The sequence below is a fragment of the Hypomesus nipponensis genome, chromosome 19, assembly GCF_054491055.1.
Source record: "Hypomesus nipponensis isolate SF chromosome 19, ASM5449105v1, whole genome shotgun sequence".
Lineage (NCBI taxonomy): Eukaryota > Metazoa > Chordata > Actinopteri > Osmeriformes > Osmeridae > Hypomesus > Hypomesus nipponensis.
In genome coordinates this window covers 16411243-16479489 of record NC_140379.1, presented here as the reverse complement: position 1 = coordinate 16479489, position 68247 = coordinate 16411243, and the positions used below count along the sequence as shown (strand labels likewise).

General features: G+C 48.0%; 6 protein-coding genes and 1 long non-coding RNA gene across 11 annotated transcripts; 4 read left to right on the top strand and 3 right to left on the bottom strand.

The window, feature by feature from the left end:
• Positions 1-2094: 2094 nt before the first annotated feature.
• Positions 2095-5808, bottom strand: LOC146247243 (uncharacterized). Of its 2 annotated transcripts, XR_014732211.1 has the most exons (3): positions 3661-5797; positions 2946-3319; positions 2095-2842 (listed from the first exon to the last, which is right to left on the bottom strand). It is a non-coding gene; the product is annotated as an uncharacterized LOC146247243 (long non-coding RNA). The 2 variants fall into 2 exon arrangements; XR_014732212.1 differs by lacking the exon at positions 2095-2842 and having other exon boundaries at positions 3118-3319; positions 3661-5808.
• A 6259-nt stretch (positions 5809-12067) lies between these two features.
• On the top strand, positions 12068-18636 carry eif4g2a (eukaryotic translation initiation factor 4, gamma 2a; the record flags this gene model as incomplete). Its single annotated transcript, XM_084682849.1, is given in 21 exon segments — positions 12068-12138; positions 12247-12312; positions 12431-12556; positions 12812-12914; positions 13044-13175; positions 13309-13375; positions 13487-13638; positions 13729-13839; positions 13930-14112; positions 14200-14338; positions 14486-14652; positions 14775-14888; positions 14973-15101; positions 15225-15329; positions 15441-15656; positions 15799-15952; positions 15955-16056; positions 16271-16475; positions 16681-16889; positions 17044-17165; positions 17280-18636. Coding segments are annotated over 21 exon segments (2739 nt in total), but the record flags the coding sequence as incomplete, so codon positions are not given.
• A 733-nt stretch (positions 18637-19369) lies between these two features.
• ctr9 (CTR9 component of Paf1/RNA polymerase II complex) lies at positions 19370-27850 on the bottom strand. Its single transcript, XM_084681653.1, has 23 exons — positions 27692-27850; positions 27122-27220; positions 26736-26975; positions 26504-26621; positions 26329-26418; positions 25846-26102; positions 25650-25757; positions 25169-25405; positions 24834-25052; positions 24493-24676; positions 24301-24389; positions 23984-24169; positions 23749-23836; positions 23457-23605; positions 23225-23341; positions 22142-22287; positions 21947-22018; positions 21562-21697; positions 21161-21298; positions 20688-20833; positions 20493-20589; positions 20262-20371; positions 19370-20160 (listed from the first exon to the last, which is right to left on the bottom strand). Exons 1-23 carry the CDS (start codon positions 27734-27736, stop codon positions 19725-19727), a joined length of 3507 nt encoding a protein of 1168 aa, XP_084537779.1. The 5' UTR covers positions 27737-27850; the 3' UTR covers positions 19370-19724.
• A 945-nt stretch (positions 27851-28795) lies between these two features.
• LOC146247240 (uncharacterized) lies at positions 28796-33129 on the top strand. The gene is made up of 14 exons (XM_084682848.1): positions 28796-29012; positions 29369-29539; positions 29951-30011; positions 30110-30268; positions 30408-30525; positions 30625-30675; positions 30839-30916; positions 31000-31056; positions 31144-31203; positions 31346-31401; positions 31494-31593; positions 31730-31870; positions 32006-32085; positions 32355-33129. The coding sequence occupies exons 1-14, from the start codon at positions 28796-28798 to the stop codon at positions 33127-33129; spliced, it is 2124 nt and encodes a 707-aa protein (XP_084538974.1).
• Positions 33130-39325: 6196 nt separating this feature from the next.
• LOC146247239 (inositol 1,4,5-triphosphate receptor associated 1-like) lies at positions 39326-54408 on the top strand. The gene is made up of 23 exons (XM_084682875.1): positions 39326-39443; positions 39608-39758; positions 40397-40604; positions 42242-42460; positions 44390-44493; positions 45267-45325; positions 46055-46228; positions 46697-46774; positions 46870-46916; positions 47018-47074; positions 47215-47709; positions 47937-48025; positions 48458-48565; positions 48678-48708; positions 49689-49829; positions 50004-50135; positions 50699-50852; positions 51012-51061; positions 51277-51531; positions 51638-51702; positions 52665-52796; positions 53089-53217; positions 53339-54408. The coding sequence occupies exons 4-23, from the start codon at positions 42386-42388 to the stop codon at positions 53583-53585; spliced, it is 2622 nt and encodes an 873-aa protein (XP_084539001.1). The 5' UTR covers positions 39326-39443; positions 39608-39758; positions 40397-40604; positions 42242-42385; the 3' UTR covers positions 53586-54408.
• A 991-nt stretch (positions 54409-55399) lies between these two features.
• lyve1a (lymphatic vessel endothelial hyaluronic receptor 1a) lies at positions 55400-58375 on the top strand. Its single transcript, XM_084682114.1, has 6 exons — positions 55400-55589; positions 56065-56245; positions 56431-56570; positions 57078-57350; positions 57475-57553; positions 57635-58375. Exons 1-6 carry the CDS (start codon positions 55496-55498, stop codon positions 57831-57833), a joined length of 966 nt encoding a protein of 321 aa, XP_084538240.1. The 5' UTR covers positions 55400-55495; the 3' UTR covers positions 57834-58375.
• ampd3a (adenosine monophosphate deaminase 3a) lies at positions 58370-66192 on the bottom strand. Of its 4 annotated transcripts, none has more exons than XM_084682112.1 (15): positions 66030-66192; positions 63689-63911; positions 63238-63409; positions 62863-63028; positions 62472-62691; positions 62151-62280; positions 61863-62057; positions 61471-61602; positions 61169-61332; positions 60925-61051; positions 60682-60845; positions 60102-60222; positions 59627-59800; positions 59432-59542; positions 58370-59341 (listed from the first exon to the last, which is right to left on the bottom strand). In XM_084682112.1, exons 2-15 carry the CDS (start codon positions 63907-63909, stop codon positions 59165-59167), a joined length of 2274 nt encoding a protein of 757 aa, XP_084538238.1. In that variant the 5' UTR covers positions 63910-63911; positions 66030-66192; the 3' UTR covers positions 58370-59164. The 4 variants fall into 4 exon arrangements, 3 of the variants coding, with proteins under 3 accessions (XP_084538238.1, XP_084538239.1, XP_084538237.1); XM_084682113.1 differs by lacking the exon at positions 66030-66192 and adding an exon at positions 64066-64199; XM_084682111.1 differs by lacking the exon at positions 66030-66192 and having other exon boundaries at positions 63689-64052.
• Between the last annotated feature and the right edge of the window lie 2055 nt (positions 66193-68247).

Genomic DNA, 68247 nt, shown 5'->3' with positions numbered 1-68247 from the left:
GAGAAAAGACATTGTTCTATCATAATAGATACGGAGAAGGGCAGTTCACCTTTTGTGTGGGACTTTCTCCGTCTTGTTACCCGAGTGACTATCATTGAGTCATTGTGAACACTGTCTGCTGCATTGCAACACTACACAAAAATCACTAATATTGTACTTTGCACTGTCAAGCTCCATGATAAAATATTCTACAGATTCCTCCACACAGAGTCAGTGTGTGTGTGTGTGTGTGTGTGTGTGTGTGTGTGTGTGTGTGTGTGCGTGTGTGTGTGCACCCCCCTGTCATTGTTTCACCTGGCTTTCAACAAATGTCTGTTGAGCACAATGGGGAAAACTGGGGCACCGAGCGCTCCGGAGTTTCCTTTGTATTAATATTTCTGATAGAACTGGGTGTGATATCAGCTCCACGCCCGGCGGATGCTATTACCCTCCGCAGTGCAGGTCTTATCAACCTCACCCTGCTAATGGGACTGGGCCGCACAACTGATTAGGACACCTGCAGTGCAGGCAAACTAGCACCTTGCAGCTATTGTTCCAGACCACCAGCTAGAGAGGAGGAAGACACCCACAGGGCAGAATGATAGCGAGCAAGCATAGGCCTGTGTTCATGAAGCCCCTTTTCACGTGCAACATTGGTTCCACATAAACGATTGTTTCACAGATGAGACTTACCCGTGATATTCTTGCGGATGAATCAAGATATCTTGCAGGAGTTCATCTTGAATACACAAATGGGATTTAATGGATTTGCACTGATTCATTACCAATTTCTTTTGAGCCCAGACACAAGTGCAGCAGTATGTTCACCATGCTCAGATGGCACTTTATTGCCATTCCATTGTCTGACAGAATGGAGGTAGGAGGAGACATTGAAACCCGGGTCAAAAACAAGTGTTCATGCGTCAGTTATTTGATATGCCACTCACACTCTCTTCCTCGCTGAAAACAATTGACCTGAACAGCATGAGAGCGGAGCTATTAACGCTGAGCATCTCTGATGTTGTTTCTTTGGCTGCAAACATGGATGCGACAGATGCAGGAATCGTTTGATATGCTAATGATATGAGTCAGGAGAGAGCAGCAAGACGAGGAGGCAGTTTGATGCTGCAGAGGAAGGGACAAGGTCAAATCCACACGCAGACGTTCTCACCTACAGTTTGATACTGCAGGGGAAGGGACTAGATCAAACCCACACACACATGTATTTACCTACAGGGTGACATACAGTCCACTCATCCAGTCACACACAGAGTTGTACTCAAGCACTCAAGCAAACCCACACATCCACACTCTCCACATGTAGAAAAACATTGATCCATGCCAGCTGATAGAAAGAAAAGTAAAGGAGACAGAAACATTTGGTTCTGAGAATCGGTTCTGTTACTGTAGTGGCATCACACCCTTACCAGCACTGAGACAACTTGGTAAGAAAATAATGATAGATGATGGCCCCTGTTTGGGGCAATCAACAAAGAGTTAAATTCAAAGTACTTCTCTCAGTAAAGGGGATTTGTTTTAACCTTAAAGAAGTCCGATGCTCAATTTGAGTGGTCCAGCAGTTTACCAAACAAATTGATCCTTGAGGCACCTATCTTGCTATTTTCTCTCTCTCTCTCTCTCTCTCTCTCTCTCTCTCTCTCTCTCTCTCTCTCTCTCTCTCTCTCTCTCTCTCTCTCTCTCTCGCTCTCTCTCTCTCTGTCTCTTTGATGGTAGGGGCAAGGTGTAATCTCCATCCTGTGGCAGAGCTTTAATATTTTGTGATAGACAGTGTATTATTCCCTCTGTCTTTCTCTACCTCTTTCTCTCTCTCCCCCCTCTCTCTTTCTTCCTGTGTGTGTGCCTTTGTTCAGTGTGTGTGTGTGTGTGTATGCTGTTACTGCAACTAAAGGAGACGGCACTCCCTCTTCCTCTAGCGCCAGTCTGTCTTGCCTGTCGCCATCCGTTGAGCAGCCAGAAAATGAGGCCAATGCCAGGGGTGTGACAGCTCAGTGACACACCACTCCGACAACATCAGCACGACTGAGAGCAACTTCAAATCCTGTCAAACAATGTGTGCTGTTCTGAATAAACTCTAATAGATGAGTGAGTCTGAGTTTGGGGGTTTATGAAAGAGCTGAATCAAAGTGACACAAAAAGGTTCTCATAAAAGAACACGAGTTACAAAAATTCTCTGGAAAATGTACCTCAAATGAAACAGTGTTTCTAGACATGTTGTATTTTGAAATTCTGAAATCAATAAAACAACTCAATAAATTGTAATATATATCAAGGTCATCACATTCATAGACAAATTATTGTGGACGCTTAGTGTCCTTCACATACAGGCAAGCACTGAGAGTCCCAAGGCTGCCACAGTCTGAGAAACAGCTGCTTCGTGTGCTTAATTCTCAGTTTTCAGCCTGTGGTTGTTTGCCTTCCAAGTAATATGCCCCAATAAATGTAAATGTTCTTTAATTCAGCATCTTTCAGAACTATTTGTTTGAGATTCACAGAAAATAGTATTTATGATGATTCACCAACGTTGTTAAAAGGCTGTGAACCACAGTAAATAGTTTTCAGGAAACTGACACTGTAAATAAAACTAATTAAACAGTGACTGCACAAGGCCAAGCAGGAAGTGAAAGACATGCCACCCAAGGAAACAAAAACTTTTCACACTTGTCCACAACCATCTCCTCTGAGTACGACCTCAGTATATGCCCATTGGTCTTTATCACCGGGAAACAAAATCAATCGAAACCGGACAAGCCAAATTGAATCAGAGGAGGGTTAGATTGTCTTCGAAGCTTTGCTTCGCTTTTGCATACTGCTCCACTTAGCTTGAAGTTTGTGTTCAGTGACTCTGAAAATAAATCAAAGAACTATCAACAATAGATGCTTGCAGAACCTGACCCTCACTCTAGCCCTTTCCATTCCTCATAGGGAAAGTATGGAAACTTGATTACCTTACTGAATACTTAAAGAGCAGAGCACTCTGTGTAGAGTTTCCTGTGAAGCTTGTGTTTCTACAGAAAACTTTGATTAGGGGATAAGAATGAAAGCACAAACAGGAAAGATTGAATCATTGAGCATAACACCGACAAATGAGAGGAACAATCCACCATCATATTCTGGAAATCAGGTGCAGGCAAGTCCAACTTTATTTTGGGAAGATCTAAACGTCTGTAATGAAAATACAGTGTGAATCCCAAATAAGATCAGGCAATGTTCTACTGTGGCGCAGAATGACAACTTGCCCTGAATAGAACACCATTTATCCATGATAGTCACACTCAGGTGGCTGGCTGCTTGGTTACGCTCACCGATGTAAGAACATTTCCTGTCAGGAGAAAGATAATAGTTAGAAGGATAATCGCTTCTTCTCTGACTCTCAGGAGTTATATTTCATTGTTTTCTCTTTCTCTCTCCCCCTCATAGCCCCATGCAATGTTAGATATCAGCACCGGTACAATTTCTCTCACTGTGAAGCAAGCAATTTCTGTTGAACAAAAGAGAGATTGCCAACAAATGTATGCTCCGTACTGCATAGGTTGGCGTTTTACCTTCAATCCTCAAAAGAAAAGATAAACAGACAATGTGGCTGGAGAATGTAATGATTTAAGAAGTGTTACTGTCTGATAGAGCCTTGTCACAGTTTCAAAGACACAAAGATTTGTTTACCTACTGAAATGTCCATTCCTCATTTTGGAAAGAGTTGATACAAAGCCTCTGGCTGAACAATAGTCTTTGTGTTCAACATTTCCCTGTTTTTTCTGTTTACGCCATCTGTGATTTATGTCTCGAAGAGACTGAATAGAGTGTTTTTCTCACCAGGCAACATTGACTCTAGTTCTGTCCTCTGCTTCCACATTGAGTTATGGTGGAGAACTGAAGGAGAGAATTAAGCAGCCTCACTCCTTCTTGGTAGCAGATATTGAATCGACGCGTTCCCAACCGCAGTGAACATCAAAGGAACTGTCTCTCTCAGTCACCTAGTGGGACCCGGGTTTCGGAGTCTGAAGATGCGGGATTGATTGTCAGAGTCGCTCAGCTCTTTGATTACACGCCACTTATATGCCCAGACTGGCCTTGATGACTCAACTAATTAACGGTGACAGAAAAATATTTGACACGGTGCTGGCGTAGCCTTAAAGGATAGAGAGGGGAAAAACAACTCTGAAATGTATATTTCATCTTAGCTTGACTCAACCTGAGATGAATTATGTCAAACAGCAGCTTGATATAACAGATGCTATTCCCATGTTCTTCTTCCCTTTAAGTTGTGACTGTCATGTCGTACCACCTGAGCCTCTCAGTTTCACCCTGAAATAGGAATGGTGGTGTGTGGTTTGGTGGCAGAGGAAAGGAAACTTGGCTTCACTTCCGTAATATGAGGCAGGTCCGGGCTCTGCTGAATCCGTGTGAGCACCAGTGTTCCAGGACCGGTGAGGCTCGTCTCTCCTGGCAGACCCCACAAGCTGGGCCGGACACCGTGCAGCCGGGGATCGAGGGACGTCGTCCGAGTCCCTCCAGAGGTGAACAGGCGGTGTGAAACACGGTCACATTACTCAAGGCTGACTGGAGCCCATGCCCCCAGCGTTCAGCTGATCCCTCATCACATCGCCCTGTGCCGCGGGGATCTGTCCCTGTCTGGGCCGACGCTGGGTGACATCTGTCAACATGTTTAGCACGCTCCAGGAACAAAACCCAACCTTGTGCCATGTGGGAGCCAGCTATCAGTGGCAATAAGCTTCTACCAGTGAGAGAGAGATTGAGACGGGGAGGTGGAGGGTGTCTTGGATAAGGAATGAGAATGGGGGTTAAGGGAGATATTAAGGCAAAGAAATGTAGTCAGCAAATATACTTACATTAGAGAAGGCACAGCGTCTAATCTAATTTCTCTTTTAGATTGTCACTAAGATACTGATGAATATGTATATGGGGCAATCGGTTGGTACAAAGATGCTACATCACCCACATTTCTGGTGTTTATGGTAATATTAATTGACGACAAGCAAAGACCGCTTTCTTATATAATCTTAGGGAAATACTGTAGGGTAATGGAATATCAGAGCATATAAGATTACTGTGGTTTAATGCTGAGAGATCAAATTACCAAAATGGAAAATGCTGGCTATTTCAGTCCTGGCTGTATTGTTGAATCAGCAGTATTGGGGATTCTAATCTTCCCACTGTATGGATGATGAATATTTAGCAATTAGGAAAAGGAGAAGGGCCGTCAGCCCAAGAAAGAAAGTGAAAAAGAAGAGAACCTTTTCATGGCCTGGAATCTCATCTCTGTTGGAAAACTTCTTCCCCCATCTAGATTAGTTCAAGCTGAGTGATTTAGAGCCTCAGTGAAATATAATCGTCAGGAAACAGAGCGTGTCACAGCCGGGTGCCTGGGCAGCAGGGTTCAGGATAAATGGCTGTACGTCTGAGCCATGAGCTGTGGACGACATAAACACAGACCACCTGTTGTCCGGGGCATTTTCAGGTGTGCGTCTCCCAGTCAGAGATGACAGGAGGTCAGAGGCTGGGGTGAACGGCACATACTGGAATACTGACCACCACGGTGCTCAGCTGCTTCACTTCCTGCACCCACAGATACCTGGTTGTTGTACTAGTCAAAGTCCTGTTGATGACCTTCTCCTTAACACCGAAATTGGATCGTGCATGTTTGCAGTGATAATACTGATATTTATGCATTTGCTATTTACTAACGAGTGTGACAGTGGTCATGTGACAGTGGTCACCCTGTGTCACAGCGGGTGGTTGACTTTAAACCTGTTTTATGCAGTACAGCTTTTCCTGTAATAGTGAGGTCAGATTAGAATCATTCTTACCTGAAAGGTTCACTCTGGCACATAGAGTATATGAACTGCTGATGACTCACTTCTGGAGGCTGACAAAAGGATCAAGCTGGCAGGGAGTATTACCTCTGGACCTTCCTCGTGTGGAGCGCTGAAACAGTGGCAACCTTCTGGAGGCGTTTGAGGTCTGGTACAGTACATAGAGTGCTCAAGCCATGTGCTGTGGAAAGGACACTGAGGTGAGGGAATCTCTCGCTCCAGACTCTGCAGCCTGAGGAGCTGCAATCTCAGTGTTGAGAACATTGGACTCAGTCTGGACTTCCGTAGGAACAGTGCATGCGGGACCATGTTAAGTATTATATATCTTGACCATAATACTGGGTAATGGCACTGTATTGTTTTTGTATAGCATTAACATCAAATGAATCTACTCTCAACCATATTTGTCTGTTCCAAATAGGAATGGACCTTTAAGACTGCTGCAGTCATCAATGAATGATGTTGATGTTGTGTTCCATATCCTGTGGTTTAGAGTCAATGATTTGTAACAACCTGATAATAATGTTAGTCTTACTGCAAGAAGATTTTTTGCTTTTAGAACAATGGCACCGCTTTATGGTTGGTTCAGGTGAATTGCAGGAACAGTGTTTGGCAGAGGAAGTGAAATGAGCCTCACTGCAACCCTGGAGATGGAGCACAACACTGAAAATAACATTACAATTACTGCTGTGGCACTATTAAAGTGGGTTCCAATGTCCAAAGAAAGAAAACTCAGCGTTCTATATTTCTGTTTTATAACACTTTAACTTCACTCACAGGGGACACAGAAGGAGGCCACAGAAAGTCTGTGCAGTCAAGTCATTCTTCTCGATGCCAAGGTCCAGCAAATGTCCAGTCTTGCCATGAGGTGGGGGGGGCTCTTGTATGTGTGAGCAGAGTAGGAATCAGCCTCAAGACTCACCACCGATGGCTCAGACAGTCCCTGAACCCCAACGCAATTTGTAGATCTTATGTTGGCCAGTGCTCTGTTTCAGCATATCCAGGCAGTTGTGTGAGTGGAATGTTAAACACACACTCAGTGGGAACATGGTGACGACTGCCCCTGTCTGTCAACTATGACCCCATGCCCTCAATTCCTCTCCTCCCTACAATTCAACATGTGTGGGCGACACTACATGCCATTAAAGAAGAGACAATTAGATGCCCTGCAAGGTGACCCACAAACGAAACATCCATTGAATAAAAGTTGGTCAGGGCTATGAGGTGACTTTCTAGGGAGAAAATTATACCCACAGCAGAAGCTAATTAAGCTGAATCTGGCCACTTCAGTTTAGGTGAATTTCAAATCTATGTCTAAGGACTTCAATGAGCTGTTTTTTCATGAATTATACAGCACAACTGGCTTTTGTTCTGAATGTAATTAAGCTATTCATGCTGAGACCTTCGTCAAGTAGGAGTTTGGTTTTGTGTGTTTTTCTGTGCTGCCATGGATTAATTGACTACTCTTTAGCACAGTGTTTGCTTGCATATTTGTGAGTTGCCGTGCGTGCATGTGTTTGAGAGAGAGAAAGCGGGGGATGGAGACATCAAGGAAGAGAGAACGAGAGAGTAAGAGTGTTGAAGACGGGGACGGCATGGTGATTTGGAAAATACAACTGTGTTCCTGCACGTTCTCCCTGTGAGTGTTTCAGGGGAGTGTGAAATCCACCGACCTGGGGCCCAGACAGGATCTCCACCTCTGCAAACACAGCCTGTCACACAGCCTTCCCATCCCCACACTGTAAAACTCTATCATTCCATCTCCAGAGATCAACATTTCTCAAACCATAGTGGGTTACAAGGTCATGAGTGCCTAAACTGTCTGTGATCCATCTTGTGTCTTATATTTCTGCTGCGTTCCTCTTGTCCTTGAGGTGTTCATACAAGTGCTAGCCTGCATTCAGTCAAGCTCACCAATAGCTACATAGTCATGGAGAACACTGCAGCACCATCTACTGGTGATTCAAAAGGTCAAACTGTGTTCCAACAACTCCCAATGCTGACAATTTGTAACTCTTGCTTGAGATGATTTTAAATAAGTATTTCTGATGTTTTAGACATCTAACGTTTGACTATACTTTTATTCATTAATGTTCCTAATCTAGTACGTCTGTTCTGGGGCTGGAGAGTAAAGATAAAGCGTCTGTCCTAGCCAAGCACTGATGTATGTTGCTGATAAGCATAAAAAGTCTCTATCATCGGTCTTCCTGTTTCTTCCATCCTCTTTGCATTGGCTTGCAGCAAAAGTACATTTGCATATGTTCAGCTCCCACATTACTCCTTGCAAGAGCAAGGGCTCTCATATGAGGGTCAATATAATGTATAATGTAATGTGTAAAACAGCAGATTTTTGTAGTTTGTCGCAAAGATGACAACTAATTAAATTGTGGTTGCTATGTGCTGTTTATGTTCTGACCTTCATGTCTAGTAGAGCAGAACTCCCTATTCAGCATACAAGCATACTGCATAGTCGGTCACCTAATATAGCAAAGCACTCGGGAGATTTAACTTGTTAAAATAGAATTTGTTATCCTTTAACTGTATGATTTTGCACTAGTTCCTCACAGTTGTGCATGAAATACACTGTCCTATTCAGCATAAAATCGAGGGATAGAAAAGATGGGAGGCAGGTGGTGATTTCAGACACTAAAATAGCTGCAAATGCACATTGTTGGATTTATGTTAGAACGGTGTAGGCATCTGATCTAAATATTTACCGGATCAAAATCAATACTCAAATGTATCAAGACCTGTACCAGATTGTCAAATACTTACCACAAACACGCACAAAAAAGCATAAATCTGCTCTCGTAATGAACTAATATACATGCCATTATGGTTGTCACTTAGGGCCTTATTAGCTTAGAGTAGCTGGGTGCTCACAGCCAGACAGCTGGGCTCATTTTCCAGTGATGAATGATTAAAGAACACCCTCCAGACACACAGCTGCAGGAGTCTTGGGGTATAGAAAAATCTATACAACTGCTTTGATGGCAGATAATGAAGAAGAACGGGGCGGATAATAAGAAGTGATTATGAAAAAGCCAGTTCCATAGCCAGGGATCATGCACAAGCCAGCCAACCAAACTCCCAATTTGGGTTTGAGAGAGATGACATTGGGGTTGAACATGTGAGAGCCGTGTGTTCTTGAAACTCATTATTGTCCATTGTCTTCCATGACAGAGATTTGTGTGTGTGTGTGTTTGGACATGAATATGTATTATTATTCATAAACATGAATATGTATTACTGCCTCAAAATAACAGTAGCTCTTAATGCCTCTCATTCCTATTCCAAATGCATTTTCTTGGGATCTTTATTTATTATCAATTGAAAAGGTTATCACAACTCAAAATGATGGGTTCATCAACAGACATGAAATGGCAAGAATATTAGTAGATATTACTGTAAGCATTGTCTGTCAGTGTATAAATAGTCCACAGACAATCTCTGATTAAACTAATTTCATTTCACCAGAGTCTCTGGTCACTGTGCCAAGATCTTCCTGTGTACAACAAAATATTTTATATCAGCCAAATCTACAACCTTGTGCAATCACTTTCCATTTCCCACTCCTGACAGGAGCATGGGTTTAACTAACAGCCAATGTGGTCAAGAAATCTGAGTTCAGTATGTTTGTATTTACAATACAAATAGTAAACATTGAATTGATCTGTGTTTGTAAGTGTTGAGAAATTGGTATATGTTGCCTTGTTACACCACAGTCAGGTGATTTGGTATGACACATTTTAAGTGAGACTGACAGTTTATGACAGGTACAGGCTGATCCAATTTCCCAATACAGTGTCAGGCTGTAGACTTGTGTTCCAGAAAATGGAAATTCATAAACAATGCATACTTTGAAACTAATTGGATACATACAATACACATAGGTAGAATAAAAATAAAAAAAAATAAAAAAAAAATCTTCATTTCAACATTTACAATAATTGTGTTGAACATTCAAACTACCAAGTCTACGAATTGATTTGTTAAAGGTGTTGATAAGTGTAGCCCCCTCAGTTTTTCAGACGTTCAATGCTAAAAGTGACAAAGCTTGTACAGTACTTACAATTTGGTGTGTAGAGATAGAAACCCACTGCACTCCGTGTCTACATTTGTCCTAGGAGTCATCTGCTGGAGGCATAAATATGACTCGGCATGACAGCTCAAATGTGAGCAACAGGGTCCGTGTCGTGAACAGATGACATCACACTTTCTCAAGACTCTCAGTTCCTGGAACTTCCTCTCACAGTGTTTCAAAAATTACGTCCTCCCTCTTCTGTAACCATACAACCCCAAGTAGGACATGTTCTAATCTGTACACAAACCAATTATAAAACACGTTCTGTACGCAAACAAATGACAAAACATTTACTCAATTTTAAATGATGTCCGTCTTGTTACAACAAGTGAGGATGACACTGAACACTCAGTTACAGTTTATGTAAGAGATCTGTTCTACACAGTAGTAGTCATGATATGACAAATGACAATGTACAATAGTATAATAATGTATGCATATAGATTCACATGAACAAAGTTGAATATATTCCATGAAAGGAGAACAACCTATCTAATATTTAACTGAATCCCTGTTACTCCTCTGCAGTCCTTAGCAACTATAATTTGAGAGGGACAGGAACAGTCTACACAGAACATTGTTATCTGAGATTGACCAGTGAGCCTCCTAAACACACAGCCTCCAGGCACAGGCCTTCTGTCAGTCAATCAATTTGCTGCTCTGGCAAAGAGCACATTTCCATGGTTGACTGATTCACTATATGATGCATTGCCTCCGTAATATTTTTGGCCACATCTAAACTACTCATGAATGACTTAACTATTGGAGAGCTTAGCAAAAGGATTGCCATCTGTTTGATGGGACACTCTTTTGACAAAGGACCGTATCCGTTTCAATTAAAATGATAATCCAAATAATAATTTAGGCTAGTTTATGTGAACTGACTTTTGCATGTCAGTAAGCGTGACCACTTTCTTCTTTAGATACCAATTCCATTTATTTATCATGAGTTGCATATCATATTTAACATGAAAGATAATTGTATCGTTATAATTGCACACCTTTTTAATTACTGTAGCCAAGCATTCGAGCATTTTCTATTTATTTTCGTTTTTTAGAACTTCACATTATTTTTTCGGAAAGTTTATTGTATGATTGATAGTTGCGAGAATAAAAAACTGACGCTCATTCGCGGAGGCAGATTGCCCCAAAACGGAGCAGCCCCCAGCAAATAAAATCCCTTCATCGCATGACGTAGAATTACAGTCAGCATTCTTCTCTTTACCGGTGCGAGGTCTAGCCCTGGTACTCACTGTCTCTGTTTCAGGATTTTCACTTAATTGCGACCTCGTTGCTTTTTTCTTCTTTTTTTTCTTTCTTCTTATTTGAAACCACTTCATCTACAAAACTGAAGGTCCTTTTGTGAAGGTATGGACGGCCGTTCTTTTCAGTAATTTTTAAACCTGACAGCTGGATAAACCAGCTAGCTAGCTAACGTTAGCCTTTAGCCGCCTCTAAAATGGCTTCTGGTTGTTAGCCACGCTAGTAGCTGGCTGGCTGGCTAGCTAGCGATCCTATTTCCAAGCTAGCTATCTAGCTAGCTTAAATGCCATTCCAATGGAGGTTGGCACATTGCGTAGCCAGCTAACTAGCATAGCTAACGAAGCATTTTTTAACTGCTAGCAAGCTAGCTACCATGGTCAGAAAATGGCGTCTTTTTGAAATGGCAAATCTAACTGAACCGGTGTTTTTACTTTGAACATAGTAAATGCGTTTGTGTCGCATTTTATACATACTAAGCTACCATTTTCCCACAAACTATTAACTAGCTGGCTAGGTGATCAGTTGCCAAACCGAGGTTGGCTTGGCCACACTTTTGCTTACCAGCTAGTTAGCCATTACTAACACAATTTCTTCTTAGCTTGAATGTCCCTGCTAGCTAGGTTTGTTAGCTAGCTAGACTGGCTAACAACCCTTTGTTAGCCACTCTGGCTAGCTAGTTGTTCTTGTCGTTCGTGTGGGATGTTTACCGATATTATTCAGAATTACTTTATTATATATTGATTGTCTGACGTTAGTTTGGTAAACAGTCACACAACACCCAATATACAACTGAACAAAATTGTAATTAGAATAATAATTTTCTAACTGACAGTCATCTTCTTCCTACAGGTAGCTTTTGCCAACCCCCTTCCTTTGAATATTATTCTTTTTGGTAATTCTTCGTTGTCCAGCCGCCAAAGTGGAGAGTGTGATTGCAGAAGGGGGCGCTTCTCGTTTCAGGTATTTGCAGTTTGATGATGTACCCCCATGTCTCCCATTCCTGCAGTCATAATCACAATACTGAGTTTCCATTGCCACTTATGTTACATTGTATACTCGGTATGTTAGTGCTTCTTCGGCAGGGGGAGGAGGTCGGGGTGCACCTCAGCACCATCCCAAGACTGTCGGCAACAGGTACCCCACAATCTGAATCTTCAAACCCCTTTCAGGATTTTAACAACATGGTCATCTCTATGGGGCACAGGCCCCGTTTACGCGCACATAAGATGAACACCTTTTGTTTGTCTTCTAGCGAGTTCCTGGGGAAACCCCCAGGATCTAGCGTTCAGAGATGGGTACCTTCACGAAGCACTAGACGAGATGTCAACGCCTCCAATGAAAAAGAACGACATGATGCAATCTTCAGGAAAGTGAGAGGGTATGTCTCCCCCCCCCCCCCCCTGAAAGGCTGTCATCCGGCCAACAGTTGTTTCATACATGTATTCAAGATGTATGGTGTCTGCTGGAAGTGTCTGGCCTGCACATTGATCCTTCATTTCAATTGTCTGTGAGCCCAGGGGCAGATTGTTTTGAAAGTGTTTATTTACTTCTGTGGTTTCTAAACAAACGCAAGCTATTGTCAGCCAAAGAGAGCACTATGTCTCAATGTTTTTTTTTTGTACTCCTCCCTTAGCATACTTAATAAGCTGACCCCCGAGAAGTTTGACAAGCTATGCCTTGAGCTCCTGAATGTGGGCGTGGATTCAAAACTCGTCCTAAAAGGAGTCATCTTGCTGGTGAGTTCTTTAGTCCAACTCTCCCCAGATCCAGCCTGCCAAGACTGTCACACAGTTGTCCATTTATTCAAATGTGAAGATCAACAACATTGTTTACCAAGTCGAGGCCCCCTCTCTGTCCTTCAACAGATCGTTGACAAAGCCCTTGAAGAGCCCAAGTATAGCTCCCTATATGCTCAGCTATGTCTGCGATTGGCAGAGGATGCACCAAACTTTGACGGCCCATCACCGGAGATCCAAACATCACAAAAGCAGAGCACCGTAAGTGTCTGGTGTTTCAATTGGCCACCTGCCTCACGTTCGATGGTATGAAAAACTGTTTATACTGTGGCGCACATGTCTCTGATCAGGTTTTTTGGAAGTGCAACGATATTTGACATTTCTCGTTTCACAGACATTCAGGAGACTTCTGATTTCTAAGCTCCAAGATGAATTTGAGAACCGTGCCAGAAATGTTGAAAGTGAGTAAAGTTTCTGGTTTTAGTTTAATGTTCGTTATTGTGATTTTTTTTATTTATTTCATTTTTTAAATTTGTATTCTCTTAACCTTGACTTGCTTGTCTCGCTACCAGTCTATGACAAACATGACAACCCTCTTACCTCTGAGGAGGAGGAGCAGCGTGCCATTGCCAAGATCAAAATGCTGGGCAACATCAAATTCATTGGGGAACTTGGCAAGCTTGATCTTATCCATGAATCTATCCTTCATAAGTGCATCAAAACAGTAAGTTGACTTCGGTAGTGGTCGTGTGTCCATTCAGTGACCTCCATATCGAAGGGAGTCGTCTCTTAAAGTTGCCGTCTCCCCCTTCAGCTTTTGGAAAAGAAGAAGAGAGTCCAACTTAAAGACATGGGGGAGGATCTGGAGTGCCTCTGTCAGATAATGAGAACAGTGGGGCCTAGACTAGATCATGAGAAAGCCAAGGTAACGTTTGAACCTCTTTTGGTTGCCTGTCTTAACCGCACTCGTCGGGGATCCAGTTAGGCGTTAACGTTGGTTTGCTCTCCCTTCCAGTCTTTAATGGATCAGTACTTTGGCCGTATGCAGTCCTTAATGAACAACAAGGACCTGCCAGCAAGGATCCGTTTCCTGCTGCAGGATACGGTGGAGTTGCGAGAGAACGATTGGGTGCCTCGCAAAGCTTTCATCGACAACGGACCAAAGACGATTAACCAGATTCGTCAGGAAGCAGTAAAGGTTTGTGTACCTTTTTTCCTCTCGTGCAGGCGATTGATGTCACTCATAAGTGCCTGCTCGCGTCTAAATGGATTTGTACCTTTCCAGGATTTGGGAGTTTTTATTCCACCAATGTCCCAGGGAATGAGGACGGACTTCTTTCTGGATGGCTCCTTCATGCCAACCAGAATGAAACTTGACAGGGAAACCGTTGGGGGGTTGGCCGATATGTTTGGACAAATGCCAGGTGAGGCCACGTCATAACCTGCTTATGATGATTGAGGGTGCTGCTGTTCCCACTCATCTGCCGTCGTACTGCCTCTGTCCTGCACTACACGGCAGACCTTGGCTGGTGTCCTGGTGTCGTCTAATGTTTCTGTCGCGCTCTGTCTAGTGGGGAGTGGGATCGGCACTGGCCCTGGGGTGATTCAGGACCGCTACTCCCCAACCATGGGGCGTCATCGCACAAACCCTCTCTTCAACGGACACAGTGGGCACGCCGCCCCTGCCCCGCAGTCCCAGTTTGACATGGGAGGCAAGACATTTATGAAATCTAACCCGGTAAGAAATGCTTCGCTCTCTTCAGTTCGATATTGAAGGTTTGCGATAAGGGGCACAAGCATAGCAAAGAATATAATGTTGGTTCTGTGTACTTTTCTCTCTCCCCCCCACCCCCCACTTAGGGTCAGAATCCGATTTTCCACAACCAGAACCAGAACCACTCTGTGCAGCAGCAGGCCCAGTCCAAGGACATGGCACCCCGCTTCATCAAGAAAGGACAGCTCAACGCTGATGAGGTACGGCCCCTGGTCAGCACGCTACTCACAACCACATCAAACCATTTTGGAAATTGGCTCTAATATGTCTTTCGCTCCTTCCAGATCAGTCTTAGGCCGGCACAGTCATTCCTTTTGAACAAAAACCAAGTGCCAAAGTTGCAGCCGCAGATCCCAACCATGATTCCTCCCAGCGCTCAACCTCCACGCACACAGACGCCACCATTGGGACAGGTATGGGGAACGCCACATGCAGTTTCACTAACATCTTAAATCCACTTCAAGAACTATTGGTAAGCACATGTCCTTGTGTGTCTGATCTAATCTTTTTTCTGTTTTGTTTGTATCATGTCTCAGCCTCCACAGCTTGGTCTGAAAACCAACCCTCCTCCTATCCAGGAAAAACCTCCAAAGACCAACAAGAAACCACCTCCTGCAAAGGAAGAGTTACTAAAGATGACTGTATGTATTCTTGCCTTTCAGCTACTTAATTTTATTTAATTACACACATTCTTTCCTTGGAGGAGATGAGAGAATGTAACTTCTCTAACTCCCCCCCCCCCCCCCCCCCAGGAAACCATAGTGACTGATTACCTGAATGGCAAAAACATTGATGAAGCAGTGAACGGCGTGAGGGAGATGAAGGCTCCCAAGCACTTCCTGCCTGAGATGTTGAGCAAGATCGTGATCTGTTCTTTGGACCGCTCTGACGACGACAAGGAGCAAGCCAGCACCCTAATCCACAACCTCCGCTCAGAGGGCCTCATCACTGGGGAGAACTTCATGCAGGTGAGGCCCACTATCACGGTGGAGGGCTTCTGGGATATATCGTACAGGACATTGCCTCTCCCTACCAAAAGTACACCTAATATCTCACTGTCCACTGGTGCATCACTTCCCTAGATATTGATGAAGAGCTCTGTTTCCACAGGCTTTCCTCAGCGTCCTGGATCAGTGTGCCAAGATCGAGGTGGACATCCCCCTGGTGAAGTCCTACCTGGCCCAGTTTGCGGCGCGCTCCATCATGGCTGAGCTGATCAGCGTGGCGGAGCTGGCCCACCCGCTGGAGAACGGCACCCACTTCCCCTCTTCCTGCTCTGCCTGCAGCAGGCGGCCAAGCTGAAGGACCGCGAGTGGCTGACCGACCTCTTCCAGCAGAGCAAGGTCAACATGCAGAAGATGTTGCCTGGTAGGTGCCCCAGTTTGCCAGCATGTCGTATACACACTGGCGTTCAACCCGCAGTATGAAATGTATGGCCAGATCTTTTGAGCTTTTCAGTGAGGTATGAGAAATCCATTCAATAAGCGTTGTCGTAATCTCCGGTAGAATGTGCTGGCCGTGTTCCTAAGAGCCCGTCCCATAAGTGAACGTGACACTCATCGATGCCTGTTCCCCTTGCCAGAGATCGACCAGAACAAGGACCGGATGCTGGAGATCTTGGAGGGCAAAGGGCTGAGCTTCCTGTTCCCTTTGATGAAGCTGGAGAAGGAGCTTCTGAAGCAGATCCAGGCCGACCCCTCCCCCCAGTCCATCTACAAGTGGATCAAGGACAACATCTCCCCCAAGCTCCACACAGACAAGGGCTTCGTCAACATCCTCATGACCAGGTACGGAGAGGACCTTGTCGTACAAAGGCTCCTTTTTTCATAAGGCACCCCCTTTTTTGTTTGTCCTCCCTCCCTTTTTAAGTGGACCGATTTTCCAACGTAATTGTAGCTGTCCTCGTTCGGGCTGAGTAACGCGTGTTTGCCGTTGGAAGACTGACTCAGCCGAGCCTTGCCTTTTCTCCTCTCTCTCTCCCCCCCCCCCCAGCTTCTTGCAGTACATCGCCCATGAGATCAACGCCGACGAGGACGAGGACCAGCTCTCGGCCCCCCCGAAGGAGCAGCTGGAGCAGGAGAAGCAGCTGCTGCTGGCCTTCAAGCCCGTCATGCAGAAGTTCCTGCACGACCACATGGACCTGCAAGTCAGCGCTCTGTATGCCCTGCAGGTCCACTCCAATGCTAAAGCTTTCCCTAAAGGTACGCTGCAGCGCTGCAGGGGGCTGGCGGCCACAGTCCATGTATCCACATGGAGAGTCCCGTGGTGTTGACTTCTGCTACACTGATCTTGATGTGAAACAAGTTTAGGTAGTTAAGTTCAGGTATCTAAATGCCCTTTTGTGCTTCCCTCCAGGCATGCTACTGCGCTACTTTGTCAACTTTTATGATATGGAAATAATTGAAGAAGAAGCCTTCCTCGCATGGAAAGAAGACATCAGCCAAGAATTTCCTGGAAAAGGAAAGGCATTATTCCAGGTAAATAAACCACCTTCTCCTCTCTGGTGCTGCTAGCATAGCTCACCTGCCTCTGGTTCTGCTGGTAAGAAGTGCTCCATGAGCTTATGCGTCTCTGTCTCTGTGTGTGTGTAGGTGAACCAGTGGCTGACCTGGCTGGAGACAGCTGAGGAGGAAGAGTCAGAGGAGGAGGCTGACTGAGGAGTCAGAGACCAGCCGGAAGCCTTATGGTGTTAAGAGGCTATATGATACAGCTTTTGGTTTTTCCTTGTTTCCCCACCTGACCCCGCCGCTTTCACCCCTCATTATGATATGCATATTCTAACCACTGCAACAATTCATTCCGCTATCAAGTTTTTGCCATGTTTAGCCAATGCATGTTTTGTTTTATATTCACTCTTAGCTCTTTGTTTGTTTTGGTTTTGTTTGGGTTTTTTTTTTTTTTGGGGGGGGGGGGGGTTGTTTGGCTCTGATTTAGCTCAAGGTCTTAAGCGTATAACGGTTTACATCTGTTCAAAGAGCCTGTCGGAGATCAATGGCAGCAGCTCTGAACATGGGCCTCTTGTGTTGCTGTATTAGTGATGTATTGCAAAGGGCCCTTTTCCCGCTGCTCTCCTGCTTTTGTGTTAACCGACTAGCAACACTGTAGAGATGCACTTTGCTCAACGTCATGCTGAGTCGTTGCAATATATTCACACTCATCCCTTGATTGTTACAAAGAACCCTTAACTGTAATCATTGGTTACCATAACTTTAATAGTTATTGCTTGTGTTTCTACCTCCTTGTTATGGGCATCGTGCTAGAGTTGAATTAATGTCCCATTTCAGATGAACATGCATAGATGAGTCTGGACTGATGCACAAGTCTGTAATAAACAAAAAAAACCTGGTTTACTTGCACAACATAACCCTGATTGTAAAAAGAAAAAAATTGCCCTTTTTTTAAGTGCTTTTTGTAGATGTATGGTAACATCTTCTGCTGGGAGATATGAAATGATGCGGCCTTGTTAATTTGTCGACCTTTGTTGCTGTATATCCCTGATACTCCCCTTGTACCTGTCAAACTTTGTGATACTTGAATTCCTCGGCATCACAGCATGCTCATAGATGACCACAAGCTGGGTCTGCTCTGTTGCAACAGTTTTCAACATGGATGCTGACAAGTTCAACTTTCTTTTTTTTTTTTTTTTTTTACTGGTCTTATTGGGGACAAAAGTTTCGTATGAGATTTGAATTTATTACTTTTCCACCATGCGGCCATACCTCGTGCGTAAATTTGAAGCCCGTTTGCCATATTTGTCTAATCTAGATATTTATTGATTTAGTTTATCATGATACAAAGTAATCTCCCATTTTAACTCCATTTGATGAAATCACGAGGTCTGAATCTGTACAATGAAACTTTATATATATATACAAGTGTTACTGTAAGTGCTAAGAATGTCAGTGTACCACTATTGCTTAACTTTCAATAAAGTTAAACACAAGTCTACTTTTTTCAATCTACATCTCTTACCAAGCCACTGAAGAAGGGTTATTAAATGTACTGTCGACAAGTAGGAACTAGCAATAATTGTCTTGGGTAGTAAGATAAAGCTCTTTAGACTTTAATCTCCCAGCTCCACAATGACGAATGTTCAGTTTTTCTCTACTTGCTTTAGAGGCATGTCCAGCAGGAATTCCTATTCCCTCAGGTTGCCATGGAAGAGAGCTGTTTTTGGCTTGTTTCAGGAATGTGTTTCTGAGCAAGGCATTATTCAGCTCACCATACTGAGAATATGCTATTATGACTTCTGTTTTATGATTCCGCCCCACTAGACCTACATTGTGGGAGGACTGTCTTGTCCAAGTTATTTCCAGCTACGGCTGCAGTGCGACAGCACATCAGCATGGATCTGTGAGGAGCCGATAAGAGCATTTAACATCTTTTACTCAACTGGTGTCTTCTGGAGTTGTCTGGTCATTGCTCTCGGGGCCGAGTAGTGCTCACAAGCCTGTGTGTGCTTGGTCCACCCCACGGTGGCACCTCTGGAATGGGGGCAGCGTGTTCTAAGCCTCTGAATGGGTCTCAAGTCTATAAATAAAGCGTCACTTTAATAACTGCAACCTCCAAGCTTGCTGTCAAATTACTCCGTAGTGCCTGTCCATAAGAGTTCCATAGAGGACGTTTGGCATGACTGTTTTGATTGAATTTGCTTTCTTAAAATGACAAGTACTAACTGTCAGACATTTTCAGTGTGTTTATTATATACATTTAACTCATATCTGGGGCTGTTTTCTCAATCTTCTTTTGAAATTATGTCAAATACAAAATACGGGTTACATCCTCCAGACTTTCACTTTTTAACAATCAAATTGTCCGTCATCAACAACAAAAGAAGATATAAAAAGGTACAGCAATTGACGTTAGACCTTTTTCGCAGCCCAACAACCATATACTAGCTAAGACAACCCCGTCAACAATTCTGTGCTTCTTTTAGACGCAAATCAAGACAGAAAATAAGAGCCTCTACAAAAATCCATGTCAAAGGGACATATTTTCATGTGATGTAAGAGTCTGTTTGTTCGGACTCGGGCCCCTCAGTCGCTGTCGTCGTCTGAGCCCCGGTTGGAGCCCCCGTTGTTAGAACCCTCGGGTTCAGAGGCGTTGTCGGAGCGACGCGGGGAGCCCTCGTTGTCTGAGCCCGCCTCGGAGCCTCTGCCTGAGCCTCTGCCCGAGCCTCTGTCCGAGGCCGGGGCGGGGGAGCCGGCTCGGGACTCGTCCTCTGAGGCGTTGGAGCGGCTCCTCTTGCTCTCGTTGTCGGACTGCTCCGAGTCGGACTGCTGCTGCGCTCTCCTCCTCTTTACCGGACGGTCGCTCCCGGAATCGTCGTCGCCGGAGCCTCCGGAGCGCTGCTGGGGGCTTCCCGCCTCGCTTCCCGAGCGGTTGCGGCCTCCGTCCGACTCGCTGTCGGACCCCAGCCGCTTCCTGTGTCCACCCTCGTCCTCGGAACCGGAACCGCTGTCTCTGGGGTTCCTGGATAGACAAACAAAGAGCAGGGCACGGCAAACTTGATCGAGCACTTTTCCAGCATTTTCCAGGTAGTGTTCCTGCAAGACTTCCGTTTCTGCACGTACCTGTCCTCAGCTATCTTCAGCCCGTCCTCGTCCGAGGAGTCGGAGGAGGAGATGATGGCCTTTGACTTGATCTTCCCCTTGAGGGAGGGTGGCATGCGCTCAGGCTTGGCCTGCGCAAAAACACAAACACGTTAAATCTCGGGGGATCAAAACCCGAAACCGTTTCGGTTTCAAAGCTTCCAACTTGCACTGAAAGGAAAACGAGGAGGGGAAACATGCGTGGACCCTGACCCTTTCCATCTTCTTGCCCCCTCTGGGTTTACGCTGCTTCTTGGGCCGGGAGCCGCCCTCTTCATCATCACTGCCGTCGTCGCCTCCTTTGTTAGGTCTGGAAGGCAAGGGTCAAAGGTTGTAACTCGTGCCCCTCTTACTCCCCCCTCGCACCGCAGGCTAAAACACTGGCCCTTTCCTACGGCACTAACTCACCTCCTCCTCTTCTTGCGGGACTTCCCGTCCTCGCCCTCCTCCCCGTCCTCGCTGCCGCTGCCTCTCCTCTTCTTCTTCCTCTTGAGGGGCAGGTCCTCGTCCGAGTCGTCGTTGACAAACTCATCAAAGTCCCCTCCCTTCTTACGCTGGGGAGCACGAGACCGAAGCACACCAGGTGTTAAAACCCTGGTCATCCACCACAGTCCACCGGATGGACATCCTGCTGTTGGCCCCGCTCCATCTCTCCACTACAGACCCATGGATCCTGTGACCCTCCAGCTCCACCTCTACACTACAGACCCATGGATCCTGTGACCCTCCAGCTCCACCTCTCCACTACAGACCCATGGATCCTGTGACCCTCCAGCTCCACCTCTACACTACAGACCCATGGATCCTGTGACCCTCCAGCTCCACCTCTACACTACAGACCCATGGATCCTGTGACCCTACAGCTCCACCTCTACACTCACCTTGCCCTTCTTCTTCTCCTTGGCCGGCTCCTTCATCCCCTCAGCGAAGGACAGCAGGTTCTTTGTCTTCTCCACATACATGGCCCTCTGTTCCAGAAGCTTCTTCTGCTCCTCCACCACCTTGGTTCTCTTGTCCTCCTGGAACGCAGCCAGAGGGGAAAAGACCACAGTTAAGACCGTGCCATTCCAGGGGAGGGGGGGGGGGTTATAATATAAAAGGGAAAATCTGTTCTCAAAACAGCTCAATGTCACTACAACAACATCAATCAAGAAAATGATTCCATAATGAAAAAACAATGTTGCATTCTGTCAAAACAAACAAACCTTCTGCGTTGCTCTTACTACATGACCCATTACAATGTAACAACGAGGGTGTCCCCCCCCCCCCCCATCCTACTGACCTGCTCCTTCATCATCTGCTGGCGCAGCAGGTCTCTCTCCTGCTCCTGCTTGGCTCGCATCTCCTTCTCCTCCTCATCCTGCTTCCTGGCCCGCGCCACGTGGTACTGGGCCTGGCTCAGCAGGTCAGAGCACTGCCTGCCTCACACACACACGCACACACACACAAACACGCACACACAGAGCTTACTAACAAGCCCCTTCCCAACACAGTCACGCTTACAACCACATCTTTTCTTCTTTCAGAGACATAGTAAAACTGCCTACACCCAGTAGAACACTAATACAGTTCATAAGCCAGGCTTGTGTTAGTGCGGGCAGGCAGGCGCATCCTCTTACAAATCCCTCAAAGATCAGAGGAAGGATGATGAGGAGTGCAAAACGGACCTGGCTTCTGTTGAGGCGAGCGCCAGGTCGAACCTCATCTTGTCACCAGCCTTGCTGAGATAGCTGAAATACCTGTGGACGCAGGGAGAGAGAGAGAGAGAGAGGTGTGAGGAGGGGAGGGGCTGGGAGGTGGGCAGCCAGCTGCCACAGCGGGGGGCAGGCTGCCAGAGCGGGGGGCAGGCTGCCAGCTCGTACCGGTGGGCCAGCTCCAGCTCTTTGACAGCGCTGAGGACGGCCTTCAGGTTGCTCTTCTCGTCCTTCAGCACCAGCGTGGCCAGCCTCTGCAGCACCAGCGCTACGTTGAACATCAGCACCGTGTCACTGGGGGCCACGTGGCGAGCCTGAAACACACACACAGTCCAGTGTCTCCCACAGATTAGACAGCTATTTGTGGGGGGGGGGGTTGTTCCATGTCAGACCGGGGGGGGTGGTTAAAAAATAATTCCTTTGTTAATAATTTGTTACACAGAACTTTACTATATTCAATAATATTAATCAAAAATGAATCACACGCCCAACTCAAAATATACTTTCTGCTTGAGCAGCACTGGTTGCAGCCTGAAAATATTTCTGGGGAAATTGTGGGGTGTAGTTGTTACTGCGCTACTACAGAAGTGTAGTCGTTAGCTAGCTCTACAATTTACCTAGGTCTGAATCTAGGAGAAAAACTGAGCTGCCAGCTGTAGGTATATACAGGTAGCAACGCTAGTGCTAAATCATTATTTAGCTGGTCGGCTCCATGACGCCGGTAAATAGGGCACGTGAGATTGCCCACCAAAAGAACGAAGTGGAACCCACTTGTCTAGCAGATTAAGACATGTTCATAGGTAGAGCTACCTAGCGAAAAGTAACCTCAACTCTCCTTGACTTTTAGCTATGGTACTAATAATGCTGAGGGCTCGCTGATATCGCTGACTGTCTAGAACGGCGTATCTCTGCGTCGCTGCTAACGTGTGCTGACGTTGTGACTGTGTGTGAGAGAGACGCGCGAGCGACCGAGAGACGGAGTGAGAGCAGGGAAAGGAAATGCGTGTTTTAAATAGGGTCAACAACATTTAAAAAAGAATAACGAAACGCAATATGTGGCGGCCGGTGTCGATTCTGTGGCGCACCGCCACAAATAAGTCTATGTGTGGGAAACACTGCAGTCGGCCAAAGTCCAATCATACACACTCAAACTGGGCTAAAAGCAGGCATGTTGCTGAACTTTACCCAGAGTCTGGTGAGCGGTTGCTGAGGAGAACAGGGGGAGCCCTCCACGTGAATGGCTGCTCTTACCTTCAGCAGGGTGTGCTTGCACTCCTGCAGTTTCCCACATTTGAAGAGAGCCCGGGCCAGGTACAGAAGCACCTCAGTGTTCTGATGCTTGTAGAACTTCTTCAGACAGTTCTCATACTACAACACGGCACAAAAAAACAAGAAGAAGAACAACCCGTTTTGACGGTGGTGTGAAAACATCCTCATCTTTTCCGTGGAGGGTGGCAGTGGGCAGCTGGCGGAGCACTCTCACCATTTGCACGGCGCTGATGTACTGCTTCTGCTCCACGTAGATGTGAGCCAGGTTGAGCCACACGTCGCTGATGTCGGCCGTGGCCTCCCTGACCTGGGCGAAGACGTCGCGGGCCTCGCGGTAGTAGCCCTTGTGGGCCAGCACGGCGCCTGGGGGCAGGGAGAGACACACTGGGACCACAGGCCGGCTGGGAGCACAGCAGGTTGCACCACAGCAGGTTGCACCACAGCAGGTTGCGCCAAAGAGGCAGCCCTCGGCGGGCAGGGCCGAGAGGAAGCGGGGGCGAACGCACCTATGCCGTTGGCAGCGTAGAGGTTCTTCGAATCGTTTCGTAGGACCTGCTTGTAAATGGCCAGGGCGCGATCCTGGTGTCTCTTTTCCTGCGGGACACAAACCGGAAAGCGAGTCATCCGCATCTCGTTTTTCCCCCACAAACCGACATGCACCACAACCTCCACCCCCCCCACCCCAGTACATCTGCCTCATCCGCAACAGCAGATCTCTCCTCCCGTCATCCGTCCGCCTACCTTCTCGCGGTCCCTGGTGGGCTGGTGCAGGGTCTGCAGCCAGACGTTCCCCAGCGCCAGCATGGAGTAGGTGTCGTTCTGGGTGGACGGCTGCTTGAGGATGCGCTCAAACTTCTTCTGGCCCGGCCCCCACTCCTGCTTGGCCAAGTGGAGGTTCCCGATCAGGGACCAGGCGTCTGGGTGGTCCTGTCAGAGAGAGAGAGAGACACAGCATGCGTGACGTCGGAGAGGGGGTGTAGGACCACTCCTGGGCGACGCGTCCAGGATCCGGGAGCGGCGCGGAGCGACGCTGCCCGCCGGGGCGACGAGAGCAGTACCTGGTTGATCTGCAGAGCCTCCTTGAACCAGTCGGAAGCTTCGTAGAAGTTCCCTTTGTCGCGGGCCATCGCTCCGAGGCGCAGGTAGCCTGCAGGGACACAGGGAGACGGCCGGGGGGGGCGGGGGTCAAGGCTCACAACACAAAGCATCCGGAGAGGGAGCGACAGGAGTCGACGCCGGGCGGCACTCACAGTCCACGTAGTTGGGATGCTCCCTCAGGATGTTCTTGTAGAGCTTCTCCGCCTCCTGGAACTCGCACATGGCCTCGTAGAGGCGGGCCAGGTTGTAGGAGGTGGTGACGGAGATGGCGTTGTAGTAGTGCTCGTCGTGTTCCCCTTCGGCCTTGGCCCGCTCCAGGGACGCCAGGAAGTATTTCTACATCCGGGGGAGGGGGGACAGACAGACAGACGGCAGACTTAGGAGCGATCCCGCGGCGAACGCCGCACCACGCTAGCGCCATTGCTAGGTCGCCGCTAAGGGAAACGAGTCAGGGTAGTGTGAGGACCGGCGCCCCCCGGGGCAGTAGGCCTACCTTGGCCTCCCCCAGGTTGCCCAGTCGGAAGTGGAGAGCCCCCAGGTTGTTCAGGATCTCGGGGGGCACGTCGGCCTGGACCTTCTCCTGCAGGATGCGGGTGGCCGTCCCGTAGGCCGACAGAGCCCCCTGGATGTCCGTCTGCTCCAGGATCTGAGCCAGCTCGATCCACGCCTCCACGTCGTCCGGATACTGCTCCGTCACCTTCTTCAGGTGGCCCTGCGCAGCACAGCACACACACGGAGACCCCACAGCGTTACCGTGGCGGAACGCTCCAGAGCTGCGTGCAAGTGTCCACGCAGACGTTGACATTTTCAAATAGCTGCGACGCTTACTTTGGCTATGTCTCTCTTCTCCTGGTCATCGGAGGTGGCGTAGAGAGAACCCAGGATCTTCATGGTTTCGTAGTTGTTGGGGTAGGCCTTCAGCACCTTCTCAAAGCACTGGGCTGCATTCTCCTTGTCTCGGCGGTACACGTACATCTGGCCCAGGCCGAAGAAGGGCAGCACGAAGGTGGACGAGGCAAACTGGGTGGCCTGGTAGTAGTACTGGAAGGCCTGGTCATAGTCCTCCTGAGGGACAGTCGGGTAGGGAGACGGGTTAGGGTTGAGGGAGTCAGGTGGCTGAACGGGTAGAGCATCGGACTAGTAATCTGAAGGTTGCCAGTTCGATTCCCGGCTGGTGCCAGGCACTTCACCCTACTTTCCTCGGGGAGAATGTCCCTGTACTTAAGTCGCTCTGGATAAAAGCGTCTGCTAAATGTAATGTAAATGTAAAGTTCCATCCGCTCAGAAACACAATGCCGAGAGGCCTTACCTGGACGTGGAAGGAGCGGGCTAGCTGGTAGCAGCTCTCCGCCTGCATGGCCTCCACCTCGGTGTTGTGGAAGGCATGAAGAGCCAGGTGCTGCACTTTGCTGTAATCCTGAAATGTAGAGTCGAGAGTTAAGAGTCACGTTATCCGCCAGTACCAGGATCCCGCATAGACGACCGAACGCGCCACCGAAACGCACCTTTTTGAAGAAAAAGTGGTTGGCCAAGTGGTTGAGCACCATGGGGTTGCTGGGGTCGATGGTGTAGGCCCTGGAGAGGAGCTGCACCCCGTTCTTAATGGAGTCGGCCTCCTTGCTGTTGAGCTCCAGCACGGCCAGGCCCACCAGGGCGCCCACACACTTGGAGTTGAGCTCCAGAGCCCGGCCGAACGCCAGGCGGGCCTTCTCCAGCTTGTTCAGCTTCACGAAGCAGTGGCCCATACCCAGCCTCACCTCAGCTGAACAGAGAGAGAGAGAGAGGGAGGGAGAGAGAGAGAGAGAGAGAGAGAGAGAGAGAGAGAGAGAGAGAGGGAGAGAGACAGAGAGAGTCAGAGAGAGAGAGAGAGAGAGAGAGAGAGTCGGAGAGAGACAGAGAGAGAGAGTCAGAAAAAAAAAAAAGAATGCACCAGAACTCCACAAGGGCCGTTAATGGATTGACATGCTTGTTGTGGAGCATGTGCTTACCCGGACATCCAGGGTTTGTACGCAAAGCCTTTTTGTAGTAGGCCAGAGCCCCTCTGTAATCTTTTTTGTTGAAGGAGATGCAGGCTTTACCTGTGGACAGAAATGTTGTTGTGGTTATGAAAGTGGACGACCCCAGCAGAAACGGTCGCGACGCGACACTCTGCGTCCTGCCTACCCAGTAAAGCAGGGATGTTATTGGTGGACTGATTCAGGACAAAGTGGAACTGAGCGTCGGCCTGGTCCATCTTCTCCCCCTCCAGGAGACAGAAGCAGGCGCGACCCAGCAAGTGGTTCTGTCACACAAACAAAAACACGTCAAACACACATTAAACAGCCAGGACGCTCACGATCCGGTTTCGACAACAGCGTCAACCTGACCATCTGCCCACAGCTGCCTGCCGTCTCACCTGGTCATACATGATGATCTTGTCCGCCATGGTATAGAGCAGGGTGGCTTGTGTGATGAGCTCTTTCTTGGCATCCTTGTTCTTCTCCTTGCGAGCCTGCTGGACGTAGTAGGCGGCCAGCGTGTCCAGACAGGTCATCTGGTCCTTCTCGTGGTCCCTGTAGTCCAGGTTGCCATCGATACGCGCAGCCTCCAGCAGCTTCACAAAGTCCTCCGTTTTCCCCTGCTTGTAGTACTCGAGCTGAGGGTTGACAGTTAGTGTTTAAAGGATGGTAGATACAGTCACGTATACAATGTGACTCTTTCTCTCGAAGTGGCCTCGGACTGGAGGAAAGGATGTAGACAGGGCAGGCTGAAGTGTGTAAAACGAACTACATGTTAACTCACCGCCAGGGCGATCCATATGTGTAGCTGAGTGTGCTCCTGTTTCAGGATACTGATGACTTCATCCCCCTCAGGTAACTGGTCGAAATCCAACTCGATAACCTGTAGAGCACAGACGGAACACAGATACATCTAATGTGTTCCACACCTCGATCTGCTTTTTATTAGCTAGAAAACTGTTGATTGTTAGTTTTTTTTATTGTTTCGGAGTAAGCATAGTCTCGCTGAATTAATTATTTTAACTGAAGTTGCATTGAGTTACTTAACGACACATTGTTTGCATGACTGATAGCTACTCGTTGCAGAGTACAAAATGATCAAACAAGCAGGATTACGGCTGGGGTATTCTTAATCAAAGGAACATACTATGCATTGATTTCATAATTTAGAATTATTAACAGACCACAACACGTAAGAAACCGGCCAGTGTATGTGTGCTGAAATTATTGAGTAACTGACTTCGCCTACACTACAGTACAACTAGCTATTAGGCTAAAATCTAGCTTAGCTCGTAACACAGCCAGGCCACCCAAAAAGTTGTCCAAGAAGACAAATAAACCAACATGTTTTTACCTCATCCGTGTCCCGTAAGGGGATTTCAATCGAACCCCGAGACATCTTTGTTGTTGGAAATCCACTCGCTGTATTATTATTTTGCTAAATTTCCCACAACGGTCCCCGTGCTGCAGCTATCAAAAATCTGGCTTCCGCTGTTGCTGGTGTTCACGAAACAATGTCCGGGTCCTACAAGCTACTGCCGAAAAAGTACGAAGTTGTCTTTACTCAAAACGAAGCTGTACTGCGATCACCCTTCTTCAAATAGTGTGTCTCATGTTGTATGTTTCCAGACTGATAACCCTTGCTTCAATTTCCATAAATAAGTTAATTGATGCATCTGGCAGTCATTTCTAGGCTTCTTGGATTTTCTGTGTGATGATTTCATGAGTTATAGAAATGAAAATTATGCACATTAAGACTAAGTTTTTAAATAATGATCTTCGCACGTTTTGAGGAGACTGAGGGTCATTGTGCTGCAGATTGTCCATTTGATGTGTTAATCTGACTGATGTTAATTCAAATTGTCCATTAACTATCTTGCTGTGTGCAGACCTGAGCGAGGAATCAGTGGGGCCACAGACAGGAGGGTGTGTGTGTGTGTGGGGGGGGGGGGGGGGGGGGTGTCATCTGGTTTTGATGTATGGCAGTGAATGATCAACAGGCAAAGGCTTTGCTCTCTGAAAAGCATCTTAAGGGTTTCCTCTGTTAACATCACAGAAAACTGGCCGCAGCACAAAACACTGGACTTTCTAAAATTAGGTGGATTTTTAACCAGACCATGATGAGATGTGGGCAGTGGATATTATGTTGATATGACAACATTCAGCAGCGTGCAAAAGAGCAATCCACATTTGGGAGGTAAGATTTTTTGTCTTCAGTTAAGGTGTAACCTACTTACTTTTAGATAAATACATATTTACATTTGTCTTACATCACCATAGGATTTTAAGAGTTTTAGTTTCATGTATAATGAACCAAATTTCACAATTGTCTCCTGTAATATTTAAAATACATAATTTTATAGTAGAGTCTGTACAATTTTTTCCTGTATAGCCTACTAATAACATATTGTAATTTAGATTTAGTCAATGTCCTTATATCTACCCAGAGGCTTAGGTTATGGCCACCGGGAATGTAGTGAATGGAGGTCCGAGATTCCCTGGGGGACCCTCCAAGCCTGGCCTGTGTAAGGAGGATGCTGACACGACCGGCAGCAGTGACTCGGCCCAGAGCAGACCATGGCCAGGAACCAGGAGAGGGTCCAGAGCCCCTGCTCTGTCCAGGGACTCTGGAGTCAGCTCCACAGAGACCGCTCAGGGTCCTGCCAGCAGTGATAGTAAGAAATACTGTTCTTCTTTCATTAGTATCACCATCATTATTCCAATATTATCACGTGTGGTCTTGACTTTAAATCCTCCTAAAAGCCTTTCGTCTTGTCTGAGAAGGGTTTTTTTTGTGCATGTTTGCAGAGTGGAGCTGTGTCACTGGTGACACAGAAGCGTCTGCTCAGAATCCTGCTGACAGACCAGAATTCACCGAAGAAGAGCTCCTTGACATCACATTTGATGCCTGCAACCCCTCTCCATCAGGCAGGCATCTTTTAGCACCAAACCACATCGGAATACAGGGCATTTGATGGAAATTTTATTCATCAATGCACTCCCCGGGCTCCTGACTTGATTATGTCGATAGGTGATGTTCTGGCCTCGACCATAATGACGTACCTGCAGACCATGACGGGCCAGAGCCCTGAGCAGGACCGTCTGAGCGCCCTGCAGTCCTTGCTGGACCCGGACGGCTCAGACCCCCCTGTCAGCAGGGACACCTTCCACTCCACCATGAGGGAGTGGATCTCTCAATGCAGTCAGGATGGGTGAGGCCACCTGGCACAGGAGCTGTAGGGTCATCATGCTGTGGACGTTAAACTCCTTTATGATAACCTGCTTGATGATAACCTGCTTTATGATTTTTTCCTAAAGCAGTTTAACGTTTGCAGCGTGTTGATCGGCTGCTTTACATCATCGAGAACACGATTAGCATCTTCAAAAGAAGAACATTAGATTTCAGTTTGTTGTATACATGTAGGTGTCTATATAAAAAAAAACACCTGGTTATTCCTATGTTTCAGCGTTTATGCGGATGACAGTCTTGTTTCCAGTGCAGACCACTCCAAAGTGTCTATAAATGGTCAGGTCTTATTCTTGTAAGCAGTTTTCGTGAAAAAAAAGATCAGATTCCAGTGTGATTCCCTCAGTAATTGTGTTTAACTTTCAGGGATGGATTTCTCAGATCCCGAGACAAAAACGTCCTTCTCAGAGATGGACCCGTGTTACTGGTCAGTAATTCGGTGGCGTCGAGTCAGTACATGTAATAGATATTGTATTTTGCAAAGGCATCTGCTGTAAATAATGCCATGCTAACGTTAACCTCCAGTGACTCCAGGGAGCTCCTGAGCACAGTGGCTGAGCTGAAGCATGCCTACCACAGGCTGAGCGAGCAGAACAACAGCCTGCTGAATTCAGTGTCCCAGTGTGATGACACCAACCTGCAGCTCAGCGTGGAGATCACTGAGCTACGTGCCAAATTGGCCAGGTAACCACAATGAAGTGGAGTGGCGCTGTACTGGATGTGGAATCTAGGCAGTACGTTATTTTGGGGCCAATGTTGGCATTGGCAATAAGGATCATGTTTGTGAGCACAGCGGTGATCTTGATTCAATGTGCTTGTGCAGTGCCAAGCGGGCAGCAGGGATGGCCCGGTCCCTGACTGAGGACATGGAGGAGGCCAGGAGGGCTCTGAGAGATGCCCAGGAGAGAGTTGCCCATGCCCAGACCAGCTACACCAAACTGGTACACAAACAGATGGGAACCAGGCCCAATAGAGAGACACAGCTGTAAAGAGATGCAGGCATGAGTTTACATGTCATCTTCTCCCTGTCTTTTTTTTAGAGCAAGGAAGCTGGATATTTGAAAAGTCACATAAAAATGCTTGAAGAAAAGGTAATGTGTGTGCCCAAAGGTGTCAAATGCCAAAGTAACATATTGCTTTTTTTTTTATCATCAGCGTTTATGTCTCAGAGGTAAATAGTGAATGTACATGTTGTTTTTACATCCTATGAACATAATACTGTATATATGACGCAATAGTTTTCCGTGTCTGTAGAATGAAAAGCTCGCCCTTGAAAGGACATGTTCTGAAGATTGTGTCAACAAACTCAGGAGGGTTAACTCACAGATGAGGGTAAGAGCATCTGGCAAAAACACCCTTCTCTTTGTCCCTCAAATATACAAGGCCATTAATGGAAACCTCTCGAACATTTTCAGACTGAACTGGAGGAAACCCTTGTAATGCTGGCCTTAAGAGACAGGGAAATCACTACGGTTAGTGTAATGAACACAATAATTCAAATTAAAACATCTTACAATAGAGGTACGGATGATTATCTGTCTTTTTGGGGTGTTGTTTAGAAAGACATTCTGATGGATAAAATGAAGAATTCACATCTGGAAAACCACAAACTTATTGAGGTATCTTTTTCCATTATCTTTCCCTTTGGGGATTTTTCCCATGACGTTATTGATATGAATACATGAAAAGAATAATGTGTGCGTGCTTCTCACATGTTTGCATGTAGTGATTACAGTACTGCATATGAATCTTCTTTTGAAGGGACTTCAGTCTGAACTGATGAGGCTACAGGAGCATTCCCAGCAAGCCCTGTTGAGGTACACATCGAACATGACTGAGTGTACAATCAGTGTGGAATATAGCGATGCTCTCTTGTGTTTCAGTCTAGTGTCCTTGCTGTCGTTGACAGGTTTGAAGGGCACTACAGAGGTCAGCAGGGCCTTCTACGAAGGAGGGGGGTCGTCTCCAACCATCACTCTCTACATGCAGAAATGCAGGACATTCAGCAGGTAAACACCGGAGGTCCCGGTGTGTCCAACTCATACTGCTACTCTACTTACCAACCTGCCAAAGGAGTGAATATACCTAGACATATATTGTCTTCTCTGTGAATATATCTTTCTCCATTTCAATCTCCGCCTGCAGCTGGGGGTTCTGGAAGATGTCAGTAGTCCAGTGTATGTGGGCCAGTCTTCTAACTCCCAGAGGGATGACCTCCAGCACATCATCCACAAGATCAAGTCTGCTGAGGTCACACACATGCTCCACTCTAACTACCCTGATTGGGTAAGGAGATCACACACCATAGGGGGAGCTATTTTCACACACACACACACACACACATTCACACACAAACCATTTGTGTATTTGAAGGGTGTTGAAGGATCTGTTTCCAATGTGTGATTATTCCTCCTCTTGTAGGATTCTGTTGAACCACTGGAGAGGTCTAATCCATACAGCCAGCAGCAACAGGCAAGCGTCAAGCAGCAGCTTGTTAATGTGTATGTTATCTCACTGTCTCTATTAGTCATAGTTCATTTCATAAGATACATATTAGTCACTGGACTGAGAACCCTACTCCGGTTGATAGAAAAAAGAGATTCTCTGAGATTCTCCAGAGATGTTCCAAGTACAGGAACCAGCGTTATACCATCAGCTAGAGTTACTGCCTTCTGTGTCCAGGCAGTTAGAGATAAGTGCAGTTTTAGGACCTCTGTGGATATAACAGCGTGTCAGTGAGTTGTTTATGAAGTTCAGGCAGTTGTTTCAGGCTGCACGAGCTGGAGCTGCAGAGGGCTCTGTGGGAGGAGAGAGAGGAGAAGGTGGCAGAGCAGCGGAGGGGCCGAGAGAAGGAGCTGGAGTTGGAGCAGAGGCAGTGGATGACGACCCAAATCAAAACGCAGACCCAGACCCAGACCCAGACCAAGACCCACGCTCCGGATGCCAAGAAAGCAGACGTGGTGAACTGGTGGACGGCCCTCAGGGCTAAGACCAAGGTCCAGCCCAGCCGGGCCCTGTCCGAGACACAGGCCAAGCTCCAGCAGGCGGAGCTCACCATCAGACAGATGAGAGAGCAGGTCTGCCACCTGGAGGACACGCTGAGAACCAGCAAAGAGGGCGTCACGGGGCACAAACCTCCTCAAGACCAGGTGGGAGTTCTTCTCCGAGACCGGGAAACCAACACGGAGATTACGGGACCCGGCCGGGCTGGGGAGAAGGTCGAGAAGGAGCGCAGGGACGCAGGTGTGACTACAGACCCTTTGGAGGAGCTGGGTAGCTCAGCCGCCAGGGAGAGAGAAGCACAAGGCCACTGTGTGACGGCAGAGGGGCTTCTGGAGAGCCTGAGGAGGATGGAGGCCATGGTGAGGGGAGCCCTGGAGACAGCAGAGCTGGTCAGAGAGGGTCAGCAGAGGGTCAGTCTGGTGAAGGAGAGGATGGACAACATCAGCCAGAGAGTGGAGGAGGCTTTGACCAGGGCAGCGGACACAGACTTACAGCTCAGTGTGCTGGAAGACAGGGTCACCCACCAACCTGAGGTACAGTAGCAATGATTCTGTTATGCGCTCCAGTCTATAGGACAGCGAATCAACATACGAATCTAAATACAACTTAATCTACATACAGCACGCACATAAATCTTCCGATTCTAATGTCAAACTTGAAAGCAGTGCAGAAGTGATTACACCAGTCTGAATGTTGATCTAATCTTGATGTTATACGATCTCTTTCTGAATTATGTGTTGCCATATTTGGGTCCTTCCCCTCTCTCCTGCCTCTGCCCTAGGCTCCATGTCTCAGAGGACCACCTGATCTGGGGTCAGCTGGTATTGGATGTTCCTCACAGACTAAGGCTGCAGGCAGGGCTCACTCTCCTCCCACACCTCCACAGCAACATGGTAAGCTCTGAACCAGCACTGCAAGTCCTGTACGCTTGCCATCACAAGAAAAAGAGCGAGTGGAATCAAACTAATGAGCCACTTCCTCTTTTGTGAGAGGCTAGTCCCGGAGGGGCGGTTTGAAAATAGACACAGCTCATGCACGATCTCCAGAACAGCTGGTGCAGGAGGCACAGATGGACTTGAATGGCTTTCTCTCTCGCTGGTCCTTGTATGATGCCCTTTATCTCGCAGGAGCCATCTTCCTGTCTTACGGAGAACACTGACAGTCGTTCTCCCCGCCGTACAAACAACGTGACGTAAACAAACACACGGGCTTGTGGTTTACACTCACCAGTCCAGGTCACGGGGAAGAGCGGTTGTGTTTAGTTCACACGAGGCACAGTTGGAGGCCGTCTTGGCAAAGCCAGCGCTCGTCCTGTTTATTTGTTCCTGGTCATGGGGATGTGGAAGAAAGGCTATAAAGTCTGATACTGGGAATTGTGGTGGGGTTGGCGTTGAGGAGACCTACTGGTCCGTCTCTGCTGTTTTACATTGAGCAGTAGTATCCGTACGGTGCAGTAGCATAGTACACGTCACCCCATCTCTGGGTGGAGCCGTCTCATATTTGTTAGCCAAATCAGGCGACTGATACGTCATTTATGGGGTTAAATTTTTGTCTTCCCTTTGTTGTAAAAGTAAAACATTCACCTGGTTTGAGGGAGGGAAACGTTCACCTTGTTGAATTGAGTGCAACCTTTTGGATTTCACATTGTTGGCTAAATGTCCATTTTGCATTTAGCAGTTTCCTTATCATAATCACATTTCTTTGGCTTTGAAATAGTCTATAGTTCCATGTAACAGAATGCACTGTGATGTCCGGAGCTGTAGCCTCATCCACACATCAAGGTTGTTGGTAGAAGTTGTTATCCTCTTGCGATGAACAGCAGACGGTTCCAGCACTGGCTTCATCTTGACATTAACCCTTGTGCTGCCTTCGGGTCACATGACCAAAAGGTTCATAACGAACCATTGTTGTGTTTACCCAATTTTACCCAATACAAAAGCAAATAAAAATAATTTTATTTTAACCTTCGCAATGTGGGGGGTCTGAGACAGCCCAACGGTTAAAAGAAAATGCTTCACTTTGTTTTTGTATGCGGTAAAGTTGTCGCAAACGAAGGTGGGTCACAATGACTGATGGGTCAGAATGACCCGAGGAGAACACAAGGGTTAAACATCTATTGAAAACCCCAGTGAGAGGTTGGAATTGATGCACAAGGATGACTGGCATTCTCTCACCACATGGAAATGAAGATATACTTAATATGCCTTGCAAATGTAGGCTGTGTAAGGAGATATGGCAGTATTCCAGGTAGTATGACAGTAGCTTATTTGTTTATTGCTCTGGTTGATTGACAAGGGGCCACAACATCCAATTCTACTGGATAACCCTTTCATTGTTCTCTCATAAAGTCCTACAAGTTATTTTATATCCCCATCTTTTAATACAATGAAAGCACTTTACTTTGGATGTTAAACAACTAAAGCTTTGAATTGAATGAAGGTTTGGCTCACGCATGTTCATTTTGGGTAAAAAGCTGCTTAAACTCATTCATTCACTGGTTTCTATTTATTACACATGTACACATGCAATGATGCTATCGCAGTGTCCGGCAATGCTCTATATTATAACCTTAACTACCATGTAACTGCAAAGCAATAATTAACGTAACAACATTGTAGAGGTTCAGGGTATTACACAAGTGAAACTTGGTATGGGGGAGGTGGGCTTTCCAGGGGTAAGTGGATGTTAACATTGATCTTGTTGTGATAAAACAACCATCAACTGCCCCTTTATGACACTTATAACACTAACACTTAACAACATTAACGCTTATAGCTTACACCCCCACCTATTGTACCTTCTTAGACTTTTGTAATAACCTACACCACTAACACTTACTACCATTCAATGTACTATAGCAATTCCTATGTAACATTCCGTGCAATGTTGCTGCTATAGGTATTACTGTGTAGTTACATGGTAGTTGATTTAACCTTGTGAAAAGTTTTGCCCTGTATCCTATCTTTCTAAAGGTCTGAGGCCGTCATGTATTGACTATTTAGAGGCTTCATTGGCGACATTTTTCCCCCAAAAAAATATATTGTTGGTATTTTTCGTGCTTAATTGGATAGAGACAGTTCAAGGTAGACATGATAGCAGGGAAGACACACATGAAATCGAACCCAGGCAGCAGCATTAAGGACTTTGTCCATGTGGTGTGCACTCTACCTGGTGAGACATTTTGTACATAAATATTGCATGGCAATTAAGTGACCTCTAAAATGTGTTTGCGGGTCTGAAGTGTCTATCGAGTAGTCAGTTTAACTGCTCAAAGTGGTTTCATTTTCTCACAAGCTGTATCTGACACCACCATGAATTATAAATACTTTTGTCATTGTATTTCCTGTTGTAATTAAATATTAAGGGCAATAGCACTTTTGAATCAAGAGTACACAGAACATCCCTGAGCTAGTGCAATTTGTCTTATGTTTGTTGCAATGACAACGTACAGTTCCTTTTTTAAGAGGATCAAAAGAAGCCAGACAATAGCCCTGTCATTGGCTGAAGGCTTTCAGACTGTGGATGAAGCCCTCATGTAACTGGTTGCCAGGTTATTGTTGCCCCTAGATATGGAGGTAAGGGGCGAGGTACTGGGCTTCCTGAAAACACTGTCTGGTCCTCCAATCCCACGACCAGCTTACTCAGTGCGTCATCTCGAGAGGAAAACTGTATTTCAGTGAATTTTAAGAGCCCCATCTCATTTGCATGACATACCTGTAAGATGCAAATGAACTCATCTGACTGTGTGGCCTGGATCTAACAGGTGGTGTTTGCGAAAAAGCGGAAGATAGCTGGGACACCAGCCAGGTAAGAAACCTTTGGTTTTCTAAAGTATATTTCTGTGCAAGGTTATTGATTTTATTTATATTGTCTTGTTGGCAGATGAATGAAGGCAAATTTAAAGTGATTTATATTCAGTGTATAATTCCATTATGTGGGGTAACGCTCCCTGTGCTTTTCTTGTAACTAGAAGACTCAGGGCTTTCTTTTGATCAAAATGAGTTGAATAAGATAAGAATATCTGGCACTTCTTATGAAGACATATTTCTTTAATTTTCTCTAATCCTCTCTTGGCTTCAAACACCCAACTTGAAGTCAAATTATTTTCTTTTCAATCTGTATCAGTGAAATGTCTGCCCTTTTTAGTCCAAACCACATCAGAACAGGATTGTTAGGATATCCCCGATTCTCACAAATCCACACACAAGAGGGAACACTTGTGACATGCAGTATATTCTCAAAGGATGGCTCTGTTTGTAGAGGACGTACAATCTTTTGCATAGGGAAGGAGCGAAAGAAAGACAAAGAGAGAGAACGTTCATGTCTGTAATTGTAGTAGAAGGCTCTTAGGAGCCATCCTCTACTTCCCTTTAGAGGTCTAGCATTCACCTGCTACACTGTTTACATGCCAAACCTTGTGTACATGGACGAGGGTTGTGGTTACATAGACACACACACGCGCACGCACACACACACACACACTGAATGAGTCAAACAAAGCTAAGTAAAACCAACACCAAGCTCCTGCAGTTGCAGCTTAGTGATGTGATCAGTCAGGGCTCAGTGAAGCTGCAGACCGAGAGAGCTCACGCACGCACGCACACACACACACACACACAGCAGCGGCGGCGGCGGCAGCCCAAAGAGGCACACAGAGCCTTCTCCTTAAATGGTCAAAGCTCCCAGAAGTGAAAGAGAGGCTGGTGCTGGAAAAAAAGACAAGTGAACGGAGAGGAAAGCAGAGGGAAAGAGACGGCTGGGGATAGCTGGGTTTTCTGTGAAAAAGTGAGCGAGTGACAGCATAACTGTGGGAAGCCGGCTCTGCCTGGTGGTTTATGAGAACAAGCTGACCGGAGGAGCGAGAATCTCTCCTGCAACCCTCAGGTACTGATCCTTGTGATATCCTTGATCTAGTGCATAGACAGGTGATGGACTTTGTAGCAGTTTCTGAATCCCAGGCCGGGTGTCAGTTCAAGGGCTTTGGTGGTGTTTTGTTGTGGTAATGGATGAGTTGACAGCACTGTCAAGCATGTGCAGTGTTGGTCATGGGTTTGAAATGATTATGATTGTGAGGGAGATGCCTCATGCAGAAAGCACTGTTTTGCAAGGTGGGGCTCATTCATTATTGCCTGAAAGAAGTTGTCTTGACTGTCTTTGTTTGTAACTTTGGCCCACTCTGTTTTAACGTTGGCCAATAATGTTATCTACGTTATTAGCCCCCATGTCTGGGTATTTGTACACGTTAAAAGAAATGATTATGTTTGTCTTTATTTGGTTGTCTGCATCTCCTGTCGTCTTTCTCACACTACCTCCATATCCTGTTCTCTGGCACAGTGGCGTTCTGACCACCACTTCCTCTGTTGGCCACGCACTCTCTGCTCTTCACACAACCAAATTTTAAACAAATCTGGCAAGAGGGAGCAGGCTTACGTAACAGGCCGGGACAGAGGAGAGGGGGGACGGGGACGTGGGGTTAGAGTTCTGCTGCCTTTCTCATGAGGGCCTGAGCCTGAGGCCTGCGCCGCGGGGTAACACTGGGTCCTCCAGGGACCTGGCTGAGAGAGGGCTCTCTCGCTCTTCTCCAACTGTGTTCTCTGGAGAATCAAACCGCTGTTGTGTACAGACAGGCTGGAAGAGGAGGGGGGGGAGTCCCCAAAATAACTAGTCAGGAAGCAGAAGGAGGAGAAGGGCCGTGTGCCCTGGAGGAGCGCATGTCCTATACTGTTCTGTACCGCGGTACTGCACTCCCAGACCTGACCCCACACAGCTCCGCACGGCCAACAGGAAATAATCAGCGTGATTCAATTACACTGCAATATTCATCTGCTTGTTAGGCCGGAGGGCTCTGCGCAGCTCCTGTCTGCGTGCATGTGTGCGCTTAGCCCCCAATCACGGCGGCTAGCTGTTAAATCACACACTGTCACCGTGGACGAATCTTTCCATGACTGCTGTGACGACTTGTTTTATCCAGAATGGTGCTTAAAATATTGCCCGCCCACCATCCTCTGAGTGGTACTGATGTACAGGCAAGATGTGTAGGTGTCAACTCGCACAGGAATGGTTGAGGGGGAGGCATGAGAGAAACAACCTCCGGTGATGAGTTTAACCTTAGTGCTCCCTCTCAGAGATGAACTTCGGAATACTTCTGAACTTCTCCGATACTGTCATCGCCAATAAACTCTCTGTTTATGATGGGAAGTTAGCCAGACAGACCGGGTACAGTTGTGTTGGTGGTGCGGTAGGGCTGGCCTCTTTAGTGAGACAGACACAGTGTTCTGTGTCCTGTGAAGACCATTACAGAGCGGTGATTAGATTAAGGCAGGGATGAGTCTGTGTTTATTGGTCAGCAGACTGGCATTGTTCTCCTGCCTCTAGCCCAAAACGGGAAACCATGACCTTACATAGCAGTCAATAGCAATGAAGCAGAAATACTAGTGAAAGTGTTACATACTGGGAATAGCAGGGTTTTTTTTTGTAGCATTTTTGTTTTGACTGTGTCTTGCGTCCAAAGAGACAGCTAGCTGTTACACAGTCTTCATCCTCTCCAGGTGATGGATGGGCCGGATGGGCGCATGTGTTCCCAGAATCAAATCTGCTGTCTGAATTAAAGTCCACTGCTCGTTTCATTCTGCATAGTTTATACCAAACTGGCCTCATAAATGCACATGTGGAGCTTGCTGTTGAATGGGACAGCAGTGGATCAATATGTGGTTCTGTCTCCGTCAGACTCGGAGCTGTGAGGCACCAGAGACACCCTGCCCTGGTGAGAAGTCATCCATCCCAGGCCGGAGTTCTGACCCAGACCTTGGACCGGGCAGCTGCAGAAGTGGTGTTGGGACTGGGTCAGCGTCTCGAGGTACCCCTCCAGTACCACAATAGATCCATCGTTCACTAGTAGCTCTCATCTTTCTCACACACACACACACACGCGTACTGCATCGAAATCATTGTATTGATTTGTTTGTCGCTTTGACTTCCCTCTCTGTCTGAACCTGTTGACGCTGTGACGTTGTATGCTAGGTTCTGTCCCTGTGCCGGAGGAGACCTTCCCCTCGGCAGTGACACAGCCACAGTTCAGCCTCCAGCCCACGTGCGCATCACCTCTTCCCATCCCACCGGAAACAGACCCTCAACCCGTTTGCCCCAGTTCCACCAAGGAGAATGTAGCGGGGTAAGTGTTTATGTTCGGCCTCTCTTTGTTACTGGAAAGGGATTGCGTGTGTTTAGACGACAGGCCCAGCAGACAGTGGAGCCTGGAGAGGGTGAGACAGAACAGAGAGGTGGGTGTTTACATTGTCACGCGCCAGGTCCCACTGAATATACAGGGGCACTTTTGGTCTTGTTGGTCTGGGAGGAAGCGGAAACAGACGATAGCATCAAGACTGGGAGGGAGATGCCACCTGTCACTGCTGAGCTTGGAGGGAGGGGCCACCTGTCACTGAGCTGGGAGGGAGGGGCCATCTGTCAGGGCTGGGCTGGGAGGGAGGGGCCATCTGTCACTGCTGAGCTGGGAGGGAGGGGCCACCTGTCAGGGCTGAGCTGGGAGGGAGGGGCCATCTGTCAGGGCTGAGCTGGGAGGGAGGGGCCACCTGTCACTGCTGAGCTGGGAGGGAGGGGCCACCTGTCACTGCTGAGCTGGGAGGGAGGGGCCACCTGTCGGGGCTGAGTGTGACAAGCGATTTCACAGAGGAGGGAGCTGGAGGGGAGGCCTCTCAACTATGTCAGCTGATACCCAGGATATCCTTTCTGTGTCAGGGTGTTGGATATGGGCAAAAGACTGTTTGTTTGTGGGTCTCATCTGACTGGCAGTGACTACAGCCAATCAGAGGCGGCGGACTGTGAAAGTGGCGAATCATCTTCACCCAGTGACTGTGGGAGGAGTCCGTTAGCAAAAGCAGACCCCAGTGGGAAGGACCAATTAGCAAGCCGAGTAGAAAGTGGGAGGGACCAGACCTTTGATCCAGACTATTGTAGGAGGAGCAACACTCCAGAGCCATCCAGCTGTGCATCTTCTGAGGTAAGTTAGCAAAAGTCCTTCACAAAACCTTAAACACACACAAACTGCTGCTGCTTTGGCAACGTTTCATGTTTCACATCCCTGCCAACCAGGGTGCTAGGGTGTACCAGGCACCCCCCCCCCCAGCCCCCGTACTAGAGAGGGCATGGTTGCAGATGATGAGACTGCTGTACAATGTTGGGAGGTCCCAGAGCCCTGGAGCTAAGGGGCCCTGGCAGACAATCTGGCCCAGTGAGGGAGGCTGGTCTCCAGGGAGAATGTGACCCCTGTCACCCCTACCAGAGCCTTGACTGATGGCATGGCTGATACGGTTATTTCTGGCAGTGCTAGGGATCTTGTAGGACATTTTCCCACTAAATTAATTACAGACCTGAGATAGAAAGAATGTGCGTAAAAAAAAAAAAAAATTCTAGAAAGAAACGTATTGGGAACAACTATATAAAACCAGGATCTGGGCGGACCAATGAAATTGCCAGGGCGGACTTTATACGATGATGGACAGATGATCAACAGTAACGTAATCAACAACGTCACAAAAGAGCCCTCGGGTTGAATTCGTTTTCAACAAACAACATATTACGTTGCTCTGATTGTTTGTAGCTCTATCCAATTGAGCGAAGAGGCATTTGTTTTACGAGTTCGGTTGAAACACGCCCCGTAGTCACAGCCCAACGGAGGGTTTTCAGACTCATATTCTGACTAGAATTATGAGTATGACAAGGTCAGGCTAGATTTAATCCAACTTTGCTAACTGAAGCATCTTGTTTTGAATACATGCAGGTTTAGATAGGTATTCCATTGCCTTCATGTATCCTACACTAGGCTATAGTGCGCAAATTCTTTCTAGTTGTGTCATTTTGCTTTCACAGCCATCTTAATTAATGTTTAGGTTCTCCAGATGCCGGCTAGGGATATCCTTTCGCCTTATATCTGGGGTCTGAGATTGATGTCAGTCTGTCTTTAATAGCCGGAAGAATGCTCCCCTCCCCTCTGGGAATCCCGTTCTCCCAGCCTGACCCCCCACCCCCCCCCCCCCCCCCTGTATCAGAGGAAAGGTCACATTTGTTTATTCACAGCTCTAAAGAGGAAGGGCAGGAAGGGCCGTTTTTTTCCTTTAAGGACAGGTTTAACGCGGTGAGGGGAAGATCAACATGTAGATGTGGTGTTCTTTTTGGATACATGATAGGCTGGAAAAAAAAGCAGAAACTTGGTCTGGAAGAGTGCAATGTTGATTCGCCTTGTCACATGCAATCACTGGCAGTGACCGCTGCTGTGAATACATTGGTTTTTAATTCATGTGTGCAAGGCTGTAGTCCTGATGACTTCATTGGTTTGGTTGAATGGTTGTCATTTTTACTGGGCCAGTCATGTCTGTAAATGTCTGTGTTTAAGACTGTGGAGACATGGAGGCTTTTATTGCTTTCCCTGGCTACTGTGAGACATGATGGAGCTATGTGAAAATCAACAGCACAGAGAAACTGAAATCTGACACATGCCCAGCCGTACATATGCAAATTACACTGTATCCCGGTTTGAGGAAGTTGATTTCGACGTGGTTTCCTCAGACTGTGTGTGTGTGAGTGCACACGCTGCACGTTTACACGCAGAAACACTCACATAACCCATTCGGCCACCAGGAAGCAGAGGACCAGCTATCGTCGCAGTGTCCTGCAGCGCCAAACGCAAGCCAAAGCAGCCAGGAGGCCCCTGTTCCCCCCAGCCCCCCTGAGATCCCCTTCGTCTTCCCCCACACCCGCTCGCGGCCCCCTCTCCTCCCTGCGATGCCCACCCTCCCCGAGGAGGACGAGGAGGACTCCCCTGAGGAGCAGGACAGCTCCTCCAGCTCCCCCAGCACGGTGAGTACGCAGCACGCTGCCTGTGGGAGCTCTGACACTGTCCTCCGGCTCGTCAACACTGCGCGTTGGGCATGCTTTTGACACATGGTGACGTCTTTGTGACGGGGATGTTTAACGTTGGAAAAAGCTTTTGCGTGCCGAGTGTGCGTATGGTAAGGGTGCGGGTGTATCACAGCTTTGGGTTTATGATGAAAGGCTGACGGAAATTTAAAATAGACCACTTCAGGCTGTTGTCCAAAAAAGGTGGCTTGCCCAATGTTATTGTTCACTTTGAACAAAGCTATTTTCACTCTGCAGCTAAAATATGTAATCAATCCCAGGGCATGCTGTTCTCTCCTGATTTGTCCAGATTGCTACCTTAAGTTCCTTTTATTACCAGCATTTTACCTTGATGAACTAATTGAAACATCTCTGGTGGCCAGGACAGAATGTTCCAGATCCCCAAAGATCTGTGCTCTGCTCTAAAGGGCACTTGTCATTTAAGGTTTATTATTTATGTGATTAGTTGACTTATGACCAACAGCAGAGTTGTTATTACTAGTATTAAGTCATTGAGTAGCTGTTGTTCCAGATGACATGGAAGGTTTATAATGTTCTGAAATTCTACTCCAGTATGTCTTCTAGAGCATAATATTGTGCTGTATTATGGTAGTCAAACTGTCATGAAGTTGTAGTGTGGAGCTCTCTAAACGCTGGCTAAATTTGGATTTAATGTTTGCAGCCATCAAGTAGGAGAATGGATGAGTGCTTTAGCAGAGTAGCCTTCCTCCTGTGAGCACACCTTCCTCCTCTCCAGTCATAAACACAGAGCAGATAAACCCTCTTAAGAGGAATGCAGCTAACTCCGTAATCTAATCTAGGAGCATATGCCAACCAAATAAAACAATCCTCCTTTATTAAACAATACCCAGGCCTTTCAGCAATTCTGGACAGACGGTTACAGCATCTGCTGTCAGCATCCTCCTCCTGATTTAAGATTTAATTAGGACCTCATATCTGACCCATCTGTTTATTTACATGCATTCCTCTGAGGAAAGAATCAGGACACTGTGGAACTGACAAAAGATTGAGCTCAGGCCTAGCTTTTCCTGTTGGAAATGGTACTTGATTTGGGAAACTATGGCCATTCAATGAGCTCCAGCCCTGCAGATCGGTTACATGATTCAGGTAAAGTTGCTTCAGCCCAGCTCTCCCTGCTGGGTTGAGGTTGAGATCCACAGTCCAGGATGTTGAGGATGTTTAGTCCCAGAGGACGACAAGATCTGATGTTCGCGGTCTGAGATGTTGACGCTATGCCGATAGGCTAAGAGCACGGCTAGTTTCAACAGCCTCTCCAAACTGGCTTTAGACCACCTGTTAACCCCCAGAGCTAAGTGCCTCACTGGAATACCCAGCCCCCATCTCACCCATCAAACCCAGCAGCAAGTTGATTTCGGTTTCCCTTAAAAGTGCTTTGAAACAGTAATGCCCTGAAGTGGGTGTTTTTTTGGTCTTCCCTGGATTCCACCACATCTATAGAAGCCCTGGCCTGCTGAAGAGCACAAAGGTTTAGTGAGGAAAAGACGTCCAAGTTTGGCCTGTCCCAACACTGATATTCACATGAAAGCCTTGAGAAAACATCAATCCACCAAGCTAGCGAACATATCTGCGGCATGCAGGCAATGCAAACACGAGCATGTCATAGAGCTGTGTACTCAAGCGTTAAGGTCAAAGGGCAGCCAATGGGAACGTTTCGCATCCCTTTGCTGTGACACAAGCAATTGGGTGACATGTTTACTCTGATATCGCCCGGCTGATGAGCCTTTCCTGTGCTTTTGAACTTTGAATGAGTTAAATCAACATTCCACAATTTGAGTCATTGCTGTGAAAATATTTCTGTTTGTGAGAGTTTTGAACATCTCCAGACTTCTGTCTTGTTCCTCTCTGCAGTACACACCAGAGAGCAGAGGGCTGGTCATGACCGCCCCCAAGATCGTCTTCCCAAAACAGGCCACTGTAGTCCAACAAGAGGGCCGGCCTCTGGAACAGGCAAGGTACTGTGGTTCTTTGATCGGGAGTGGGGGATTATTCACGTCTGTGACTGGGGTTTAGAGCAATCTACCAGCTGAAAAACGAGCCACTTTGTCCATCGCAGCATCTTGATATTTCTAGAAAAGGAAATCCATCCATCTCCAGTGTTGTGGTAGAATGTAAATATAGACGGAGCTCTAAGAACACTGTATAAAGTCTCTCTCTCTCTCTCTCTCTCTCTCTCTCTCTCTCTCTCTCTCTGTTCTCTCTCTCTCTCCCTCTCTCTCTCTGTTCTCTCCCTCTCTCTGTACTCTTTCTCTCTCTGTTCTCTCTCCCTCTCTCTCTGTTCTCTCTCCCTCTCTCTCTCTGTTCTCTCCCTCTCTCTGTACTCTTTCTCTCTCTGGTCGCTGTCTTTCTCTCTCTGCCTCTCTCTCTCTCCCCCTCTCTCTCTCTCTCTCTCTCTCTCTCTCTCTCTCTCTCTCTCTCTCTCTCTGTTCTCTTTCTCTCTCTTTCTCTCTCTGTATCATTGTCCTTCCTTTCTTCCCTTTCTCTCTCTTTCTCACTCTATGTCTCTCAATATCTGTCTCTCTCTCTCTCTCTCTCACTCTCTCTCTCTCTCTCTCTCTCTCTCTCTCTCTCTCTCTCTCTCTCTCTCTCTCTCTCTCTCTCTCTCTCTCTCTCTCTCTATCCCTCCCTCCCCCTCCCTCCTCTCTCTCTCTCTCTCTCTCTCTCTCTCTCTCTCTCTCTCTCTCTCTCTCTCTCTCTCTCTCTCTCTCTCTCTCTCTCTCTCTCTCAGACCACACAGTCCCAGATCCCGCCTCTCCAGAAACTGTCCTTCCCCCATCACCACAGTAGGTGAGTGGCCCAGGCTGTCGATAGAAACAGACGGATATTTGCATGATTTTACTGTAAGTCACGGTATGTGTTCTGTACAAGTATAATCATCCCTTGATCTAAAACAAGAGCCCACGGTTGGCTGATGCAAATTTGGGATCCTGGTCTAAGTTTGGTGATTGGTGGGTAGACAGAGGGGGGAGAGGTCAGCTTAGAACAGCACAGGTTGAGACGAAGCCTTGATTACTGTTGATGCTGGCTTGATCTCAGCTGAGACCACAGAGAGGGCTATAGGTTGGAGCCATTTGTCTTTGCTTGTGTTTTGATACTGTTTATGGGAGGGTTAGGGTTAATGTAACCTTTCTGGATTGAGGATGTGTTTGCATGTGTGAGTCATGTGTATATTCATGTGGAACTGTGTGTGTGTGTGTGTGTGTGTTCATGCGTGTATCTGTGTGTCGGCGCATGTGTGTGTCTATGTGTGTGTGTGTGCGTGTGAGTGTGGGGGGGGGGGGACGCGTCAGATGGCTGAGAGGTTAGGGAGTTGGGCTATTAATCAGAAGGTTGTTAGTTCAATTCCCGGCCGTGCCAAATGACGTTGTGTCCTTGGGCAAGACACTTCACCCTACTTGCCTCGGGTGAAATGTCCCTGTACTTACTGTAAGTCGCTCTGGATAAGAGCGTCTGCTCAATGACTAAATGTTAATGTGTGGGTGTGTTTGTCTGTGTGTCTGTGTGTGTGTGTCTCAGACAGTTCAGGACAGGTGCTGGACCTGGTGAAGGACCAGCTCCCAGAGCTGCAGCTGTCTGAGGAGGAGCGTCAGAAGAACCTGGAGCTGCTGGAGGAGGCCAGGAAGGTCAGCGACCGCTTCCTGACGCGCCGCGGACGCAGGTCCACCTGCAGCCTCACCGAATCCCCCACCGGTGAGACACACACACACACACACACCACACCTAGTCCACCCAGACTCTCACACCACACATACACACCCTGCAGCGATGCCCAGGTACAAACCTATATTCAATGGCGGAACGTAAACCAGGATATCAGAGCACAACCAACAACAAGTCTTTTCAGTGAGCTCGTTTATTTTGCGAAGTGGATTACTCCCCTCTAATCTGCACACAGCATCAGCACGTACGTGCTCATGTCCTCAAACATCTGCTGGTGGACGCTTGCCAGCAAATTCCAGAGTAAACACGGGCCACAGTAACTTAGGGAACCAACTTCATTCCCAATTACACGTCATCCTCCCAGGCTTTGTTAACATGAGTCCACTGATAGTAGCAGAGGGAACGCCAACAAACACGCTGTTCCTTGTTTCCTACTTCACATTTTAGTTTTTTTTTTATATGTTGGAGTAAAGCCAACAGGGTTGGGTCTATCCGCAGGTCTCTCTCCCAACCCGACGCCGTCCTCATCGCCAGTGGCGTCTAGAAGCAGTTCCATCAGCACCGCCCCGCAAATCAGTACGTCCCGTTCCCGCCCTCTCGACATACGTGGTGAACAGCAGAGGCGAGGATCAAACTCGTCGTCCTACATGATCCTCTGGTCTCTGTTTCAGGTGTGGGACCCGCAGAAGTCAACTACGCCAGCCGGCCTGTCAGTCCGGTAAGGCTTACAGTCTACTCTATACTCCGTGTCAGCGTTTGTTCTCGCTGACGATAGTGCAGTGGTGTGGTTGGTAATGTCGTTGTCATGGTTTCTCCCAGCGTCTGGAGATTCCTCTAGTGAGGGAGCAGGTGGACCCCGGATCACCGGAGCAGGAGGTCAGCACAACATCGTCTCTCACTCACCTCTCACTCAATGGCCCAAACACATCTGAAGTTATCAGGCATTCCATGTGGTTGTAGTAGATTGAACGCTGGAATAGAATCTTCCTTCTTCTGTCTGGATGTACTGCTCCCAGGGCACTAGGCGATTGGTGGACTGGAAGCCCAATGAGAAGCGGAAGGTGTCTTCCGGCACCCTGACCCCCCGCTACGCCGGCCCCTCCACCACCAGGGAGCCCAGTGGGGGCCAGAAGGAGAACTGTGACCCCCGGGTATCCAAGAAGAGCCCCGTTCCTGTGCTGGTTAACAAGCCGGAGGAGGGTCCGGTCCGAAACCCCAGCCAGACCCCGGCCACAGGCGTGGCCAAGCCCGTCCCCCGGCCCCCGACCCAGCAGGCCCCCTGCACGGCCGAGATCAAGACCATCGGGGCCTTTCCCCCTCTCATGAGAGCCGTGTCCTGGGACACGGTGGGGACCCTCAACACCCGCAACGGGGCGCCCAATTTCTCCCCCAAGACGGAGGAGACCTTCTCGTTCACAGACAAACCACGGGAGGGCCCGCACAAGTCCTCGGGGTACAAGGACTTCCCCGCCCAGCCCGTCAACGTGCAGAAACTGTCCAAACTGAGAGAGGTACGATGGAGGCCAGTGTTCCGGCAGGGCCAGAGAGCTGCTCATCCTTTTGCTTTCTGGTCCCAATGTTTACGTGACATTTGTTTTACCCTCCTTTTACTGGCAAAATACCAGGGAGGGAATTTAGTGTTCTCGGCTTTTACGACCATCAACTACCAGAGCATGAAAGACGTGCGAGCCAAGTTCGTTGTTTCTAAAGCCCTCTTTTGTTTATATCCCGTGTACAGGAACATAAGCTGATACGAAATCAAAGTGTGGGCTCCAAGCTGCCAGACCTGAGTGAAACAGCTGAACAGGAAAGAGGTACAGCAGTCAGTGTAGCTTATGTAGGAAGTATACCAGGGTATGGAGGAGACCAGGTCAAGGCTTCCTGTCTATGGGCTACGTCAAAGGAAATGTGTCCTAATTGACCCAGAGAGCGACTGGAAACATGACAGGGGACATGTTTTGTCTGCCCGTGTTCATGTTCTGCTATGTGTGTGCGTTCATCTCCTGGTCTGGCGTTTGACTGGCTGGTCAACCTGTTTTCCGTACACGTGCTTGTCCCAAAAATGCAGTACTGAATTTCGACCAGCAGAGGGTGTGATTGTGAAGACGTGAAGTGTGTGAGATCAGATGCTGAGAAACAAAGCTATGTTGAATCCCCCCTGCTGAATGGCTATTAGAATGATGTTAGTAGACGTAGTAACGGTTCCTGGTAAAGGTGAGTGGTCTGCCTCTCTGCCCACAGGTCTGTCCCCCTCCCCCCTCCAGGCTCCCCCTCTGACGAGGAGACCAAGGAGAAGTCAGACTCCATGCCCAACATCTCAGATGTGATGCTGAGGAAACTCAAACTTCACAGAGGTCTACCAGGCTGGTTTGTGACAATGCCATACCTTTAGAATCAGAATCAGAAACTAAGACGTGCCAACTCATTCAGCTTCCCCTTTGCTCGCTGACAAACACTGTCTGTTTTCTTTGGATTCCAGTGCACCTCCCCTCACAGAAAAAGAAGTCGAGGTAGGTATCCCAACGTTCGGTTGCATACAGCTAGATCACAGAAGCTAAACAGCCCTGACGTTGTTATGCAAAGTGAAATACTGTAGACTTTGGAGTCGTGTACTATCTCCTTCTGATGAAGGCTAATTTGGGCCTGTGTGGTTTCCCGTCTCCATGGAGAGAGTGCAAACATGGGGCAGTGTGAGTGAGGTCCTTGGCTGTGGCCCCGCCCAGCGTCCCCATGGGGATCCATCTGCAGGAGGACAGTCAGAGGTCCAAGCTGTCCTGTCCTCTGTGGCCTCTCCTCCACTTTCTCTCTCTTTTTCTACTCTTTCTGCTCTGCTCTCTCTGCTCTCTCTACTCTCTAGTCTCTCTCGCTGCTCTCTCTCTGCTCCCTGCTTTCTCTCTCTCTCTCTCTCTCTCTCTCAGCCCTACTCTCTCTCTCTACTCTCTCTCTGCTCTCTCTTCCCTGCTCTCTCTCTCTATCATTTTCTACTCTCTCTGCTCTGTTCTCTCTCTATCTGATCTCTCTCTGTACTCTGCTCTCGCTGCCCTCCTGCTCTCTGTGTGCAGCATTCCACACTTTGTTCCACCAACTTAGATTTGCTTTGTGCGTGTGTGTGTGGGGGGGGGGGGTTGGCCGTCAGGGTTATTGCACATTACAGTTTGGTTCAGCTCAGCCTCAGTAGCTAGAAGATTCCACACTTAAAGTAATTTGTTGGTGGGCATCCCCTCAGTTTTGTGTGTTGCTTTGTTTGCAGTGGCCAATGCAAGCACGTTATCAGGGTCCCTCTCACTGCTGTTTGTTCATTCAGTCTTATTCCACACACCCTTAATATGTCAGTGTTTTCCCGGGGTGAACTTGAATTGACCTGACCCCACTAACCCAGCTGTGTGTTGGTGTGCAGTGTGATGGTTGGCCTCCATCCTCAATAGTCAGCTCTAATGTGTCCCTGATGAGCGTTCAGCCCGTGTTCAACACAGTCACATCCTTTCTGCAGAACGCGTTTGTTCAGCTGTCGCTGGCGTTCCGGAACGACAACTACACCCTGGAGACGCGTCTGAAGCAGGCGGAGCGGGAGCGGAACCTGACGGAGGAAAACACAGAGAAGGAACTGGAAGAGTTCAAAGGCTCACTCAAGGTCAGAGGTCATGCTAGCAGAGGTAGCGGACCGACTAGCATTGTTAGCTGTGTGCACAACTACCAAACCTGGATCAATCGCCAAGAGTCTGAGGGGGGAAGATCAGAAAACAATTGAATGACATTGCGTTTTTGTTCACTAGAATGTTCCATTTTGCTGCTTGTGTTGTTGCAGATCACCGCCCCCCAGTGGCAGACTTCTGACCAGCGGGATTCATACCAGCGCCTCATAGAGACCTTAGCTGTCCTGCACCGCCTGGCCACCCGACTGTCCAGCAGGGCGGAGATAGTGGGGGCCGTGCGACAGGTAACGGCCCAGTGGGCGTAGAACCCAGAAGAAACTCCTGAATGACCAAAGCAAACAGAAAAGTGCATGTGAAACATCACTGTTTTCCCTATCGTGAGAAAAAATCCTGTCTCCTCCAAAGTGTCCGTTGGAATGTTTGTTTTCTGACAGATAAGTTATTTGCCAAAGATTTTGTTTAATGTTTTGGTTTTCCTTACGGTTATACTTCTGGCCAAAGAAAACTCAGTGAATGCGTAGAGAAATGTTCCGGGCTATGTCCATGGTTATGGCTAAGCCCCCACTGAATGGTTGAAGATAATATTTACTGAGGAGGTGACGTTGTCACAGCTGTACTATACCAGTAATGAGGCTTTCCCCTGCCCCTGCACACTCACATTTATATTCGCCCCAGAACTAAATACCTTCTTCATAACAAGACAATACAACGCCTGCAGCATTGGGCCAGTACAACCCTGCTATTACACTTCAGCAATTACTGCTAGGTAGCTCCCTGATTCTTCATTAGTTGGAGAGATAAGTTCACAGGAGCAGGGCAACATTGACGCTGTGCTGTGTGTTCCCAGGAGAAGCGGATGAACAAGGCCACAGAGGTGATGATGCAGTACGTGGAGAACCTGAAGAGGACCTATGAGAAGGATCGCGCGGAGCTGACGGAGTTCAAGAAGCTGGCCAATCAGAACTCCAGCCGTTGCTATGGAGGGTCTATAGACACTGGGGGTAATGGACCGGGAGACAGCTCAAACAGTCTCAGCACTGATGTTCATAGTTAGGATTTCTGTTTTGGTTGCCCTGAAGGTTATCCGTCTGACCAAAAGGAACCTGGTTTACAGTTTGATCCTAGCTCTGACTATGTTGTCCTGTGTGTTTGATGTCTAGATGATGGAGTTCCACGCCCATCCAGATCCATGTCTCTGACTCTGGGGAAGGTAAGGTATAAACTATGTTGTAGTGTATCTGTGTGTGTGTGTGTGTGTGTGTGTGTGTGTGTGTGTGTGCTTGTGCGCGTGCTATCTCAGATGTACAGATCTCATACCTCTCACATGATCAAATCTGAATTGTTTACATTTTCCACTTCTCCCTTTTTCCTCTCGCCCTCCGCTCTCCCCCCCCCCCCCCCCCCCTCTCTACCTCTCCTTTTTAGGCTTTGCCCAGGAGGAGGGTCAGTGTAGCTGTGGTCCCTAAATTTAACCTCCTAAACATCCCTGGACAGACTCCCGTCATTGCCGGCCCAGTCCCTACCCCTGCTTCTGGACCCAACCTCGGTCCTGGTCCTGGTCCTGGTCCTGGTCCTGGTTTTGGTTCTGGTCCTGGTTTTGGTTTTGGTTCTGGTCCTGGTTTTGGTTCTGGTCCTGGACCTGGCTTTGGAACCAACCCTGGCTCTGGACTTCCTGTTCTCGTAGGTCTTAGCCTTGTGTCTCAACCATGTCAACACAGAGTTGAGTGTATCTCCCTGCCCATGCTCACTGACTCTCATTGTGTTCATGTTTGTCGTTCTGTTCCAGTGTGAGGCTAACGTCATGAACAGCAGCGCTCCGCCAGAGTCTGGACAGCCAGCCCGGGCTGAGAGGTGGGCTTCTGTGTGCTTGGACACCATGACCTCTAGAAGCATGGCTTGGAAACGTGCACATGACAGACATGCATAAGTCTCAAGCAGTATATCTGATTGTGTGTTCTTCCAGGCTTCCAAGGTTAGGTCAGCGCTCTGCGAAACAATGGACCCTAATGTTCACCCAGCCTTATCAGAGGGTATCTGCTGCTCTATCAGGACGGGTGGTGGATGTGTTGCTTCCAGGATGTGCTTGCTGGGGGGGGGGGACAGTCCCAGATGAATCACAGAGCAGGACCAGGGACCTTTTCACAGCACAGCACCACGTTTATGCAGCTAGCGATTGTATGCGGGCTCAAAATAAACGGTGCTAGCCTTCCATAAAAACCCTGCAGCTGCAACTGATTGATATGCTATTTTGAGATGTCATCTAAACATTTGTGCTAAGGGGTCTGACAGAAACCAGGCCGAGCTCAAGTTCTCGCTCCGGCCTCGGAATAAGGTGAAAGCTGGGGAAGCGTGCTGAAAGGCTAGCCCGAAGCCAGCGTCTCAGAAGAGCGAGGGAGGAGAGAGAGAGGGAGAGAGACACAGCGAGAGAGAAAGCGAGAGAGGGAGTGGGAGAGAGGGAGGGAGGGAGAGAGAGAGGGAGGTGGAATGACGTAGAAACAGAAAGAAGTAGAAAGCTGTAGCCTGAATAATAACAAGCGTGCAAAGTGCCTGCTCGGTCAGACCCAGCGAGGTGTTTAAGAGTCCCCGTGTACACATACTTGCCTTTGTACTTTGGGTTTTTTACGCAAGCCTGGTCGTCAGCGATGAGGGCACACACGCACGGCGCCTTTCAACTGTGTTCCAGTCCGTCCATTAAGACAAGGCCAGGGTTGTTGTGATGGAAAGCCCAATGACCAGCCTCCCTCCTCTGTATGGTGACTGTTCTCGTACAGACAGCCAGGGCTGACTGTTCTTTCCTATGTGAAACAATGCAGTGGAAAGATGGGTCCGGAGCAGGAAGGAGAGCCCTCCGCAGCAGCCAAGCTCCCTGTCAACCTCGACGACATCAGGGCTGAGATCAGGGCTGAGATCAAGGCAAAGATGGAGGAGGAGTTCTACAAAAAAGGGTAAGGAACGCATATGCACGCACACACGCACACACACACACACACACACTTGTTCCGACAAACACACATGCTCACACACACATGCATGCACACACAAACACACAGCACACCTTCAATCTCCAGTCTGACTCTTGATTATTGAGCGAATTGAGATCCATGTTTTCGATTGAATTCCTCTGCAAAGCATGTCAGACTGTCAGCTACGCAAACAGGCTGCCCTTTACACAGACACTGTCACAATGCGATGCACCTGCTTTTACTGAATTTAAAGTAAAACCATGTTCTAACACAGTTACCAAGAGGGTCTGAAGCTAACCAAAGAGCTCAAGGAAGTGAAGGAGGAGGAAGAGGAAGTGGAAGAAAAAGAGGAGGAGCCAGAAAAACTGAAAGAGGAAGACGGAAAGGAGCAAAAGAGTAGAAGGTGACTATATATCTGGGTAGAAGGTAGAATATACATCTTCTGTAGATATTTACATATAGAAATGGTCTTGCTGTATTTGAACAATGTTATAACATGAGACATTATTCAACTGTTTTTACAGTAAAGTGGAGGAGGTCCTGGTCGTGGTTGATCGTCTTTGTCCAAAGATATTCCGGTGCAACCGTCTGCTATGGATTACCCTGTCACTGTTTCTGGCCCTGTTCCTGGTCGTCAACATTTTCACGTACTTCAGCGACCGCTACAACAGCCACGGGGACATGTCAGCTGACAAAGCCATAGCTCAAGGCAAGAAGAAGATCTTTGGACTGAATGTTGGAGTACAGCCAAAGAGCCCTCCTACAGAATAACATCCCTTCAACCCTCCCCCATCCATCCTCTTCTTCCAAAGACTCTTTCTCATCATGCTCGAATACATGATTGTGACTATCTAGGGTTCAAGGATGTAGCTTTTTGGGAGTGTTTATTTGGTTTAGCTTTTTTTCTTATCATCGATCCACTTCAAGTCCTATTTATGTTGTTTTAGGAAGTCTGCCAGGTTGTTTGTGATGGTGAGAAGCATAGACAATTATTGTCTAAGTTTAGGGACCAAGTTTCGAGTGTGGTGAAATACATGTTCTTCTATAGTCACATTGGATACATGTCCAGTATGCTTTGTTCTCCTGCGTTGAATGTCATCCTGAAAGAATGAATGTGGCCTCTGGCGACTATGAATCCTTTCGGTACCTCCAGATAAACAGTGGTCACGAGACAAATGTACATTAATGTACCCCACCCTTGATACTGTGTTCTCTCAGGTCTACCAAGGTGAAGACTCTTTGAGAAAGAGAGGTTTACGGAAATATTTAAGCGATTAAAATAGAGTTACAGTATGGTTTTTACCTTTGACGAACATTATCTATGTTGTGTATTTAAGCAGATACTTTTTTTTGGTCAACGATTATGTAAGCACATTCCAAAGTAGCACCCAAAGTGCAATATTTTTTGCAACTGACGGTTCTTGTTTGTGTCATTGTGGTCTGTGTCCTCAGAGCACTGAACGACAACTCATGTACGCCAGCACTTTTAGACAGCATGAGACTACTCAGTTTTTAAAATCTTCCAAGTGTGCCAGTGTTGTATTGTTTCTATGTTGTGTCCCCCCCACCTTGAAATAAAGGTGCCTTAAAACTCCCTGCAATCTTTTCAATCGTGATAAGTTCCATCAGGTGCAGTTTAAAGCCAACAGGTGTTTTCGCGGAATTGATTTCAAAACAGATGATACTACCGGCCTCTCATTGCAGCAGCTCTTTTCAAGAAACCTCTCACATGAGGTAAGAGACTTCGTCAACATGAAGCACTATCTCACGAAGGCTGTACAAAGTCATTCTACAAAGTACACCGTACACCGAAACTAAGTCATCGTATTCCCATTAGTCCATAATCATGACAAACAGACAAAAGAAAATCCCTCCTGGTGATGATTGGTGACCCCTACCTGCGTCATGTCCTGTTGGCTGGCCTCTGGCTGAGATGTTTTGCTGGAAGTGGGATGTTGCAGGGCTGTCCCTGGAACGTTGCTGGGACATGACTACCGGTATGTGTCAGAGGCACATTAGAGGATGTGAAGATTCTGATGCTTTTTAATAACTGAAGGCTGTAGGCAGGAATCTCTTGTGCAACCAGGCCCCATGTTGACTGTCTCTGAGGAGGGATTTTTAGATGATGTCCTAAGCTGGATTCATTCTGAAAAGTTAAGGATTTAATAATACGTTGAACATATAAAAGCAAAGGCTAACTGGTTGTTCTTGAATAAAAGAGCATCGACTCTTGAAACAACTTTTCAAACTGTATCTGTTTCATAGCACTCCAATCAGTACATATGCATCTCCTCACCATACTTCATGTAAATATTCTTAAACATGAAACACTGAAAAACATGACTGAAAGTGAAGACATAACCTTTTTGGTTATGAATGATGTTACCAGTATAAGCTTTGTCTTAATACCACGTTCTGTTAACTTGTTGGCTCTCCTGTCTTTTTCTTGGACCTGGTAGCTGTAGTATGTGACCTCTTTTGATGTAAGCCGTCCACTCTGCTTCCTCTTCCTGTTCCCTGCTGCCTGTTGGCCCGGTGACCACCTCATCCCATTGGTCGGTTGTTCGTCAGGGCATTCAGTCCACACCAGCCCAACCTTCTGGAAGGAATCACCTCTCTCTCAACCCACAAGTTCCCAGATACACAGAGGAACACTGGGACGCCCAGCTGAGCTCTAATAGATGATCACTATGATGAAGTTCTGGATCTTGTTTCTGCTGCTGATTCCAGCCCTGACCATCTCCAGGTTTAAGACTACTCCCAGAAGCTTAAAAGGTAAATTATTTGTATTCATTATCTGATATTTTCAAACGTGTTTCTCATGTGCATGAACATAAAAAAAACATATTTTCTATGTATGCCTGAGAATGATTATTAGTATTTTTGTATTATTGTTATTTTGTTACATGATTTTGTAAAATGTTGCTTGACATAATAGTATTATCCCATACACTACAGTATTATGTGAATGCATATTCTGTATTTAGATAATAAGATGATACAACTTTTTATAGAATGTATATACTGTATATACAGTATATTGGGATTATTACATACTATTCAAATATACAGTGAATAATGTTGCCTTTTATTTATTCATTAATGCATAGTTCTTAAATACTGAACCACCTAACTGTGTATGATCTATATTTTTGGTTTAAATGTAAAAAATGTTTAAAAACCTTTAGAATATGAAAACCAATACAATTCGTTTGCATTAAAAAAATGCCATAATATGTGTCCTCCTCAGTTTTTCCAGATGGTCACACAGTCGCAGGTGTGTTTCAAGTGAGCTACAAGACCACCCGCAACCAGGTGGTGTATGCCTTCAACGTGTCGGAGGCCAGAGAGCTGTGCCAGGTGCTGGGGGTGACCATGGCCTCCAAGGCCCAGGTGGAGGAGGCCCTCCGCCGGGGTCTGGAGACATGCAGGTGAGGTGGTCCCTGACCCCCCCCCCTCCAGAGGACAACTTTCACATACCGTCACATGACAGTCAGACTCGCAAACGGGGTTTTCATCCGTTCCTCATACAGAGAGCAACTGTTTTACTTAGCTGTGGTACTGTTCACTGGGGTAAGTTGTTCTCCTGCATGCTCTCCCTGTGGTTTGTCTTCAGGTTCGGGTGGATCGATGAGCATTTTGCTGTAGTCCCCCGTGTCACAGCAAGCGAAATTTGTGGAAAGAACCAGACAGGGGTGGTGACATGGAGAGCTCCTGTCCAAAAGCAATTTGATGTGTTCTGCTTTAACCAAACAGGTATGGGACATTTAGCTCTTCAATCGTTTATTGATGAAATTCCAGAAGGTCTTGCTGACTCACAAGAGCAGAGGACGTACAGGGCTTTCACTCTAGCACTGAACTGCCAGTTTTTTTTGGTGATGTTTCTGGCGTTTGGCCAGTACAGAGAATACCGTCATCCCCATACTCTCATATCCGCTTGTGCTTGTGAGGAGATTATCTGGAATTGTACGAACGTGAACGGAAGGGAAAAAAGGGAAATTCAATAAAACCTCTCACATCAACTTCCTGTGCAGTCGCTTGGAAAGGGGGGGGGGGGCTGTAGGGGGAGACGAGGGGGGGGGGGGGGCAGGAGGGGTAGAGGAGAGTAGCAAAGTTGTACAAACGAAGGGAACGGAACAAGTGTGGCCCACTGTCTCAGGGGCATCCCTTTCAGGATGCGAATGCACTGACCCAGTCGCATGAAATCTGTCATTTGAACATGTTTGACAAACTCGGCGACTTAAACACACGCCTCCTCCACAGAGTCACAATTGGAGGATGCGACCACTGATAGCCCCGTGGCCGTGAGCGAGCCCGGGGAGCGAGCGTCTCGTCCTCCTCTCTCAGAGGATGGACCCTCCATCTCAGACCCACGCCCTCCGTCTGTCATCCATCACGTCGTCCTGCCCCGGCATCCGTCCTCCCAGTCCACTCCCCGGTCTCGCCCCTCCACCTCTCCCCCCTCTCCACACAACCCGGCGGAGGAAGAGAATGAACTGCCTCAGTCCGTGAGCGCTGCTGCCTCTGGTGTTGGAGGTGTGGGATGTTCCACCAGTTCAGACGACACGTTCTGCTGCCTTTTGTGGTCACTGTTGTCAGTCGCTACCTAAACATTCAGAATAGAAAGTGCTAATTAGTACTTTTTGCTTTGTGTTAACAGCCATACCAAAAGCACTGATGATCAGCTCGACTTTTCTGCTTTTCCTTGCTGCGGCTGCCGTCCTCTGGTACTTCAAAATGTAATTGAGTTCACATTTAGTTGTAAAGAATGGCTGCCGGTCATCGTCAGTATCCCTCTGTTCATTTTGTTTCTTTTATAGAAAGAGGAGCTGGTTCTTGTGCTGGGGCGCGGAGCAGAAGACGGAGAGAGTGGAGGTGGAGGAGTGGACCCCCACCTGGAAGAAGGACCAGCCGGAGGGCCACAGTCAGCCTGAGGAGGGCGGTTGCAGAGACACAGCCGGCGACGTTAGCGTCAACAACAACATTGACTCCAAGACGGACACAGACACAGTGCCTTGATACGTTCAGGAGAATGGCTTCTCAGACACCAGATGTTTAACGTTTTACATTTACGCACGTTTTGTAACACAGGTATCGACCACAGCATGTTCTGTTAAAATGCGTTTGTTTGCATTTATTATGCATGAAAGGTTTTTGTTTCAGTCACGACCTGATACGTGTGGGCTCCAGAAAGATTTGAATTTGAAATTGAACTGAAAAGGCTTTCGGCCACTAGATGGTGATGTTACAGTTGTAAGGCAATCCAGAAGGGTGAAGTTGAGGACGGATTGTGTTTCAGTAGTTTAGGAATAATATATGCAGTAGGCCTGAATATTCTGCTATGCAGACTGCTAACTTGCTTTCTCATATAAACTCATTCAATTGGCTCACACTGTCAAAAAAGATCACGGTCATCCTTGTGACATGAATTATTGTAATTTTTTTTCAATACATTTGTACTGAGGTTGGGTTCCCCAGAATGACCTGTTGCTTGTTTTGTGTTTCTGGTTATTACATACTATTGTGCTATAATCTGTCAAATATAAGTAATAGAGTGAGAATTTTTACACCTTTATTGATGACAAATATGCTGAAAAGGGTCAGTCTATTGTAGCCTCGGGTCATACAGTAATGCGCAAAGAAGAAGAACAAGGAGAAGGCATGTTTGTACACGGAGTGTACTAGACTAAACTCACAATGTTTTTAGTGTCATGTCTTACAGCAACAACCAAAAACAAAACAACAGTGCATGAGAGTGAATTCTTGCACGATCATACAAATAGAAATAGATACATGATATATGGAGATTCAAACAGAACATTGCCCGTCTGTCAAGCCTGACTGTTACACGGTCTCTAGATGTTTCTGACTGCGCTCACTGTAGCCTCCGAACAGCCTCTGACGTCCCATCCAATCAGAGGAGAGACAGTGGAACCGGACCAGACTTCATTCATCGCTGCCAGAGCCGGGTTCCAGTCCCTCAGATAAACACTGTCAGGCTCTCTCAACAGCTGGGACCGCCCAGCAGAAGCCTGACAGTGAGGTGGACTTGCCGACAGACGGACAATGTTTCCTACCCCGTCTACCTCTTGGAGAAAAACCAAAACATTGCATAACAGAGCACAAATGTTCCCAGATGTACTGTAAGGACAGGACTTGGTTGACTAGAATAGCTTTTCTTGTGTTTTCTTTGGAACAACATACATGCAGTAAGACAAATGATATCCTTTGAAAGGGTGAGATTGTGTTTGTAATGATCCATCCGCGCGAGAAATATCATTCGGTGAATATCGACATCGGCTTCCATGCTTTGAGACACGGGCCGGTCGAGATGGAGGTCCATCTTGGGGTCAGACTGGCTGCATGCTGACTGCCTCGGACTTCACAGCGTCCACTAGGAAACTGAGCTCGTTGCACAGCGTCTCGTGGCGGTAGGCCATGCGGATCTGAGCCACGTTGGTCCGCCGGATGTCGTTCCCCTCAGGCCCGTCCTTCAGGTAGCTCGCACCCAGGAAGTGCTTCTTCTCCTGGTAACACCACACGACCGAGAGACTACATCACAGTATGATCATGATAGGGATGAGTAGGACGTGAAGTGTTTGACCGAGGCTGTGTACCTGGTGGGACAGGCCACTCTGCAGCACGCTGTTCCTGGCTATCTCACACACATCACAGGTGCTCAGCTTCCACAGCTGGGCTGCTATGGCATACTCCTCCATCAGCGCCTCCTACGGAGCACATGGAGACGTGCAGCTGGTTACCACCTCACACACAGACAGAGGGACACAGTTCAGACGGAGGGATGAGGGCACCTTGGTGTAGTGGAACTGCATGGGGTCGTCAGTGGAGAGGGAGACACACAGGCCCTTGTGCAGGAACTCTCGGAGGGGGTTCTTGGAGTACTCCAGGAAGAGGCTGTTGTTGCTGAGGGGAGACATGGCGATGGGCACCTGGGCCAGGTAGTACAGGTACTGCAGCACTGGACTCTGGGAGGGCATGAGTATGTGGTTACAAATAAAGTTGTATTTGAATAGCCTGTTTCACAAGACAACGTCACAGAGAGCTTCACATAGAACCGCACCTAAACCAACCGAAAACTGTCCATTGGTCTACGTAAACAATTTGTCACTTTGGATAAAAAATGTCTGGTAAATGAACACATTTAAATATACTGTTTTATAATCAATCTTCTGTACCAGTTTTAATGTCTCAGGCATCATGCTGGGAAGATCAGGAATGAGTTGAGGTCATTCGTGTCAGTCTGTGTTCTAATAGAGTGTCAAGTACCTTCTTCAGGTTGAGTCCATGAGAGATGTTGTCTGATGTGAGGAAGGCAGAGACCAGGTGTGTGATGGAACCAGCCTCGCCACAATGAGGACGGAACTGGAAGGTGCTCAGACCTCGCTCTCTGTCTCAGACACAGTGACAGGGTCACGATTCACATATTCATGCACTGCACACACACGTGCGCGCGCGCGCACACCCACATGCGCACACCCACACACAACATCTTCCTTGACCTTCAAGGAGTCTGCAGACCGAAATGCCAGTAACTCAAGTCTTCAGAATATTGTAATCCTATTCTACTGTATCTATCGCTGTCAAGGTATTTATAGATGTTCTGGTTCAGTGTTCACAACAGCATCAGTCCTGTAACTAGACACCTGCTCTCTTGGACTGGTCTTAGGTCATAATAAGGCATTCTCCAGAGTGTCTCAGAGATGATGTACAGAACAGATGCTGCACAACAATAGGTGTCCAAAACAGGCCAACTTGTCCACTGCTAAGACCAGCAGGGATTATGTCAAAACACACCTATCTGCTGATGATAGTGTTTGGAGATAGAGAGATGATATGTGGAACTCACTTCCTGAGATTGTTGAGCACCATGATGTTGGCGTACATGTGGAAGATGTAGTAGCTGTAGGGCGGGTTGTCGTCCGTGGTCCACTGCTCAGGTTTGGGGCTCTTGTAGGAGAACATGTGGTCACTGTGCTTGGACTCGTCATCCACGCTGTCGAAGCCCGTCACCTGGACCAACGAAAGAACAGGAATCAGGACACAAACGCCAGCAGATCTTCCTGCTCTGGATCAGAGAGAGCGGACTCACATATTTGAGGAAGACGTGGAGCTCTTTGTGTTTCTGCGGGTTGACCGTGGCCTCGAACAAAGGGAGGAATATGTTCTCCAGCATCTTGGCAAAGTTGGGGACCAACTTTCTGGACTTGAATATGTCACTGGAGGGCATAAATCACGAAAGGAATTTTAACGAGACTGAGTGGAGGAGCGTTGGTCATAAAACCACTTCAGTGGACACTTGTGTGTCTCCAGCTGGGACAGAGAGCAGCACTCACTAGATCCTCGGCACTTGGATGATCCACTGCAGGTTGGGCGAGTGCACTTTGTGCAGGATGAACCATTTGGCCAGGCTGTCCCACTCGTCCTGAGAGCGTCCGTAGATGGACAGGCGAGGCTCTGCATGCTGGTACTTGCTGTCCTCCAGGTCACGAGCCACTTCCTAAGCAGAGCAGGAAGCACAAGAGAAAAGTCGAGTGTATCGTGGCCGGCTCCTTCAGGGCTTAGGTGTGGTTACTGGCTGACAGACTGCTCGAACTGGGACATGCCTCTGAAGTGACGGTATAGCGTGAGAGAGTACCTTGATGATGCGGGCAAAGTACTCTCCGTGGATGAGGTTGTCTGTTTTCAGATAGATTTCCCTGAGTTCGCTCGCCCCCACCGGGTTGTACTTGGAGTTGAACTTGTCAAACCGATGGAACGTGTGTCTCCCCTGGAAAGGGAGGAGAATAATGCACATCACGGTGAAAGCGACATCACATCCCGGAGGGAGGGAGGGAGGGAGGGAGGGAGGGAGGGAGGGAGGGAGGGAGGGAGGGAGGGAGGGAGGGAGGGAGGGAGGGAGGGAGGGAGGGAGGGAGGGAGGGAGGGAGGGAGGGAGACCAGAGAGAGAGGGGGGGGGGAGAAAGAGAGAGAGAGAGAGAGAGAGAGAGAGAGAGAGAGAGAGAGAGAGAGAGAGAAAGAGGCTCTTACAGCGTGTACATCCAGGGAGTCCACGGTGAGGTCGTATGGGTCCATGTTGAGGTCGTGGAACACCTGTCTGAGGGTGAGCTTCCTCCCCGCCTTCTCCAGCACCACCCGCTCCGCCTCCGTCTTGTAGGTGGTCTGGATGAAGTTGAGCAGGTGCTTCTGGGACATGCAGGCCGCTGCGTGAATGTGAGTGTCCACCTGCAGGGGGGGGGGGGGGGGGGCAGAGCTGCACCCGTCAGGCCAGATCCTCTTCAAAGAGACCAAAAGCTCTGAACGTTGGGATGTACCGACCTTCCTGACGTTGTAGAAATCTCTGTGCGGCACGCTCTTTAGCTCCTTCAGCTCTGCCATCTCATTCAGCATCTCGTGCAGGTAGAACTTTGATCCCAGGAAGTTCAGCCGTCTGTGACAGTAAGTCTTCCTGCAGAACATGGTACACAGAAAGAGATTCAGACGTTAAAAAAAACATTTATAAAGAAAAAGAAAAAAGAAAGAAAAGAAAGAAAAGGCTTGATACTCTGGTAGATTCTATCATCAAGCATTCAGACAGGACTGTCACTTACAACTGAGCTCAGAGTAGAGGATTAAAAGTTGCCGCTGGTGGTCACTTACGTGGGCCCATCCACGATCATGGCCAGGACATGGCTGAGGTCGATGGAGAAGGTCTCCAAGTCTGGGTAGGGCAGGCTGCGAGGCCTGTTCTCACAGAGGGCCTCAGCGCTGTCGTACACGTACACGATCCCATCCTTCATCTTCAGCTCATAGCTCAGGTTTTCCGGGAGGTTCTCCATGCTGTAGGGGTCCTCACCCTCTCTGGGACAGTAGCACACATCTGTAACCACAGCAAGTCGGACATTACTTCTGGCAAGATAGACACCCAGGTTTTTTTCTTCAAGTGCCTTATGAAAGAGGGCTCGTCAGTCTTCGTAAGTTACTTCACTACAGGAAGTTGGAAACACGTGATTCCCTGCCGCTGGTTGATTTCCTGTGGGCGGTCCCGTACCTGGCCGCACCTCATCCTCCTCTCTCCACTTCTCGTTCTCGGCGTTGCGGAGGAACTGGGCGGTGGTTCGGCAGAAGCGGTGATAGGCCAGCCTGGAGTACTTCTCCCTGATGACCAGGGCTTTCAGCAAGCTCTTGGCTGCTTGCTCATAGTCCTCCACTGTGATCTAGGGAGAGACCAAACTCATCACTCTCCAGGCTACAGTTACAGATATAGATCCTCTGGCAGACACCTGGGAGCTGGAAATCAGGCCAAAACACTTCCACTGCCCTCGCATGAGAAGCACTGACTCAGCACTCACAGCCTTAGGCCCGTGTATCTCATGCTGCGGGACATTAGAAGGGTGTCGTGGTGGCATGTGTCCTGAATACTCACCCCGGCACAGTAGTCCCCACTAATGGTGACCCTCTGGTACTCGGGGCAGCTCTCTGGGAGGGAGGAGCAGGTGGAGGAGGGAGAGAGGAAGGGGGTCGCCACCGCCCGCGTCCACTCAGCACTCACAGGGATCTGCATGGACTGAGAGCGGATCATCTTCAGGCTCTTCTTCCTAGGACGGAAATCAGACCCGGCAAAGTATCAGCACTTGACAGGAGACTGTTTGTACGTGTTATAAAAGCTCCGAGACCCAAATATATGGAGTCCCCGCGTCTACGTTATCGTTCATGACCTAAAAGGAACAAGGATGATGCATCTCGTGTTGTGAAATGTGCTCTCAAGCCCCCTCGAACCCCCCCCCCCCCCGCTCCCCCCGCCCCCCTCCCCAAGAAAAAGATGATCTGTATCATCTCACGTCCTGTGTGTTCAGAGGCTGTCTCAGACTCCACACCTCTTGGTACTCTCCTCGGACTGCTGCTCAGCCAGCTCCTTCAGCAGCTCCCTCTCCTGGGCCTGGTGCAGGCTGATGGGGCAGTCCTCGGGCACGGTGAACATAGACAGGGCATCCTTGGTGTCCTCCTCCTTCAGGGCCGAGGCGTACACCTTCTCAGCCAGCAGGCGCACCTCCTCGTCCACCTCGCTCAAGGTGATCTTGGGGAACTGCCTCGGCATGTCTGCGCGGGAACAGAAAGCGTTCAGAGCACCCGTTCCTTCATCGACACCGCTGCCGAAACAAGCCATTGAGACTGACACAGCCCTTTTTACTCGTCTCTTGCCTGCAGTCAGCTATTCTGCTTTATGGACACTGTAAATAAAGAAACTAATCACCTTCGTATTCGTGACAGCAGTTGTTGTGCTTTATACTTTACTGCCCATATCAACGCTCAGGACTAAAATAGCACGTAGAGAGCTATCTGTGTTTCCATGGCCTAACTCTCCTGGCTGTTTGTGTGAGAGCCACCAGGGCGTGAAGTTCACCCCTCCTCTGTCCCATGTAGCCACGCGTCCCTCTCTCTGCAGATCAAGTGTCGGAATTGAAGGGGGTCTTTGTTTATTCCCCGTCGGTGACATGGAACCCAATCTGCCCCAGAACGAGGTCAGCGGTGAGATTCTGGGGCCTGGATGGGAAGGCCCTGGTGTCATCGCTGACTGGCGGCTGCCAATGTTCCATTCTGCCAAGGCCTTCTAGGAGGCCTGCCATTCATGACACGACTCCGGGACACTGTAAATCCCCCCCCCCCCCCGCCCCCTCCTGGTCAACAGCTGTGTGTGTGTTGATTCTGCTCCACTCTCTCCACACACACAGAGACAACTGAGCACTTTATAACACGGGGGGGGGGGGGGGCTGTCTGATAGGCTCTCTGCAAACAGAGCAGCATTGATCCAGAGATGGATTTGTCATGAATAATTTATCGGCGCAGCGGAATACAATGAGTCAGCTGACTGCATTTGCCTAACTCTCCAGATCATTAAAGTGCACACACGCACGCAACCCAAACACCATTTTGTTGTGCTGATTCATTGGTTGTGAATCCCTGTCACAGACAATATCACCCAGCCCACCCACATTTAGGACCACCTTGCTCATCTCTCTGGCACGGGCTGAACTATCATGCAGTCCCTCGATCAGTACAGTCAGCTGTGGTTTAGTCCACAGAACCCCCCACCTTTAGCCATCCGGGTGGCTCCTGCAGTCTTTTCCCCTGCTGACCTGCAGCTCATCTTTACTCCCCAGGCTGCAGCCCTCATCCATCCCCCCCCCCCCCGTCCTCCTCTCAGGCTTACCTTCGGGGCTGCTCACAGCCATGGTCTCCTCTCCCCCTTTTCTCAGTCACGGCTTTAGCTACACGCTACACAACTCTGTACACTGGCTGGGTGGTGGCTAGCTGGCTGGCTGACTGACTGTCTGTGAGGCTGGTTGTGCTGAGTGTCTATGTAACTGGCTGGCTGGCTGGCTGGCTAGACGTCTGGCTGTTCTGTGGGGCAGATCCAGTCGTCCTCTGAGCTCGGGGTGGCACGCGGCCGTGGTTTTGTTTTCTTGAGTGTGGCCTTCTCTCTATTTTAGGAGGCCGATGGCACCATGTCGACAGAGCCACTAATCCTGGGGATATGTCACAGCTGGCTGTCAACAAAGACAGAGTCCCCAGAGAAGCCGTCGCTGGCATCGGCGCAAACACGCGCACACACACACACACACCTCTCGCTCTTCTTGCCACCTCTGAGACTAATCACCAGCATGCAGCCGGTGCGGGCAGTTTACACAAATGATGGTAAACATCACCCAGGTTGATGGACTGCTGCCAGCCACCCATGCATCAATGTCCTACCTCGGCGTCATGGAAACAAACAGCAAGAATGAACTGTGTGGCCTGGGTTCAGAGGTAGACAGTGGTGATACAGATGAATATAGCCAATACTATAATCCTGCTGTTGGCCTAGCTCTTGCATCGTACATGACTCATCAGGCAGGTGATAACCCTGAGAAAGAGACCGCTTTACTTTCAACCTCTACAGTTATCCTACCGGCTGACAACAAAGAAACAGTGACACCCAATCCATGACCCTCTGGATTACATTGAGCACACACCACCACGGAAAGGACAAGCCCTGAACAGGAGGATTGAAACTGTCAAAGAACCTGAGTCAGTACTCTGGCTGATATGTCGACTGTTTACAGTCAACAGTCCTGCCAGAGTTTCTATCTAAACCCCAAAGTCCCAATGCAGACACATCCATTCACAATGCATACTGTAGAGCGCGAAACACGGTACGCTGCCGAAGGCGTTCCCTACCTGTTCCAGGTGCTGTGTCGACGTCCTGGCGCCCAGATATGAGGAGAGGTTTGAGCTCCGTGTGTCTCTCTGTCCGAGCTCGCCCTTTCTCTCACAGGGAACAAGCAGCTCTGATTACCGTCCTCACCCAGTCACTGGAGATCCGGCTGTGACGCACACATCTACCTGTCTCTCTGCTCCCAGTCGGAGGCACCGCACACACACGCGCTCACGCGCATACCCGGGTCGACACATTCCCACACACAGACATACTTGGGTCAAAGGCACGACGGTCTGGGGCTATTTTTACGTGCCATGTTGAGGTTGACTGTTCAAATTATTTATGAATCCCACGCTAAGGGCAGCCAGGCCTCTGGGATCTGGGGTATTGTATGGTCTGTGCTCTGCTCCAGCTGGATTCGGATGGACACGACGCTTGTCCCGCATCCCAGCTGACTCACGGCCTATTGATCTGGACATCTGGGCGAGGGAGCATTACATCAGACCGACGAGGGATTTTCTGCTGCTGTGCTATTAAAAGGCATTATGGGAGATTAATGTGGGCATCGCTCCACCGATGAGCCTAATGGTGTTCTCTCTTGCACTGATGTGCTTTTAATAGGGGAGTGGGGAATGTGTGAAACTGTTGCTTAGGGGATTTATCTTGTACTCTCTCGGCTCTCTCATAAGCCAACCTGCTGTCTCGGAACCCGGGTTCCCAGAATATCAGCTGTACCGGAGTGGCAGTTGCTAATAAGAATAATAATAGTGAAATATGTTTACAGAAAAAGATATCCGTATTGCTCTGTTGAAGAGTAAGGCAATCGGAAAAATCGGAAAAAGTGGGAGACTGAGAAAAAGAGAGAGTTGGCAGAAGGAGAGAGAGAAAGGGTGGTAAAGAAAGGTCTTACCCTTGCCCTGGCATGGACTGGACTTCTGCTTTGTTGGAGGGCTGTCTTCCTCACTCATCTTTCGGAGCGTGTGGGCCTTGAGGGTGGACAAGAGGACAGCAGAGCAAATGAAAACTCTGCAGTCGTGTTTGGACGCAAAACCCCTTTTCCTGTAGCCGTGGTGTGTCTAGAACAACCACAGGATCGTTTCACGACTGATAGAATTCCCCCTGAACTGGACAGATGGGCTCTTGATGAACACAAACGACATACTGCGCAAGTCATTCATCATGTTTATTTGGAGCCTTTGCCATGACAAGATGTCGGAAAATCAGTCAGACCGACTAAAAGCCGGCTGGCAAATTCCACATGTAAGATATCATCAACAGAGACAGGAAACCAACTGTATCATTTCACGTTACTTTGGTGTGTTTTTTGAATGCTGAATCTCACTCACCTTGTCTCCCTATGTCTCTCTGTGTTCTCCCTGGGTCCCAGTCCCACGCTCCAGTCAGTGTGGGGATGTGAGCAGTGGGGACGTCTTCCTCAGGGTAAAGCCTCAGTGCATATCCAACTGCTGTGGTGGTCAGGAGATAGCTCACTGCCTTCCAGCGCTGCAGACGACCATCCTTAACCCTGTCACTGCCGCTGGCCGAGGAACCACGGTTGGTAGAAGGCAACCACCCTTCCAGCTCTGTCAGGATGCTCACATGGTTCCAGGTGCTGAACTGGATGATGTTGAAGACATGCTGTTCTTTTCTGCTGGTGTGGTTTGTGAGTGCATCCACTTCACTTCAGGTCCCTGTACACGTAATAAACAACGAAAAACAATCCGTCTGAAACTGGGACTTGTTGAACATTTATAATGTGTATCTTCACACGACAAGCACACTATTTGGTATCATGTTACGGTTTTGTTTTGGTTTGGCCAGCTGTTCATGTATGCGCTCTTTCTGCAGGAGAGAGAGATCGCCCCCTTGTGGACACTAACATGCATAGGCTGCCACGGAGAAGCATGAGTATGTCATATAGTAGATGAAAGTAATACAACCACCATGCATGTCGAGCCAGATACAGTTTCTATACATCCTATCACAGCACTTTCCCCAGGCAGCGCCAGCAGGAAAGCAGGATGAGTGGGACATTACCGTAGCACAGTGTGAGACTCCCCAGGCACCCTGAGAGGAAGTCATTCACACCTTCCCGTTCAGCCCAGGAGCCCCAGAGAGACCGGCTTCACCTAGGAGCATGTCGTCTCCCCCGCACTGATCCTCCCATAGACCAGCTTAGGTCATCAGGACAGGCTGGAGCTGGATGAGACTGTGGTCTCTCTTGTGGACTGGTTTTAC

Coding starts and splice junctions, on each gene's coding strand:
- LOC146247239 (XM_084682875.1), top strand. CDS start 42,386: ATGCCCACCCTCCCCGAGGAGGACGAGGAGGACTCCCCTGAGGAGCAG. Junction 45,326..46,054: donor TTCCCCCATCACCACAGTAG/GTGAGTGGCCCA, acceptor TGTGTGTCTCAG/ACAGTTCAGGACAGGTGCTG. Junction 51,703..52,664: donor CAGCCAGCCCGGGCTGAGAG/GTGGGCTTCTGT, acceptor GAAACAATGCAG/TGGAAAGATGGGTCCGGAGC.
- lyve1a (XM_084682114.1), top strand. CDS start 55,496: ATGATCACTATGATGAAGTTCTGGATCTTGTTTCTGCTGCTGATTCCA. Junction 55,590..56,064: donor TACTCCCAGAAGCTTAAAAG/GTAAATTATTTG, acceptor TGTCCTCCTCAG/TTTTTCCAGATGGTCACACA. Junction 56,246..56,430: donor CGGGGTCTGGAGACATGCAG/GTGAGGTGGTCC, acceptor GTTTGTCTTCAG/GTTCGGGTGGATCGATGAGC.
- LOC146247240 (XM_084682848.1), top strand. CDS start 28,796: ATGGCCACCGGGAATGTAGTGAATGGAGGTCCGAGATTCCCTGGGGGA. Junction 29,540..29,950: donor GGAGTGGATCTCTCAATGCA/GTCAGGATGGGT, acceptor TTTAACTTTCAG/GGATGGATTTCTCAGATCCC. Junction 32,086..32,354: donor AAGCAGCAGCTTGTTAATGT/GTATGTTATCTC, acceptor CAGTTGTTTCAG/GCTGCACGAGCTGGAGCTGC.
- ampd3a (XM_084682111.1), bottom strand. CDS start 63,978: ATGGCTTGTTTCGGCAGCGGTGTCGATGAAGGAACGGGTGCTCTGAAC. Junction 61,603..61,862: donor ACTCCCTGGATGTACACGCT/GTAAGAGCCTCT, acceptor CTCCCTTTCCAG/GGGAGACACACGTTCCATCG. Junction 61,052..61,168: donor ATCCAAGTGCCGAGGATCTA/GTGAGTGCTGCT, acceptor TATGCCCTCCAG/TGACATATTCAAGTCCAGAA.
- ctr9 (XM_084681653.1), bottom strand. CDS start 27,736: ATGTCTCGGGGTTCGATTGAAATCCCCTTACGGGACACGGATGAG. Junction 27,221..27,691: donor CCTTACGGGACACGGATGAG/GTAAAAACATGT, acceptor TGTGCTCTACAG/GTTATCGAGTTGGATTTCGA. Junction 20,161..20,261: donor CTGAAGATAGCTGAGGACAG/GTACGTGCAGAA, acceptor TTGTCTATCCAG/GAACCCCAGAGACAGCGGTT.